The sequence below is a fragment of the Budorcas taxicolor genome, chromosome 1 (assembly GCF_023091745.1).
Source record: "Budorcas taxicolor isolate Tak-1 chromosome 1, Takin1.1, whole genome shotgun sequence".
Taxonomy (NCBI): Eukaryota; Metazoa; Chordata; class Mammalia; order Artiodactyla; family Bovidae; genus Budorcas; species Budorcas taxicolor.
In genome coordinates, this window is record NC_068910.1 from 47230842 (window position 1) to 47302930 (window position 72089).

Consider the following 72089-nt stretch of genomic DNA (forward strand, 5'->3'; position numbering starts at 1 on the left):
GAGGAGAACAGAGGAGGAAGAGGAGAAGAGGAAGTATATTTTCTCAGCCTGTGCCACTGATGCTGATCACTCTATATTTTCTCTATAATCCTGTACTTTGTATAAACGTGTATGCTGCTGCTGCTAAGTCACTTTAGTCGTGTCCGACTCTGTGCGACCCCATAGACGGCAGCCCACCAGGCTCCCCCATCCCTGGGATTCTCCAGGCAAGAACACTGGAGTGGGTTGCCAATTCCTTCTCCAGTGCATTAAAGTGAAAAGTGAAAGTAAAGTCGCTTAGTCATGCCCGACTCTTACCAGGCTTCGTCCATGGGATTTTCCAGGCAAGAGTACTGGAGTGGGTTGCCATTGCCCTCTCCATAAATCTGTATAACTGTGTATAAAATGTGTCTATTTCTAAACACTCTATTGCAGACGCTTTAACCTCTGAGCCACCAGGGAAGATAATTGATGTTTTAACTGACATAAATCATATTACAGTGTATGTTAAGTTTAGGTCGGCTTTGGTTTTGCTTTTGTTTTGTTGTTTTTCATTATCAATACATTTAATATCTGGTAGCACAAAATCAGCCAACTTCTTCAAAAATGTCTTAGCTATTCTTGTCCTTTGCTCTATAAATTCTAGAATCAATTTGTGAGGCTCCACACGTACACATGTGCATGCACACACAGACAACTTCCCTTGTAAATTTGATTCAAATTACTTTTAACATAAAAATTCACTTGGCAAAACTTGAAATCTGGATATTGACCTTCCCTACCCATGGATATAGTGTATTCTTCAGAGATTTTGGTCATTTTCTACGCCTGAAATGAATACTTGATATTTTATAAAAGCTGCCCAAAATGTTTTGAAAACCCTTTCCCTGTTTTTTAGGACTGCTCCACCTTACAAATCTCACTTTCTGAGGCAGAATTCAAAAACTATTTCCCAGAAGCCCTTGCTCCTTAGATGTACACATACAACAAATTCCCACTGAGCAGGTACAACTTGGAAAATGGAAATAAAGATCATGAGACCATATAGTCAGGATCCTTCTCAAATGGATGTGGATGCACTTGGTTTTTCTCGGAACATGTAGCAAGCCTCCTGGAGGTCTAGCTCCTCTCTTCGGTGCGGTGAGGGTGCCAGTCTAGCAGCAGGCACCAGCAGCTGCTGGGTTTCCACTGGAGCCTCTTGGAGCTGTCCTTGGTCCCTTTTCTGGGCATCTGCCTATGTGAGAGCCCAGCTTGGTTCCTTTTTGGGAATTCTGTAAGCTACCTAGTGGTTTGTAGTAAATCCCTTTCTGCTTAAACATGTTAAAATAGATTCTGGGGAATTGGCTGATGGTCCAGTGGACAGGACTTTGCACTTGCACTGCTGTGGGCCCAGGTTCAATTCCTGGTTGGGGAACTAAGATCCTATAAGCCACACAGTGTGGCCAAAAAAAGAAACCCAAAAAGATTCTGTTGTCTGCAACTGCACACTGAGAATTAAGAAGTAGAAGTGGGTTGCTGAACGTGACAGAGCTGCCTTAGGACAAGATGAGAACTGGGTGGGAGGAGGTTAGATGTTGCAAGTTGGAAAGGGGAAGAGATGAGGGACGGCCCCACCTGTGTCTCCTCATTCTGGCACCAGGGCTGAAGGCACAGCCACTCCCTGGAGCTCCAGTTATCCCAGCAGAGAGCAGAATCTATCCGCTGAGGCTGGTGACGACTGGGCAAGAAGTACTGGGAGGTTTGTGAAAGGAGGTACAGAGCAGCAGTCCAGGAAAATGAAGGGAACCCTGGAGATACAGTATGATGTAGGAGGCATTAAGGGCCTACTTGAAGTTACTTATCATGAACCTCAAGCAGGATAATTCCACATGACAATGTGCTCTTCCCTGACCACTTTTGGTAGCATGGATGCTGGCACAAAGAAGGCAAAGAACTGCATTTAGTCAGAGATGGGGTCCTGCCAACTGAGTATATACCAAAGCCAGAAAAGGGCAAGGCCATTAAAGGAGAATGTAGAGGAACTGTTCTCATAATTGACCATGGACTTTAAGCACGATAAAGAAAGAACAGACATGAAGGAAGTGAAGAGCAGTTAAAGGGGGGAACAGTGGGAGCTGAAGGACTGTTAGCATCAGGATTCTAAAAGGAAGAAATTAGAAAGACAGGTCACAGAGCAAGATATTTAAAGTGCTAAGGTTACAGAGGGGTGAAATTTTGTATCATGAAGAGGTCTAGGACATGATCAAAGGAGTGTTTCAGGTAAAATGAAAGGGTAAGAAAGAAAATGAGAGGTGAGCTGTTGGAAGGCTCATCCACTGAAAACACCAAGAATTAAGACAAGATCGATGTTGAGCAGAGGGACAGCAGGTGATGAGCTAACATCTTCAAGGAACAAAGGGCATGTGACCCAGAGGTTCCAGCCTGATGACAGGACTCAAAGTGGAGGTTTGAGGGCAAAGTGAGAGGTGAAGAATGGCCTGAAACTTTCACAGAGAAAGAGGATCCAGAATATGTGATGTGAGGGATGGTGCTGGGAAGCAGCATCCTCAAGAGATGAGCAGGTTTTGGTTACAGGGGTAAGGACTTAACATTTATTGTTGTGCCCTGACACCAAAAATTCCTGCTACACTGCTCCCAAGGAGAGAGGGGTGGGGAAGTGACATGGAATCTCAGTGTTTCTTAAAGACTTTTAGTTGATTTTCCTGTTCTTCACCCCACCAGCATCACCTACACTTCCAGAAAGGAGAAAATGTTAGTCGCAAAGTCATGTCCAATTCTTTGCGACCCCATGAACTGTATAGTCTGCCAGGCTCCTCTGTCCATAGATGTCCAGGCAACAACACTGGAGTCGGTAGCCATTCCCTTCTCCAGGGGATCTTCCCCACCCTGGGATCCAACCCAGGTCTCCTGCATTGCCAGCACACTTTCAAAAGTTACCTGAATCTTTCTTAACCTTTTCTGCCACATGGAGGCGCTGCTCAGCTTCCCGCAACATGGTTTAGGATTTACTTTTCTTAGCTGTACTCAAAGACATAACTCCTTCACCTAAGTTCGAGTTTCCAAAATGTTATAATTAGCTTATTTTCACTGTCTTTCTGAGTTTATGCCTCTTAATTTTTAATCTCTTTCTCAATGGGGTTTCAGGAGGGTGTGAATGGTATATTCAATGGCCATCTTTAACGAAGTCCGTTGTATCTTATTCCTGCTAAGTTTACTGGGGGAAAAGGTCTATATTTGTTTTTAGTTTGGGGGTAATTATTTTGGTTCCCCCAACTACCACCATTCCCAACTCTGAACTGAAAGCCTTCAAATTTCCCAGGTGGATCAGTGGTAAAGAATCTGCCTGCAATGCAGGAGACCTGGATTCAATCCCTGGGTCAGGAAGATCCCCTGGACAAGGAAATGGCAACCCACTCCAGTATTCTTGGTGGAAAATCCCATGGACAGAGGAACCTGGCGGGCTACAGTTCATGGGGCTGCAGAGTCAGAACACGACTGAGTGACTTTTCACACAAAGAATGCATCCAAGACTACAAACCTTATTCCAAGCCCCACCTTCTGTCACATGCCATAGACCTTGCTACATCGCATCCTTCTGTTGTTCAGTTCCACTCATCTGCAGCATCCACTTTGTGTTCTCTTTAACCCAAGAGCTGTTGTTAAAGTGTATTAACTTTATATAAGAAAAAATATTTTCTCACTCTTTCAGTCAACATGCAAATAAGCCACAAAAACAGCAAAAAGTAGCCACTGTCCACCTCCTGGCAGTTGAGAACTCAAGGACTCTCCACAGGCCACATCAGATCTCTTTCCCCTTCCCTTTTCTTCCCTATGGACCAATTCCACTTGCTTTTCTCTCTCCTTCTAAAGTGACACCACCCAAACTATTTTTAGAGGTCTCTTTCCTGAAGACCACTGAGTTAACAGGGCAAGCCCTTTATCAATGTACACCACCAGACATCTGCTCAAGGCAGCTTTCTCAAAGCATGGTCCACACTAAGGGTCTGGGCATCACCATGGATATCCACAATCGGACACTTTGTTGTAGAGCATAAACTAACACAACATTGTAAAGCAACTATACTCTCATAAAACAGTGTTTTAAAAATCACAATCTCTGAGAGGCCAGAAAATTACTCTTTCTATACCAGGTTATTGAGACACATGGTAAAGTTTAAGAAGCACTAATTGCAATGGAGAAACATGTAGATAGAAAAACAACTTTAAAAAAACGTATGGCCCCTTCCATAAACATTTAAGGATTTACTTTAAATTTGTGCTAATACTTTACCAGCTTCCATGGTAGCTCAGCTGGGAAAGAATCCGCCTGCAATGCAGGAGACCCCAGTTCAATTCCTGGGTCAGGAAGATCCCCTGCAGAAGGGAAAGGCTATCTACTCCAGTATTCCTGGGCTCCCTGGTTGCTCAGATGGTAAAGAATCCGCCTGCAATGTGGGAGACTCAGGTTTGATCCCTGAGTTGGGAAGATCCCCTGGAGGAGGACATGACAACCCATTCCAGTGTTCTTGATTGGAGAATCCCCATGGACAGAGGAGCCTGGCGGGCTACATTCCATGAGGTCGCAAAGAGTCGAACACCACTGAGTGACTAAGCACAGCACAACAGTGCTAGGAAGGCACACGTTGGAGGTATTGTGGGTTTGGTTCCAGAGGACCATGATAAAGCAAATACAGCAAGAAAGCAAGTCACGTGAATTTTTTGGTTTCCCAGTGCATATAAAAGTTGTTTACAATCTGTGAAGTGTGTAATAGTATTATGTCCAAAAAAAAAAGGAGGAACAGCATTAATTAAAAATTATTTATTGCTAAAATATCTTAGCCATTTTCCGATAATGCAGTGTTGTCACAACCTTCAATTTGTAAAAAACACAGTATACGCAAAACAGATATAATGAGGTGCAATAAAATAAGGTATGCCTGTAATGCATAACTCAGTTCTTTTCCCAGGAATTACTTCACATAGTCCTTTGCATAGTTATAAAAGACCTCATCTAAAGTCAAAAGCAAGAACAATCCAAAGTTCTCCTTCACTAACCTGTCACAACCTCTTCAGAGTCCCTTGACCTGCAAGGAGATCAGACCAGTCCATCTAAAGGATCTCAACCCTGAGTGCTCATTGGAGGGACTGATGCTGAAGCTGAAGCTCCAATAATTCAGCTACCTGATACTAAGCTGACTCACTGGAAAAGACCCTGATGCTAGGAAAGACTGAAGGCAGAAGGAGAAGGTGGAGGACTAGCTGGTTAAAGAGCCTCACTGATCAATGGATAAGAATTTGAGCTAACTCCAGGAGACAGTGGAGGACAGAGGAGCCTGGTGGACTGCAGGTTTGCTCCCAGGTCTGGGAAGATTTCACATAATATGGGGCAACTAAGGCTACATGCCACAACTACTGAGCCCACACACCTTAGAGCCCGTGCTCCACAACAAGAGAAGCCACTGCAATGAGAAGCCCACACACCACAAGCAGAGAAAGCCCAGTGCAGCAATGAAGACCCAGTGCCAACAAAAATAAATAAATAAAAATTATTTTAAAACATTACACAGGCATGTTCAGATTTCCCCCAATCATCTGCTCCTATTTCTTTAGTAATTTGCCAAACTCATAATTTATGCTATCTGGAGAAAAGGAAATGCAGAAACCAACGCTTGCCAACAGCAAACCAGAACGCCCACCAAGAAAAATGTACACAATGGGTGGAGCAAAGATGAATGCTTTGGTGTATGTGTGCTTAGGAAACCAAAGTTAAAAGGAAACAACTGCATATCAAGAGCAAAACTTAAGATTTAAAAAACACACACCTTTCATGTTTCAAGACATGACTGCTATCAATCAGATAAATAATTGCAATCACTGTGTACATGTATTCCTTTTTTTGACTGTGCTGGGTCTTCTTTACTGCACAGGCTGTTCTCCACCTGCAGCAATTAGGGGCCACTCTCTAGTTGCAGTACACAGGCTTCTCGCGGCAGTGGCTTGTCGCAGAGCATAGGCTCCAGGGCTCTCGGGCTTCACTAGCTGACACAGGTGGGCTCAGTAGCTGCGACACAGGGGCTTACTTCCTCCACAGCATGTGGGATCTCCTGGACCAGGGATTGAACCCATTTCTCTTACATTAGGGGTGAATTCTTTATCCCTGAGCCACCCGGGAAGCCCAATACATGTTTTTTAACTGGTTATTTTACATGATTTTTTTCAGAGACGTACGAGATCCTCACTGATCTGTGTCAAAGGCAACCCAACTTCAACTGCATGAAGACACCATGAACCTTCAACCACTGAACCACCTGCATTCATTTCTAAAGGCCCTGGTTGGAAACTCAGGCCAGTTCTAAACTCTGACAGATCTCACATGCCTCCTGTTTCTCCCAGGCAGCTTCTCTCACATCACAGTGACAGATATCCCCTGACATGGGGATATCTTCTCTGAAACATCCCTAATTCACCACAGCGTCCTACCAGCACCCACGAGCAGCCCCATGATGCAGATACGGTCATTACTGTTCAAGTCTGAAAGGGACCAATACAAAAGTCAAGTGTTTCCATTTTCTACCCAGAAGCAAATATATTGTATATAACACAGTCTTTAAATGTATCTCGATTACAATGGGGTTTATGCTCAAATAGCTGGAGCATAAGTACAGTGTAAAAGCTACAGATCAAGCTGAAGGTAGGTTAGAGATCCGCTGTAACAGCCAGAGAAGTGCCAAGATAGAGGTCACGGGGGGTGAGGAGAAGGGGTCAGAATAACTGGGGAAGGCTTCACAGCAGGAGGAAGACCTTGTAAAACACGAACTACTTGGACAGGGGAAGAAAGAACCCCGGAGGCGGGCAGCAGCATGAACACGGGCCCGGAGGCAGGAATGAGGACGGCGTGTGGCAAGGCCACGGCCACAGCAGGACCAGAGCTCAGGCCCGGGAGACACCCAGGAGCTAAGGATGCAGAGGGGCCCTGGGGACGCAGCAGGGGCGGCCCGAAAGCCTTGATGGGCTTCTCCACACGGTGCCTTTTCTGATGCTGAAGAAAGCTGGGATACCACTTGAAGGCTTTTCGACACATCTTACACTCATAGGGCTTCTCTCCAGTGTGAACTCTCTGATGCTGAATGGAGGTGATCTTCTGGGTGAACGCCTTCCCACACTCCTTACACTTATAGAGCTTCTCCCCAGTGTGTAACCTCTGGTGCTGGGTCAAGGCAGTGTTGGAACTCAGACCTTTGCCACACTCCTTACATTTATAGAGCTTCTCCCCCGTGTGGATCCTCTGATGCTGGGTCAAGGCAGTTTTGGAACTCAGACCTTTGCCACACTCCTTACATTCATAGGGTCCTTTGCCAATGTGATTTTTCTCATGTATGATACAGTTCTGGCTGGACTTGAAAGCTTTGCCACACTCCTTGCACTTGAAGGGCTTTTCTCCAGTGTGCCTACTCTGATGCCGAAGGAGCTGTGAGTTATATCGGAAGATCTTCCCACATTCTTTGCATTTGTAGAACTTCATGCCACCTCGAAGTATCAGATTGGGGTTCAGACTAATAGTCTGCCACACTGCCTTGCTTTCAAAATCCAAGTGCTGAGACCCGTTCGTGAGAGGCCCTCCCACGGGCCTGCCGTGGGCCTCTGTGCCCTCAGAGGCTTGCTGCTCTACCGCTGGCTCTTCTGTCTTGATGCCCCTCTCACCACCTGACCAAAGAAACCACAAGTTTCCTCGTTACTGAACTGGAAGGGAAACGGGATCCAGCAGTCCTGGTTTTCTCTTGTAGGATGCGATATTCCAAAAATATCCCATGAGATGGTTATGAGCGTCCATAAAGGAGGATGAGAGAGACAAAGAAAAACAACAGCATAAACTGGACAAGTGATGACACTGCAGTCCAGGAAGTGCCTCTTATAAGGAAGGGCTGGGCAATGAACCAGGGCAGGTGGGGTGGGCAAGTGAGAGCTTCAAGAGTGGGAAGGAAAGGAAGCAAGAGGGGAAAAAAAGAGCAAAAAAAGGATGGGTGAGGTAAGATGGACCAGCACGAAATGCAAACAGGCTTCAAAAGAGAGAGAGGGAGACCCCCCAAGGAGGGAAAAGACATCAGTGAGATGAAGGGGAGCAGCTGAGAAGCCCAGAAACAAACAGAGAAACGATGGGTCCCAATGCCCCACCTGAAGCCAGGAAACCACCCCCAATTTTGAATTCTAAATAACAGCCTGACAATTCTATTTTTAATTATTTCATATAATATTCTAGGATAAAAGATTATTTATTTCAGAAAGTCAGTGGGAATACAAGTTGATTGGAGAACTGTAGGCCACCGTGGTTTTACTGCTAAAGAAACCACTTTTTACAGTATCACAATATGTGTGAGAAGTGAGGCCTGGAAAGTTTCTTCCTAAAGAAAAGAAAAGTGAATTCTCTCAGTCACATCCGACTCTGCGACCACACGGACTGTAGCCTGCCAGGCTCCTCCATCCATGGGACTTTTCAGGCAAGAATACTGGAGTGGGTTGCCATTTCCTTCTCCAGGGGATCTCCCCAACCAAGGGATTAAACCTAGGTCTCCCACATTGCAGGCAGATTCTTTACCATCTGAGCCACCTGGGAATGAGTAAAGAAAACCCAAATAATTACAGCCTCCCAGGACTAACTCATCAGTAAAGATTCCAGGAAATTTTAGGGTAAGTGGGTGTGTGTGTTAGGTGTAGAAATGGGGCAGTATTCTTGCCCTTTCCTCTATGGCCCCATTTAAAACAAATTCATTGTAAACCACAACACTATGGCATCAGGAACTTTAAAATACTAAAAATGATATAAACACTATAAAGGAAAATAAAATCATAGCTGTGGTACAAATCAATCAGTTTGATGCACAGAATCACACCTTATAAAGTATGGCTGAAACCCTGCCATGAAAACTGTCCTTACAGGTTTGGGACAGGAACTCAATACAGGTCAGAGGGTCAGCTACAGGGAGCTTTGCTCTCCACTGCAGAAGAAACATTTCCAGTAAACCAGGAAGGCGAAACCAGAAGGTGCTAAGTCCCCTTACTCACCTGGACAGATGCCTCTCAAATCCTCTGTTTCCCAGGGATCGGGGTCCCACGGAGCTTCCCCTCTCTCCAGCTGGGAGATCAGATCAGGTCTGGGGAATGGAGACACTACTCCAACAAGAAAGAGAGACAGACAAGTTGAGGGGAGACATCCAGAGCTGTTACTGAGATCCCTTGCCCACCCCAAGGCAGGTGAGTTGAGTTGGGGGGAGAAGAGGACTGCCTGGGGGACCAAGGAGCCACACAGGGGTTCTGAGGAAGGGGTCCAAACTGCACTCCATGGCAAGATCAGGGAGACAGTGATTCTCCCCAGGGAGAAAGTGCAAACTCGCCTTGACTCAGAAGAAAGGACATCCCCTCAGGAAGGATGAATGTACTGATATCCTGGGAGGCTCCTGCACACAGAAAAGGGCCCACATCCACAACATTACAAGGACAGAAGAATTGAGGTCTCCTGGGGGCGCCCCAAGAGTCCTTTCCCTCAGGGTCCAAAACCACACCCTTCCCTGGGAAGGAATAAAGTCCAACTTCAAAGCCAAGAGGAACCTGGGATTTCCCCACCCAGCATCTCCACAGAACCCTAAGGACTACTAGAACTCCCAAGACATCTGAGGAAGATATCAGCTATCAGAGGGCCACTGAGAGACCTTACCGAGGGAAGCCACGTTTGCGTAATTCTCCAGCATCACCTCCCTGTACAGGGCCCTCTGCGCAGAGTCCAGACTGGCCCATTGGTTCTGAGTGAAGTACACAGCCACGTCTTCAAAGGTCACCGGCTCCTGAAACAACAGGTTCCTGCTCAGGCTCTGAGTGAGGGCCGGAGGGGGCCAGTGTAAGCTTCAGGGAAGAAATGGACCTGCCAAGGTCTGTGACTCTGAGCCCCGTGGAAGGTCTGTTCTACGGACAAGAGCACTGGCTCCCACCTTCAAATGTGGGTCACCAAGGCTGTCCTACCTGCTTAGCTCTGCGGCTCTAAACCTCGGAGCCTGGCATCAGGGCCTCTCCAGGCTGTAACTGTATCAACCTCTTATGTTCCTGTCTCCATGGAGCTGTCTCTCTAGCATCGGCTGCCCTGACACACCATGGTAAAAGTTGCTCAGTTGTGTCTTTGCAACCCCATGGACTGTAGCCTGCCAGGCTCCTCTGTCCACGGAATTCTCCAAGCCAGAATACTGGAGTCATAGCCATTCCTTTCTCCAGGGGATCTTCCCAACCCAGAGATCAAGGTCAGGTCTCCTGCACTGGAGGTGGACTGTTTACCATCTGAGCCCCCAGGGAAGCCCAAGAATACTGGAGTGGGTAGTCTGTTCTTTCTCCATCAGATCTTCCTGACCCAGGAATTGAACCAGGGTCTCCTGCATTGCAGGCAGATTCTTTACCAGCTGAGTTACCAGGGAAGTCTGAGGTACCCATAACCTGTCACCTTACTCTCTGTACACCAACTACTCTCCCCGTCTCTGCTCAGCGAAAATACACGTGTACAACCACATATGTTCCCCGCCCTAGTTTCTCTCTAGCCTTCTCCACCAGCTTCCACTACATACAGAGAAGCCACTCCTTTGAAATAGTCCCACTACAGCTACACGTTTAAAACAATGAAATTAGAACTTTAACACCATCTACAAAAAGAAACTCAAAATAGATTAAATAAATGTAAGACCAGATACTATAAAACTCTTAGAGGAAAATATAGGCAGAACACTCTGAAATAAATCACAGCAATATCTTTTTCAATTCTTCTCCCAGAGTAATGGAAAGAAGAAAATGAGGCCTAATTATACTCAAAAGCCTTTGCACAGAAAAACCCAGAGTGGGAGAAAATATCGGCAAGCAATATTACCAATAAGGGATTATCTCCCAAATTTACAAACAGCTCATGTATTCAATATAAAAAAAACAAAAACCGAATCACAAATGAGCAGATCTAAACAGACATCTCCAAGGAAGACATACACATGGCCAAGAAGCACATGAAAAGATGCAACTCAAAACTACAATGAGGTATCACAATGATCAGAAGAGCCATCATCTAAAAATCTACCAACAATAAATGCTGGAGAGGGTGTGGTGAAAAGAGAACCTCCCTATACTGCTGATGGGAAAGTAAACTGACACAGACTTCGTGGAGAAGAGTACAGAGGTTCCTTAAAAAACTAAAAATAGGAATGTTCAGGAAATCCAAGATGGTGGAGGCATAAATGGACAAGGTGTACTTCTCTCTCCATGGATTCATCAGGAATATAACTTCAGACACAGATGATCTTGCAGAACACCAGATGAGAGCGAGCAGGAGTACCTGATCACCAGAAAAGTATATATAAAACCATGCAAACTCTGTAGGACAAAAGAAGTAGGGGGAAAAAGAGGAGTGTGATGAGGACTGCACCTGGAGGTGAACTGAAGGAAAGGTGAGATCCCACATTGAGGCAACCGTTTGGGACAGAGGAGAAACATTTGAGGCTGATGGGACAGTGAGGCAACTGATCTGTGATTATCTGAATGGAATGCGAATCACACGGACAATCCTTGCTGCAGCCATATGTACCCTGAACAGGGATGCTGTGTAACTTAGTGGCTCAGTTAATCCAAATTTTTGCGACCCCATGGACTGCAGCACGCCATGCTTCCCCATCCATCACCAACTCCCGGAGCTTCCTCAAACTCATATCCATCAAGCTGGTGAGCCATCCAACCATCTCGTCCTCTGCTGTCCCCTTCTCCTCCTGCCTTCAATCTTTCCCAGCATCAGGGTCTTTTCCAATGGGTCAGTTCTTCCCATCAGGTGGCCAAAGTACTGCAGCCTCAGCTTGAGCATCAGTCCTTCAAATGAACATTCAGGACTGACTTCCTTTAGGATGGACTGGTTGGATCTGCTTGAAGTCCAAGGGACGCTCAATAGTCTTCTCCAACACCACAGTTCAAAAGCATCAATTCTTTGGCGCTCATCTTTCTTTATGGTCCAACTCTCACCTCCATACATGACAACTGGAAAAATAGCTTTGACTAGATGGACCTTTGTCAGCAAAGTAATGTCTCTGCTTTTTAATATGCTGTCTAGGTTGGTCATAGCTTCTCTTCCAAGGAGCAAGTGTCTTTTAATTTCATGGCAGCAGTCACCATCTGCAGTGATTTTGGAGCCCCCCAAAATAAAGTCTGTCACTGTTTCCATTGTTTCCCCATCTATTTGCCATGAAGTGATGGGAACTGTACAAAAAAGATCTTCAAGACCCAGATAATCACGATGGTGTGATCACTCACCTAGAGCCAGACATCCTGGAATGTGAAGTCAAGTGGGCCTTAGAAAGCATCGCTACAAACAAAGCTAGTGGAGGTGATGGAATTCCAGTGGAGCTATTTCAAATCCTAAAAGATGATGCTGTGAAAGTGCTGCACTCAGTATGCCAGCATATTTGGAAAACTCAGCAGTGGCCACAGGACTGGAAAAGGTCAGTTTTCATTCCAATTCCAAAGAAAGGCAATGACAAAGAATGCTCAAACTACAGCACAATTGCACTCATCTCACACGGTAGTAAACTAATGCTCAAAATTCTCCAAGCCAGGCTTCAGCTATACAGGAACCATGAACTTCTAGATGTTCAAGCTGGTTTTAGGAAAGGCAGAGGAACCAGAGAGCAAATTGCCAACATCCACTGGATCATCGAAAAAGGAAGAGAGTGCCAGAAAAACATTCATTTTTGCTTTATTGACTATGCCAACGCCTTTGACTGTGTGGATCAAAATAAACTGTGGAAAATTCTGAAAGAGATGGGAATACCAGACCACCTGACCTGCCTCTTGAGAAACCTATATGCAGGTCAGGAAGCAACAGTTCGAACTGGACATGGAACAACAGACTGGTTCCAAACAGGAAAAGGAGTACGTCAAGGCTGTATATTGTCACCCTGCTTATTTAACTTATACGCAGAGTACATCATGAGAAAGCTGGGCTGGAAGAAGCACAACCTGGAATCAAGATTGCAAGGAGAAATATCAATAACCTCAGCTATGCAGATGATACCACCCTTATGGCAGAAAGTGAAGACGAACTAAAAAGCCTCTTGATGAAAGTGAAAGAGGAGAGTGAAAAAGTTGGCTTAAAGCTCAACATTCAGAAAAAGAAGATCATGGCATCCGGTCCCATCACTTCATGGGAAATAGATGGGGAAACAGTGGGAACAGTGTCCGACTTTATTTTTTGGGGGGTCCAAAATCACTGCAGATGGTGATTGCAGCCATGAAATTAAAAGACGCTTACTCCTTGGAAGAAAAGTTATGACCAACCTAGATAGCATATTCAAAAGCAGAGATATTACTTTGGCAACAAAGGTCCGTCTAGTCAAGGCTATGGTTTTTCCAGTGGTCATGTATGGTTGTGAGAGTTGGACTGTGAAGGAAGCTGAGCGCCGAAGAATTGATGCCTTTGAACTGTGGTGTTGGAGAAGACTCTTGAGAGTCCCTTGGACTGCAAGGAGATCCAACCAGTCCATCCTAAAGGAGACCAGTCTTGGGTATTCATTGGAAGGACTGATGCTGAGGCTGAAACTCCAGTACTTTGGCCACCTCATGCGAAGAGTTGACTCACTGGAAAAGACCCTGATGCTGGGAGGGATTGGGGGCAGGAGGAAATGGGGATGACAGAGAATGAGATGGCTTGATGGCATCACCAACTCGATGCACATGAGTCTGGGTGAACTCTGGGAGTTTGTAACGGACAGGGAGGCCTGGAGTGCTGAGATTCATGGGGTCACAAAGAGTCAGACATGACTGAGCGACTGAGCTGAACTGACGGGACCAGATCCCATGGTCTTACTTTTCTGAATGTTGAGTTTTAAGCCAGCTTTTTCACACTGCTCTTTCACTTTCATCAAGAGGTTTCATCTCTAGTTCTTCTTCGCTTTCTGCCATAAGGGTGGTGTCATCTTTGTATCTGAGGTTATTGATATTTCTCCCGGCAATCTTGACTCAACCTTGTGCTTCATCCAGCCCAGCATTTTGCATGATGTACTCTGCATATAAATAAGCAGGGTGACAATATACAGCTTTGACGTATTCCTTTCCCAATTTGGAACCATCTGATGTTCCATGTTCAGTTCTAATTGTTGCTTCTTGACCTGTACACAGACTTCTCAGGAGGCAGGTAAACTGGTATGGTATTCCCATCTCTTTAAGAATTTTCCAGTTTGTTGTGATCCACACAGTCAAAGGCTTTGACAGTCAATAAAGCAGAAGTAGATGTTTTTCTGGAACTCTCTTGCTTTTTCAGTGATCCACTGGATGCTGACAATTATCTCTGGTATCTCTGCCTTTTGTAAATCCAGCTTGAAAATCTGGAAATTCACAGTTCACGTACTGATGAAGCCTAGCTTGGAGAATTTCGAGCGTTACTTTGCTAACATGTGAAATGAGTGCACTTATGTGGTAGTTTGAACATTCTTTGGCATTGCCTTTCTTTGGGATTGGAATGAAAACTGACCTTTTCCAGTCCTGTGGCCACTGCTGAGTTTTCCAAATATGCTGGCATATTGAGTGCAGCATTTTCACAGCATCATCTTTTAGGGTTTGAAATAGCTCCACTGGAATTCCATCACCTCCACTAGCTTTGTTTGTAGTGATACAATAAGGAGTTCATGATCTTAGCCACAGTCAGCTCCCGGTCTTGTTTTTGCTGACTGTATACAGTTTCTCCATCTTTGGCTGCAAAGAACATAATCAGTCTGATTTCGGTATTGACCATCTGGTGATGTCCATGTGCAGAGTCTTATCTTGTGTTATTGGAAGAGGGTGTTTTCTATAACCAGTGTGTTCTCTTGGCAAAACTCTGTTGGCCTTTGCCTTGCTTCATTTTCTACCCCAAGGTCAAAGTTGCCTGTTCCTCCTGGTATCTCTTGACTTCCTACATTTGCATTCTAGTCCCCTGTGATGAAGAGAACAACTTTTTTTGGTGTTACTTCTAGAAGGTCTTGTAGGTCATAGAACCATTCAGCTTCTTCAGCATTAGTGGTTGGGGCACAGACTTGGATAACTGATATTGAATGGTTTGCCTTGGAAGCAAACAGAGATCATTCTGTTGTTCTTGAGACTGCAGCCAAGTACTGCATCTCAGACTCTTTTGTTGACTATGAGGGGTACTCCATTTCTTCTAAGGGATTCTTGCCCACAGTAGTAGTTATAATGGTCATCTGAATTAAGTTCGCCCATTCCAGTCCATTTCAGTTCACTGATTCCTAAAATGTCGATCTTCACTCTTGCCTTCTCCTGTTTGACTACTTCCAGTTTACCTTGATTCATGGACCTAACATTCCAGGTTCCTATGGAATACTGTTTCTTTACAGATTCACATTTTACTTCCACCACCAGTCACTTCCACAACTGGGCGTTGTTTTCGCTTTGGCTCAGACTCTTCATTCTTTCTGGAGTTTCTCCTTGGACAGGGACAGAATTCCCCTAGAAAGCATAGCAGCTGGGAGCTGGAGCTTAGCGATTTCAGAGCAATTCCGGGGCAGGGTCTACTACTGACTGCAGGGAGACGGCTGCAGTGGACATGAGGAAGGAGACTACAGTGGGAAATGCATGTGAAAGAAAGCCAGGCAAACATGGAGGCAGGGTGATACTGCTGAGTCACACACGGGGTGGAGCCGTCTTTATAGCCTCTCTCTCCCCACACATTCAACACTGGACAGATGAAAGACCCCAGAAAGGGTGGCCCTTTAAGCACCTGATGCTCTGAGCAAGAGAGAAGAATCCCACCAGCGTGGCCCTTTGGTACCTGATGTACCAAACAACAGAGAAGGACCCCAGCCAGGGTGGCCCTTTAAGTGCCTGACGCACCGAGAAACAAAAATGAACCCCAACTGGTGGATCCTGTGAGTGCCTGACATGCCAGAATCAGAGAAGGACCCTAACCCAAAGGTCCTGTAAGTGTCTCAACGGGCCAAGCAAGAGAAGAACCAGCCAGAGGCCTGTGATCACCAGCTGCCAGAGGCTAGGAGACTCTAATAGGACCATAGCTCCTTCGTCTGAGACCGCTGGTGTCCCTGAATATGGAGCACTGCCAAAATTCCCATGATCTAAGCAAGCAGCTGTGCCACCTACATGCTCAGTCCTCACTGGGGTAGAGCTGGAGAAGCTAGAAAAAGCCTTACTAGCACCATGCCTCCTGTGACAATTGCCACCGGCACCCCTGCGTATCCGGGACTGCCAGGGTCCCCGTGATGCATGCTCTCTTGCCATCTCCTCACTCGAACCCCACTGGGACAGAGCAGCCAGAGGCTAGAAAAACCTTAAGAGCACCGTCTTTCCTGCTGCCCTAGACAGTGGCTCCCCTGAGTACCTGAGACTGCCAGGGCTCCTGTGATCCAAGCAGCTACACCACCTACACACCCAGTCCTCCCCGGGGCAGATCCAGTTCCTCCAGGACAGCCTTGGGAGCAAACCCCTGTGGATGACTCACGCAGAGGTGGCGACAAAACCACAATTGAAACCCAGGGGCAGTGTGGCTAAGAAAAAGAACCCAAAACCTCCCCACCAGTGGTACAAGCTGCAGATTAAATCCACATAATCAACTAGGCAGATTTTGTGTCTATGGACTATACAAAAGGTCAATGAGAGGTCCCGCAAAAGAAAACACACTAGCATTGGCAGTTCCGGACACTGGAGGCAAGAACACGCTGGAGGAGGACCAGATTAGAGTCTGAGCTGCCCCCACAACAGATTCAGAGACCAGCCCAGTATTGGCGGGCATCCTAGGGAAAGGAGATGATCTGTGACTCACAGCAAGGGAAAGGACACTGATAGTTGAGATCAAAGAAAAAATTTATTATTCTTATATTTTAATTTATATGGTAGTTGCTTCTGGATTTTTTTTTCTTTACCTCTGTTGCTACAGTTTTTGATTTTATTAGTACTACTAAATTTATTCATGCTTTTGATAATTTATTTCCTTTAAATACACCTGACTTTATGTTGCCCTTTTGCAGTTTTGAGGGGGTTTTCCCCTTAAAAAAATTTTTTTTTAATTTATTATTTTCTACATACATTTTTGTCTGCTTTTCTTACTCCTTTCCTGTTGTTATTCTTTAATATATATCAATCTCCTTTAGCTACCTCTATTTAACTTTGCTTTTCTAGTCTTTTCTTCCTTTTCTCTCTTTTTCTCACCATGTTTATTAGTCTGTTTTGTTTTTGTTGCATTATTCCCCAGTTGGCACATTGCTTTTTCCTTTCCAGTTTATGCTTTAGTTAGTTTTGTTTTTAACTGGTTGATATCATTTTTGCTCTCCTTTGCTTGACGGATGAATATCTTCTTTTTTTTTGGACCGCTTTGGTTTTGTTTATGGGTGTATATGTGTGTCTGTTGGTGAAGGAAATGGCAACCCACTCCAGTATTCTTGCCTGGAGAATCCCCATGGACAGGAGCCTGGTGGGCTACAGTCCATGGGCTCGCAAGAATCGGACACAACTTAGCGACTACACCACCACCACCACTGTGTGTGTATGTATTCCATTACTGTGGTTACCATTTGCCTGATTTTGTATTTGCCATTTGTCTGGGGTTTGCACTTTGTCTCTTGTTTTAGTGCGCTTGTTTTAATACCCTTTAACACCAAAACAAACCACCTGTGGAATTCCACACCTGTGGAATTTCAGTTCCCAGGTCAGAGATCTGGCCCTGAGCCTTTGAAGTGGGAGCACTGACAACAAGACTCTAGACTGCCAGAAAACTCTTAACCCCAAGGAGTATTAATTAGAGAACTCCCACAAAGGCCTCCACCTGTATACAAGACCCAGCATCACCCAACTGCCAATAGCCAGTGCAGGATGCCTCACCCAAACAAACAAGACAAAAACACAAACCCAGTCACCAGCAGACAAGATTACAACCTCATACAGCCCTGCCCACCAGAGGAAAAAAAAACTTACCTCCTACCACCAAAGCACAAGCACAAGTCACACCCAACAGAAGCCTACACAAACCACTGGACCAACCTTACCCACCAAGGGCAGAAACCAAAAGGAAGAAGGAATTCGACCTCAAAGCCTGAGAAAAGGAGACCTCAAACACAGTAAGGTAAAAAAAAAAAATGAAAAGGCAGAGAAGTACTGCACAAATGAAGGAACAAACTAGAAACACACAAGACGAACTAAACAAAGAGGAAATGGGCAAACTACCTGAAAAAGACTTCAGAATAATGATAACAAAGATGTTCCAAAACCTAGAAAACAGAATGAAGAAAATGCAAGAAGCAATCAATACAATTAACACAAGTAAAATGGACACAGAAGAAATAAAGAATAAACAAACAGAGATGAATAACACAATTACTTAACTTAAAAATACTCTAGAAGGAACCAATAGTAGATTAATGGAAGCAGAAGAACAAATAAGTGAGATGGAAGATAGAATGGTGGAAGTAACTGCTGAAAAGCAGAATAAAAGAAAAAGAATGAAAAGAATTGAGGATAGCCTGGAACCTCTGGGACAACATTAAATGCATCAACATTCGAGTTATAGGGGTCCCAGAGGAAGAAGAGAAAAAGAAAGACACAGAAAAATTTTGAAGACATTATAGTTGAAAACTTCCCCAGTATGGGAAAGGAAATAGTTAATCAAGCCAAGAAGTGTAGAGAGGCCCATATAGGAAAAACCAAAGGAGAAACACGTTGAGACACATACTAATCAAGCTGACAAAGATAAACACAAAGAATATTAACAGCAGCAAGGGAAAAGCGATAAGTAACATATAAGGGAAAACTCATACGATTAACAGAGATCTTTCAGTGGAAACTCACAGGCCAGAGGGGATGGCAGGATACATTTGAAGTACTGAAAGAAAATGTCTACAACCAACATTGCTCTACCCAGCAAGGATCTCATTCTAAATCAATGGAGAAATCAAATGCTTTACAGACAAGCAAAAGTTAAGAGAATTTAGCTTCACCAAACCAGCTTTACAAAAAATATTAAAGGGTCATATATAAGCAACAAACACAAGAGAAAGGAAAGACTTATGAAAACAAACCCAAAACAATTAAATGTTTTAATTCACATTTTAAAAATGTCAATAGGAACATATACATCAATAATTACTTTTAAATGTGAATGGATTAAACACGCCAACCAAAAGATACAGACTGGCTGAATGGAAACAAAAACAAGATCCATGTATATGCTGTCTACAATAGACCCACTTCAGACCTAGAGATACATATAGACTGAAAGTAAAATGATGAAAAAAGATACTCCATGCAAATGGAAATCAAAAGAAAGCTGGAGTAGTGATTCTCAATGTCAGACAAAACAGACATTAAAATAAAGAAGATTACAAGAGGTAAAGAAGGACACTACATAATGATCAAGGGATCAATCCAAGAAGACATTAAGACTGTAAATATCTATGCACCCAACATGAGTGTCTTGCCCATGAGTGTACAGGGGTCTCCAGCAGAGGCATGGGTCAGTGGTGGCCCACTGCATGCCTGGGAGCACTGAGTATGCCTGCACAAGACCTTCTGAAGGAGCTCCCCATTATCTTCATTACTTCCATCATAGTTTGGCCTCAGGTGAAACAGAGAGGGAACACAGCCACTCAGGAACATAAAATTGGACTGAAGATTTGCTGGGCAGGGCCCCGCCCATCAGAGCAAGACCCAGTTTCCCACTCAGTCAGTATCTCCCATGAATCTTCCATTAGCCTCTTATACTTATCCATCAGAGGGCAGTTCAGTTCAGTCTCAGTCCTGTCTGACTCTGCAACTCCATGGACAGCAGCACGCCAGGCTTCCCTGTCCATCACCAACTCCCAGAGCTTATTCAAACTCACGTCCATCAAGTCGGTGATGCCATCCAACCTTCTCATCCTCTGTCTTCCCCTTCTCCTGCCTTCAATCTTTCCCAGCATCAGGGTCTCTTCAATGAGTCAGTTCTTCGCGTCAGATGGCCAAAGGATTGGAGCTTCATCTTCAGCATCAGTCCTTCCAATGAATAATCAGGAATGATTTCCTTTAGGATTGGCTGGTTTGATCTCCTTGCAGTCCAAGACACTCTCAAGAGTCTTCTCCAATACCACAGTTCCTGGGTCTGGAAAATCCCCTGGAGAAAGAAATGGCAACCTTCTCCAGTATTCTTGCCTGGAGAATCCCATCGACAGCGGAGCCTGGCAGGCTACAGTCCACGGATAGCAAGAGTTGGACATGACTTAGCGACTACACCACCACCACCACAGTTCGAAAGTATCACTTCTTCGGTGCTCAGCTTTCTTCATGGTCCAACTCTCATATCCATACATGACTACCAGGAAAACCATAGCTTTGACTAGACGGACCTTTGTTGGCAAAGTAATGTCTCTGCTTTTTAATATGCTGTCTAGATTGGTCACAGCTTTTCTTCCAAAGAGCGAGCATCTTTTCATTGCATGGCTGTAGTCACCATCTGCAGTGATTCTAGAGTGGAAAAAAATAAAATCTCTCACTGTTTCCATTGTTTCCCCATCTATTTGCCATGAAGTGATGGGACAGGATGCTACATCAGAGGGCAGACAGAATGAAAACTACAATCACAGAAAACTAATCAAACTGATCACATGGATCACAGCCTTGTCTAATTCAATGGAACTATGAGCCATGCCATGTAGGGCTACCCAAGATGGATGGGTCATGGTGGAGAGTTCTGACAAAACGTGGTCCACTGGAAAAGGGAATGGCAAACCACTTCATATATTCTTGCCTTGAGAACCTCATGAACATTTGAAAAAGCGAAAAGATAGGACACTGAAAGATGAACTCCCCAGATCGGTAGGTGCCCAATATGCTACTGGAGAACAGTGGAGAAATAACTCCAGAAAGAATGAAGAGATAGAATCAAAGTAAAAACAACACCCAGTTGTGGATGTGACTGGTGATGGAAGTAAAGTCCGGTGCTGTAAAGAAACAGTATTCCAAAAAACAAAAGAAAGAAACAGTATTCCATAGGAACCTGGAATGTTAGGTCCATGAATCAAGGTAAACTGGAAGTAGTCAAACAGGAGAAGGCAAGAGTGAAGATCGACATTTTAGGAATCAGTGAACTGAAATGGACTGGAATGGGCGAACTTAATTCAGATGACCATTATAACTACTACTGTGGGCAAGAATCCCTTAGAAGAAATGGAGTACCCCTCATAGTCAACAAAAGAGTCTGAAATGCAGTACTTGGCTGCAGTCTCAAGAACAACAGAATGATCTCTGTTTGTTTCCAAGACAAACCATTCAATATCAGTTATCCAAGTCTGTGCCCCAACCACTAATGCTGAAGAAGCTGAATGGTTCTGTGAAGACCTACAAGACCTTCTAGAAGTAACACCAAAAAAAGTTGTTCTCTTCATCACAGGGGACTAGAATGCAAATGTAGGAAGTCAAGAGATACCAGGAGGAACAGGCAACTTTGACCTTGGGGTAGAAAATGAAGCAAGGCAAAGGCCAACAGAGTTTTGCCAAGAGAACACACTGGTTATAGAAAACACCCTCTTCCAATAACACAAGATAAGACTCTGCACATGGACATCACCAGATGGTCAATACCGAAATCAGACTGATTATGTTCTTTGCAGCCAAAGATGGAGAAACTGTATACAGTCAGCAAAAACAAGACCGGGCGCTGACTGTGGCTCAGATCATGAACTCCTTATTGCAAAATTCAGGCTTAAATTGAAGAAAGTAGGGAAAACCACTTTTTTTCACTCTTGAAAAAGCAAGAAAGTTCCAGAAAAACATCTACTTCTGCTTTATTGACTGTGTCAAAGCCTTTGACTGTGTGGATCACAACAAACTGGAAAATTCTTAAAGAGATGGGAATATCATGCCAGTTTACCTGCCTCCTGAGAAATCTGTGTACAGGTCAAGAAGCAACAGTTAGAACTGAACATGGAACATCAGATGGTTCCAAATTGGGAAAGGAATACGTCAAAGCTGTATATTGTCACCCTGCTTATTTATATGCAGAGTACATCATGCAAAATGCTGGGCTGGATGAAGCACAGGTTGAATCAAGACTGCTGGGAGAAATATCAATAACCTCAGATACAAAGATGACACCACCCTTATGGCAGAAAGTGAAGAGGAACTAAAATGAAACCTCTTGATGAAAGTGAAAGAGCAGTGTGAAAAAGCTGGCTTAAAACTCAACATTCAGAAAAGTAAGATCATGGCATCCAGTCCCATCACTTCATGGCAAATAGATGGGGAAACAATGGAAACAGTGACAGACTTTATTTTGGGAGGCTCCAAAATCACTGCAGATGATGACTGCAGTCATGAAATTAGAAGATACTTGCTCCTTGAAAGAAAAGCTATGACCAACCTAAGCAGCATATTAAAAAGTAGAGACATTACTTTGCTGACAAAGGTCCATCTAGTCAAAGCTATGGTTTTTCCAGTTGCCGTGTATCCTGTTGTCATGTATGGAGGTGAGAGTTGGACCAGTCCTGAATATTCATTGGACAGACTGATGCTGAAGCTGAAACTCCAATACTCTGGCCACCTGATGCAAAGAACTGCCTCACTGGAAAAGATCCTGATGCTGGGAAAGATTGAAGGTGGGAGAAGAAGGGGACAAGAGAGGATGAGATGGTTGGAAGGCATCACTGACTCAATAGACATGAGTTCTAATAAGCTCCAGGAGTTTTTGATTGACAAGAAAGCCTGGCGAGCTGCAGTCCATGGGGCAGCAAATGCTGGACACAACTAGGAACTGAACTGAACTGAACCCAACACAGGAGCACCTCAATACATAAGGCAAATAATAACAGACATAAAAAGGAAATTGATAGCAACACAATAATAGTAGGGGACTTTAACACCCTCTTACACCAATGGACAGATCATCAAAACAGAAAATAAGGAAACACAAACCTTAAATGAAATATTAGACAAAATGAACCTAATTGATATCTTCAGAACTTTCCACCCAAATGCAAAGAATACACTTTCTTCTGAAGTGTACATGGAACATTCCCCAAGAGAGACCACATCTTGGGTTCCAGATCAAACCTCAGTAAATTCAAAAAAATTGAAATCATATCAAGCATCTTTTCTGACCGAACTCTATGAGACTAGATATAAATTACAGGGAAAAAAACCTGTAAAGAAAAACACAAACATGGAGATTAAACAATAAGCTTCTATATAACAAACAGGTTACTGAAGAAATCAAAAAATTCCTAGAAACAAATAACAATGAAAACACAACAACTCAAAACCTATGGGATACAGCAAAAGCAGTTCTAAGAGGGACTTTTATAGCAATACAATCCTACCTCAAGAAACAGTAAAACATCGAATAGACAACCTAACTTTACACCTAAAACAACTGGAAAAAGAACAACAACAACAAAAAAAAAAAACCCCAAAGTTAGGAGAAGGAAAGAAATCTTTATGATTTTATGATCTTTATGATTGGAGCAGAAATAAATAAAAAAGAAATGAAGGAAGTAATAATAAAGATTAATAAAACTAAAAGCTGGTTCTTTGAGAAAATAAGCAAAACTAACAAACCATTAGCCAGACTCATCAAGAATAAAAGGGAGAAGAATCAAATCAACAAAATTAGAAATGAAAAAAGTAGAGGTTACAACAGACAACACAGACACACAAAGGATCATAAGAGACTATTACGAGCAACTATATGCCAATAAGGGCTTCCCTTGTGGCTCAGATGGTAAAGAATCCACCTGCAATGTGGGAGACCTGGGTTCAGTCCCTGGGTTGGGAAGATTGCCTGGAAAAGGGAAAGGCTACCCACTCCAATATTCTGGCCTGGAGAGTTCCATGGACTGTATAGTCCATGACATCGCAAAGATTCGACATGACTGAGAAACTTTCACTTAGCTTCACTGCATATGCCAATAAAATGGACAACCTGGAAGAAATGGATAGATTCTTAGAAAAGTTCACTCTCGAAGACTTAACCAGGAAGAAGTAGAAATTATGAATAAGCCAATTACAAGCACTAAAATAGAAACTGTAATAAAAAATCTCCCCCAAAACAAAAGCCCAGGGCCAGATGGCTTCACAGGTGAATTCTATCAAACATTTAAAGAAGAACTAATCCCTAACCTTCTAAAACTCCTCCAAAAATTGCAGAGGAAGGAACACTTCCAAACTCATTCTACGAGTTTACCCTCACCCTGATACCAAAAACCAGACAAAGAAAACCCCAAAAAGGAAAATTATAGGCCAATATCACTGATGAACATAGATGCAAATTCTAGCAAACAGAATTCAACACCACATTAAAAAGATCATACACCATGATCAAGTCAGGTTTATCCCAGGGATACAAGGGTTCTTTAATATATGCAAATCAATCAATGTGATACACCATATTAACAAACTGAAAGATAAAAATCTTAGGATAACCTCAATAGATGCAGAAAAAGCTCTCAATAAAATTCAACACCCATTTATGGTAAAAAAAAAAAAAAAACTCTTCAAAAAATGCGCATAGAAGGAACCTATCTGAACATAAAGCCCATGTATGATAAACCCACAGCAAACATTCTTCTCAATGGTGAAAAAACGAAAGCATGCCCCCTAAGATCAGGAACAAAACAAGGGTGCCCACTCTCGCCACTATTACTCAACATAGTTTTGGAAGTGCTAGCTATGGCAATCAGAGAAGAAAAAGAAATAAAAGGAATCCAGATTGGAAAAGAAGAAGTAAAACTCTGTTTGCAGATGACATGATACTATACATAGAAAACCCTAAAGATACTATCAGTGAACTTAATAAAGTGGTAGGATACAAAATCAATACACAGAAATCACTTGCATTTCTACATACTAACAAAGAAATATTAGAAAGAGAAATTAAATAATCAATCCCATTTACCATTGCAATAAAAAGAATAAATACATAGGGACAAACCTACCTAAGGAGACAAAAGAGCTGTATAAAGAAAACTATAAGACACTGAGGAAAGAAATCAAAGATGACATAAACAGATGGAGAGATATTCCATGTTCCTGGGTCGAAAGAATCAATATTGTGAAAATGATTATACTACCAGATGTAAGCCACAGATGCAAAGCAATCCCTATCAAATTATAAATGGCATTTTCCCCACTAGAACAAAATATCTCACAATTCATAAAGAAACACAAATGATTCCGAATAGCCAAAGCAATTTGGAGGAAGAATGGAACTGGAAGAATCAACCTTCCTTGCTTCAGACTATACTACAAAGCTATAGTCATCAGAACAGTATGGTACTGGCACAAAAAACAGAAATATAGACCAGTGGAACAAGATAGAAATCCCAGAGATAAACCTATGCACCTATGGATACCTTATTTTTGACAAAGGAAGCAAGAATATACAATGGGGCAACGACAGTCTTTTCAATAAGTGCTGCTGGGAAAACTGGACAGCTATGTGTAAAAGAATGAAACTAGAACACTTCCTAACGCCATACACAAAGATAACCTCAAAATGGATTAAAGACCTAAATGTAAGACTAGAAACTATAAAACTCCTGGAGGAAAACATAGACAGGACACTCTATGACATAAATCACAGCAAAATCCTCTATGACCCATCTCCTAGAGTAATGGAAATAAAAACAAACAAGTGGGACCTAATTAAACTTAAAAGCTTTTGCACAGCAAAGGAAACTATAAACACGGTGAAGAAACAACCCTCAAAATGGGGGGAAAAAAACAGCAAATGCAACAACTGACAAACGATTAATTTCCAAAATATACAAGCAGCTTATACCACTCAATACCAGAAAAACAAACAACTCTATGAAAACATGAGCAAAAGACCTAAACAGACATTTCTCCAAAGAAGATATACAGACGGCTAATAAACACATGAAAGGTGCTCAACATTGCTCACTGCATTAGAGAAACGCAAATCAAAACTACAATGAGATCTCATTTCACACCGGTCAGAATGGTTATCATAAAAAAATCAACAAACAATAAATGCTGGAAAGGGTGTGGAGAAAAGGGAACCCTCTTGCACTGTTGGTGGGAATGCAAATTGATACAGCCACTATGGAGAACAGTATGAAGATTCCTCACAAAACTAGAAATAAAATTATCATATGACCCAGCAATACCAATACTAAGCATATATCCTGAGGAAACCGAAACTGAAAAAGACACATGTAACCCAATGTTCGTTGCAGCTCTATTTACAATAGCTAGGACACGGAAGTAATCTAGATGTCCATTGACAGATGAATGTATAAAGAAGCTGTGCTACATATATACAGTGGTTTATTACTCAGTCATAAATAGGAACACATTTGAGTCAGTCCTAATGAGGTGGATAAACCTAGACCTATTATACAGAGTGAAGTAAGGCAAAAAGAGAAAAACAATTACCATATACTAATGCTTAAAAATGGAATCTAGAAAGATGGTACTGATGAAACTATCTGCAGAGAAGCAGTGGAGACACAGACTTTGAGAACAGACTTATGGACATGCCTGGGGGTAGGAGAGGAGGAGAGATTGGGAGGTATGGAGGGAGTAATATGGAAACATACACTACCATATGTAAAACATACAGCCAACGGGAATTTGCTGTATGACTCAGAGAACTCAAACTGCGGCTCTGTAACAACCTAGAGGGGTGGGATGAGGAGGGAGGTGGGAGGGATGGTCAAGTGGGAGGGAACATGGGTAAACCTATGGCTGACTCATGTTGATGTTTGGCAGAAACCAATGCAATACTGTAAAGCAATTATCCTTCAATTAAAAATAAATAAATTTTTTAAAAAGATTGGAGAAGGCACATAAATATAGGAAAGCAACATAAATATCTTTGCTTGCAGATGAAATAGCTATCTTTTTAAAAAATATCCAAGACCCAAGACAATGAAAAACATTTAAAACTGACAGAATAATTCATTAAGTTACCTAGATATAGGATAAACGAACCAAAATGATTAGTTGTATCACCGTAAATAGTCAAAAAACAAAACGGGAGAAAATAAGATGCCATTCATATGAAAAGAGCTAAAAACAGACCCAACAAAAACCAAGATGAAGAAAACTAAACGTCTACTAAATAAAAGAGGAACTGAATAAATTATAATATACAGTGTTTCTAAATGGGAAGAATCAAACTTGTAAAGAAGTCAATCCCAAATTTTGCCTATGATTCCAATAAAATCAACTTCTTCACCAAAAAAAAAAAAAATCAATGAGATTTATGCAGCAGTTGAGGTTCATTTAAAGTCATCTGAAAAAAAAGTAACACATCATAGAGCTGAGAAGGTTTTGAAGGAAATACATTTTTGAAAGAAAAGATGAGGGGGAATTAAACACTACCTTAAAAGGACAATACTTCAAGGAGATGAGAATACAAGTCACAGATAGTGAGAAAACATTTAAAGAGACGTACATAATAAAGGACTATTATCCAAAATACACAAAGAACTCTAAAAACTCAACAGGAAAATGAACCCAATGAAAAAGTAGGCAAAAGACCGGAACAGAAATGTCACCAAAGAAGTTATACAGATGGCAAACAAGTGTACTAAAAGATACTCTACAACTTATGTGTTCAGGAAAATGCAAATTAAAACAATGAGATATCCCAACAAACCTACTAGAATGACCAAAATCTGAAACACTACCACCACTAAACACTGGTGAGGATGTGGAGCAACATGAACTCTCATTCACTGCTGGTGAAAATACAAACTGGTGCAGTCACTTTGAAAGACAGTTTAACAGCTCCTTACAAAACTAGAATAAACAAATTCTAACCATATGATCCATCAATCATACTCCTTGGTATCTTCCCAATGAGCTAAAAACTTATGGCCACACAAAAACAAGCACAAAGACGTTTATAGCAGCTTTATTCACAACTGCCAAAACTTGGAAGCAAACAATTGGTCCTTCAGTAGGTGAATAAATTGTGGTACAATCAATCAATGGAGTATTATAGAGCGCTAAAAAGAAAACAAGCTATCAAGCCATGAAGTCACACAGGAACCTGAAATGAATACTACTGAATGAGTGAAACCAACATGAAAAGGTAGGATGCCAACTACACAGAATTGCGGAAAAAGCAAAAAGATCAACAGTTGCCAGGGAGGGAGGGCAGGACACAGGATTTTTAGAGCCTGTGAAAAGACACTGTATGATATGATAATAGTAAATACACATCATTTATACACATGTAACCACAGAATGTACAACACCAAGAATGAACCCTAGTGCAAGTTATGGACTCTGGGTGACTATGTCAACGTAGGTTCATCAGTTGAATTCATGTACCACTCTGATAATGGGCTATCGACGTATAGGGGCAGAAAGCATTTGGGGACTCTGTGCTTTCTGTGCAATTATGCAATGAACCTAAAATTTCTCACTGGGAAAAAAAAGAGTCTACTAAAAGAAAGATGAGAGAGCAGGGAGAGCAATACCTTACCTGGACTGCAGCAACCTCCTAATTGACTCACACTCTTGCATCAAACTCACCACTATGGGCCAAAAATCGTTTTGATATGTAAATCCATCCCTTTCACATGCCCTGCTTAAAATCGTTTAGGGTCTTCCTACTGAACTCAGAAGTGAAACCAGAATCTTCACAGTGACCTCCAAAACAGGTGCTTAATTGTCCCACCTCACAATAAACTACTTCCTCTAACCTCTGTCTCTAGAATGCACCCAGCTTTCTCCCCTACCTCAGGGCTGATGCATTTGCTATACTCTCTGGAAAGTTCAGCTTTGGCTCTCTCTCCAGTAGTTCTCCAGCCTATTTTTACTTCTTTCTTGAGGTCTCCAGCTCATGTGACCACTTCCATGAGGGATTCCCTGACGACCAGCTTCAAAGGGAGCTTCTTTGAGGCTTCTCAAATTTGAGAGGAGGCATAAGAATCACCCACAGAACTTGCTACAAGATTCCTGACCCGACCTACCCTCCTCCCCAGTATGATTACTGATCTAGGGTGGCACCTAGCAATTTGCAATTTTAATAAGCACCCAAGTGATGCTGATGCTGCCCATCTGTGGACCTCACTGCTAGGAAGCACTGTACTTGAGCAACAGGTACTTATATCAACTTACTTGTTTTTGGTAAAGTACCCTCCATGAGAACGGAGAACTCGTCTGCATTATTCAGCACTATGTGCCTAATCTGAAAGCACATATGCAAAGAACAATGCAGGTCTCTCCGGGATACACCTACTATTTGCGGAGCAATCTCTTCAACTGAGAATTTTTCTCAAGCGGTTTCTCACCTAGCAACCTAATTTTATTTTTTGCTAATCCCATATTCCTAATTTATCCTCCACCCCCAACATGCTTCCCTTTAGGCAAAGTTGTTTTCTGTATTTATGCAAACAACTTTTATTTGTAGAATATCTCAAATGATCTCGATTTTCATGTTCTGGGGAAATTTCTTGACACGGGTCCCCCCTTTTCTACTTAAAACCTATATATCCAAACTCTTCACTCTACACACAACTCTTACCTCCTCCACCACGTATTTACAACCTTAGCCCTGGGGATGGACTCAAGAGGGAAACCAAACCCTCGCCAAGTTAGGCCTTTTCGGTCCCTTCCTAATGACCTGATAGCTAATGTGACTTTTAAGACTGAAATGAAGGTAGGCTCACCTGAGGCCAAGTGGTTTGGAGCATGGCTGATGTCCCCTGGCTCTGTGCACTCCTCCCGCTTTGGAAAAGCAAGAACCTTAAAAGCTAAGAGAAGAAGAGCCATGAGCGCAATGGTCCCTTTTCTACATCACCAACAACCGCCCACAGTCTTCCACCTCATTTCCAGCATTGGCAGGAGTGCAGGGGCTGATGGCCCCCACCTCCTCATGAATTGGTCTAGCTGGTATTCGGGACAATCCACCACCTGTCTCTTCTGCCCAAGAGCGCTCCTGGGACCATTCACACCGAGCGGACCGAGACACACATGGCGAACTAGGCCCCTACAGTGCTGAGTCTGAACAACTTAGAAACCTAATAAAGTGCTTATGGGGACCACGTCATTGACTCCCAAAAGTGCCTATGGAGAGGAGACAAAGGTGGCTGGATTTGGACTGAGTGAAATATTCAGGGTCACAAGAGCTATCAGGGGACGGCAGACCCTAACAGGCTCTCCACCCAAGCAAGCAGGAGACCCCAAACATCAGATACTTCAGTACCGGCCACGGGGATCTGTTGGGCCAACTTCTTTTAAACAAAGAGGATCACGCCTCGGTGGCAAAGGTCTGGACCGGGACTCTAGGAGGCTCCGCAGCCATCTCTGCGGCTTCTGTGAGGCCGAGACGCCGGGGCATCCGGTCAGAGAGGAGTTCAGGGGCAGCGTGCTGACGAGGCGCTAAGGAAAACGAGGAAGCCGGCGCCGGACGAGACTGGCAGGAAAAACTCGCCAGAACCTACCCTCTTCCCCTCCGAACCCCAAGAAGCACTCTCACAGCCCACACAGAAACGAGCACTGGCGCCCAGCGCACTTCTGGGCAGCGCATTTAGGTGGTCCAGGCGGCGCGACCTCACGTGACCCGCAGGGGCGGGCTTCTGGCCGGCACTTGCCCGTGATGTCACTAGTGGGCGCCGTTACGCAGCGCTAGGGGCTGGTCCCTCCGCCCTTGTGCTCCAACCGCTGAGCCGACTAGGGGCGGCGTGTCGCGGTACTGTTGACGCCTTAATCTATTCAGATCTTGGCCTCGGGGCGCAGGTGGGGCCAAGGTTAACGGACAGCTTCATCAGCTGTTTGCCTCATTTTCTCCGTGGGTCATCTGGAGTCTGGGCTGCGCAGTTTGGGGAGAGTGACTCCTGCTGTGTCATCTCTCAGAGGCCCACGCCAGGGATCGTGCTTGTGTCCTAGGCCGGGCAGCCCTTAGGAAAGCCATGGTTTCTATCTACCTTTTTCAAGCCCTCTCCCTTCCTAGGACCTAGGTGTGTGGGGAACGTTTTAGGATAGAACTAGACCCACTCCTGTTTGGACAACGGTGTACCAGTCCACCAGGCCCCTCTGTCCATGGTATTCTCCAGGCAAGAATACTGAAGTGAGTAGCCATTTCCTCCTCAAGGGGGATCTTTCACACCCAGGGATCAAACCCGCATCTCCTGCATTTGCAGGCTGATTCTTCACCACTGATCTGCCTGGGAATCCGGTTCAAACTGCTGAATGGTTTCAGTCCTGAGGACTACCCTGGGGTCCCTGGTCTATGCCAATTGTGGTTGCCATTCAAGGTAACTGAGGTAGATACATTGCTCCAAATGTGCCCAGGCGACCTGGGTCCTGTGTCCACACCACTGTGGGAGAATTGGAAATGGGAAGAGCAGTGCCCGCCATTTCTGTGGCCAAATGTGTATGGGTTGAGGGCATCAACTAGCTAGTTCCAGAAACCTGGCTGTACCACTTAATAACGGGGATCAGCAGCAAGTTGCTTTGCCTGTTTCATTGTCTGTTATATGGGGGTACCCCCCACAAAGGGCTATTAATAATAAATGAAGGATAATAATTAAATGAATTCAGATTGGCAAAGTATTTACAGTGGTGCCTGGCACAAAATAAGTCCTTGAGAGCCTGTTCTGTTTTGTAACTATGTTGTTTTTAGAGATACAAGTCCTACTGGGGCTCCAACCTGTGGCACAGTTTAGGGAAACAGTGATTAGCATTTATTCTTAGAGCCCTTTCCCACCATATAACTGTATGTGTGTTCCAGGCCCATCTTGGAGAAATTCAGCATCACTATCCAGAAAGGTTTAATTACAAAGGCATCTTGTAGTTAGTGTAACTACATGACAGAGGCTCTGAATAGAAACTGAACCAGGAATGGCTTCTCTTCTGTGACCACAGGTATTGCAGTATCAGGGACTCCTCCTCTGCTGTTTCAAATGCCACATGATGGGACCTTTTGTGCTCAGTTGCTCAGTCATGTCTGACTCTTTGCGACCCTTGGACTGTAGCCTGCCAGGTTCCTCTGTCCACAGGATTCTCCAGGCAAGAATACTAGAGTGGGCTGCCATTTCCTCCTCCAGAGAATCTTCCCAACCCAGGGATCAAACCCATGTCTCTTATGTCTCCTGAATTGGCAGGCAGATTCTTTACCACTATTGCCACCTAGGAAGCCCTATGATGGGGGCCTTTCATACACTGTATACTCAGATTCTCTTGCAATTAAGCATCTGCTGCACATTGCTCCAGCCCAGCTCCCTTTTGTAATCTGCCTGGCTCCACAGCCCACTGTCTCTGCTGCACTGCTCAGTCCTCCTGTATTTCCCCAACAATTGTCTGAAGTGCCTGATGTCATGTTATTGGCAGTCCTCCTCCTGTCCCTCCTAGATTCATGCTCTACTCATCTAGTGTCCCCAAGGTGACTTCCAAAATCTAAATTCCACGGCTGCCAAAGACAGGAGTGAACCATTGGCAGAGGCGGCCTGCCTGTTGGTGGACTTCTTCTGTAGAAACTGATGTGGATTTCTAGCTCCCAGAAAATTTTACTGGTAGATGCTTCCACCTCAAGCAGTTGCATGGATCTTCTGAAAATCATGTTCTCTCTGTGGAACAGAACAATTACGCCAAAGAAGTTTTCACATTGTTACGAACGTTCTAGGACCCACCACAGATTCCCTAACCTGGGGATGCGGCAAAGGGACTAAGAACCCCCAGGGAATTTGACCTTGGAGGCCAGTGGGATTTGATTACAGAACTTCCACAGGACTGGGGAAACAGACTCTTGGAGGGAACAAACAAAACCTTGTGCACACCAGGAGCCAGGAGATAGATAGGGCAGCGACCCCACTAGAGACTGAGCCAGACTTGCCTATGAGTGTCCAGGAATCTGTGGTGGAGGCGTGGGTCGATGGTGGCCTATTGCTGGGTCAGAGGCACTGAATACATCAGGGCTGGAATAAGTCATTTTGAAGGAGGTCGCCATTACTGCATCACCCCTACCATAGTTTGGCCTCAGGCCAAACAACAGGGAAGGAACATAGCCTCACCCATCAACAAAAAATTGGATTAAAGATTTACTGGGCATGGCCCCACCCATCAAAACAAGACCAAGATTCCAGCACAGCCAGTCTCTCCCATCAGGAAGCTCCCATAAGCCTCTTACACTTCTCCATCAGAGGGCAGACAGAATGGAAACCACAATTACAGAAAATTAACCAGACTGATCACATGAATCAAAACCTTGTCTAACTCAGTGAAACTATGAGCCATGCTGTGTAGCGCCACCCAAGACGTCATGGTGGAGAGGTCTGACAAAACGTGGTCCACTGGAGAAAGGAATGGCACACCACTTCATATTCTTACCTTGAGAAGCCCATGAACAGTATGAAAAGGCAAAAAGATAGGACACTGAAAGATGAACTCCCCAGGTCGGTAAGTGCCCAATATGCTACTGGAGATCAGTGGAAAATAACTCCAGAAAGAATGAAGGGATGGAGCCAAAGCAAAAACAACACCCAGCTGTGGATGTGACTGCTGAGGGAAGTAAAGTCCGATGCTGTAAAGAACAATATTGCACAGGAACCTGGAATGTTAGGTCCATGAAAGAAAAAGTGAAAGTGAAGTCACTCAGTCGTGTCTGCCCCTTTGCAACCCCATGGACTATAGCCTACCAGGCTTCTCCATCCATGGACTTTTCCAGGCAAGAGAACTGGAGTGGGTTGCCATTTCCTTCTCCAGGGGATCTTCCTGACCCAGGGATTGAACCCAGGTCTCCCACATTGCAGTCAGACGCTTTACTGTCAGAGCCACCATGAATCAAGCTAAACTGGAAGTGATCAAACAAGAGATGGCAAGAATGGACATCAACATTTTAGGAATCAGTGAACTAAAATGGACTGGAATGGGTGAATTTAACTCGGATGACCATTATATCTACTACTATGGGCAAGAATTCCGTAGAAGAAATGGAGTAGCCCTCAGAGCCAACAAAAGAATCTGAAATGCAGTACTTGGATGTATCTCAGAAATGACAGAATGATCTCTGTTCGTTTCCAAGGCAAACCATTCAATATCACAGTAATCCAAGTCTGTGCCCCAACCACTAATGCCAAAGAAGCTGAAGTTGAACGGTTCTATGATGACCTACAAGACGTTGTAGAACTAACACCAAAAAAAGACGTCCTTTTCATCATAGGGGACTGGAATACAAAAATCAGAAGTCAAGAGATAAATGGAGTAGCAGGCAAGTTTGGCCTTCGAGTAAAAAATGAAGCAGGAGAAAGGTTAATGAGTATTAAGTAACATCTTGTTAACAAGTTAACAAGAGCAACAGGAAGAGAGGCACAGAAGGAGGAGGCAGCGGTGCCCGTGGACAAGACAGGGGAGCCCCTGGCGTGGCTGGGGCAGGTCGTGCATGTTGGGGAGACGGAGGGGATAGGACTGAAGTGGGGGCGGCAGGGCTTCACCGGGGATGGCCTTGTAACTTGGTCGGGTTTCTTCCTGGTGTGCAGTTTCTGATGGTGAATGAAACTTGTGCTCCATCTGAAGGATTTCCCACACACTTTACACTCATAAGGTTTCTCCCCAGTGTGATCTTGCTAGTGCTGAACCAGGGTGATTTTCTGATTGAACGCCTTCCCACACTCCTGGCATTCATAAGGTTTCTCCCCAGTGTGGATTCTCTGATGTACTATAAAGCATGAGCTACAACTGAAAGTTTTCCAACATTCATTACATTTATAGAGCTTTTCCCCAGTGTGGAACCTCTGGTGCTGGAGAAACAGTGAACTTCGGCGGAAAGCCTTGCTGCACTCCTTACTTTTGTAAGGTTTCTCCCTGGTGTGGATCCTCTGATGCTGAATCAGGACTGAATTTGAACTGAAGCTTTTCCCACACTCCTTACATTCGTATGGCTTCTCCCCAGTGTGAATTCGCTCATGGATGACGCGGTCATAGTTACACCCAAAAGCCTTCCCACATTCCTTACACTTAAAGGGTTTCTCCCCAGTGTGGATTCACTGATGCCGGATAAGTTTTGAGTTGTAGCTGAAGGTTTTCCCACAGTCCTTACATTCGTAGGGCTTCTCTCCCCCGTGGAGTTTCTGATGCTGAAGGAGGTGCAAGTTTTGACTGAAGGCTTGTCCACATTCCTGGCAAGGGTACGGTTTCTCCCCAGTGTGGATCTTCTGGTGCCGTGACAGTTTTGAGTTATAGCTGAAGGCTTTGCCACATTCTTTGCATTTGTAGGGCCTCTTGTCCATCTGAATTCTCTGATGCTGGTGAAGGTCTGAATGTTGGTTGAAATATCTGCCACACTCACCACAATTATAAAATACCTGTTCTCTAGGGAGGCCCTGCTTAATAATGAGATGCATGCAGATACCACAGCTTCCTTCCAATTGTCTGGCTATCTCTTCTCTTTCAACAGTGGAGGATGGATGATCCTGGACTGGCAAATCTGTGAAATCACCGTTCTTTGAGTATTTTTCCTTCCCTGGGTCAAACAGCTGCAGCTTCTCTAAGCTGTTCTCAAAGAGAGGGTGCCTGGGAACATCCACCAGCAGCACCTCCGTTATCAACTTGTGAGACTCTGGTCCCTTTGAAATGCCCAGCTCTGCAGTCTGCCCTCCGTTCTGTCTTGGTTTCACCACCTAGCATGATGAAAACATTACATGATATCACTGAATCACTCTGCTGTACATCTGAAACACAACACTGTTAATCAACTGTATTCTAATATGAAATAAAAATTTTAAATAAGTAATAAAGACACACAAACACTGAAAGTGAAGGGATGGAAAAAGATAGTCCATGGAAATGGAAATAAAAAGAAAGCTGGAGTAGCAATACTCATACCAGACACAATACAGTTTAAAACAAAGACTGTAACCAAAAAAAGGGTATTATATAATGATAAAGGTATCCAAAAAAAGAAACAAAAGAAAACATAACAGTCACCTAGTTATGCTGAAAGGAGAAAGGGATTAAGCAGTACTATTAATGCCATGACCAGGACATGTGTACTTTTGGAGAGAGACATAGCCTCCTGATGATACCCTGAAGGAAAAGTAAAAATATTGGAGGTAGAGAAAGCCAGCAATGCCATTAGGACAACAAAATCAGTACAGACAGCAAAAACTATTAGTGGAGACAAATGGAAGAAGAAAAAACAGGAATAGGGTGGAGAAAATGCTGAATGGGAAGCAATTTAAAAAGCAGAGGAAGGGAATGACCTGGCAATCCAGTGGTTAGGACTTAGCATTCTCATTTCTGTGGCCCTGGGTTCAATCCCTGGTCGAGAACTAAGGTCCCACAAATCACAATGCGTGGCCAAAAGAAAAGAAAGCAGATGGAGCTGAGGTTGAAGAAGATCTTTAAACTGGAGCAAAAAGAGCTGGGTAAGCAGCTCTCACAGCACACAGCATCCAGAGGGCTGGAAGATGCTGTTTGCAACAGCGGATCTCAAGGCCCCTGTCAAGGCAAGAAACTGTTCGAATGTTTTAGAATATCCTGTAATGTTTAAAGAAATGTTTTATATTGCAAGCCTGACTGGGGAAAGGACAGTGTGTAACACTGCAGATTGTGAGGGGTTCATAAAAGGACCGTAATTGCGAAACCCGTGTGCTGTCCAGCGGGAGAGAGACTTAACTGTGGAAGGAAAAAAGACATGGCTGGTTCAGACCCTTCTAAGACTGCAGACGGCCACTGGTGGGGAAAGGGGACCCACACTCTTAACGGTGCGCCACAACAGAGAAGTCATGTTTGCCTTTCCAGGCACCAAGGATTTGCCAAGTGAAACTGCTAGCTTAGTGAAGTGTTTCTGACCTTGACTCACCGTTTAGATCCCATGGAAACAAGAGTTTTGAAGAACACGACCCTTAATAAGAATGATGAATATACGACGGATTTTATACTAGTTTGGTCTATTTTATTTAAGTCTAGCCCAATCTAGTCTAATTTTTAAATGATGAGCAAACGCACTAAGGAGTTGCAACCCAGAATTTTAAAAACACAGTTCAAGATTTTCAAGAATAGAGATCTTCAAAGTGTGGTCCCAGGACCATCATGGTCTGGGAACTCATTAGAAATGCAGGTTCCCAGGCCCTACCCCAGTCTACCAAACTAGAATTTCTGGAGGTGGCGTCCAGCAGTCTGTGTTTAACAAGCACTGCAAGTGTTTCTGACGCACACTAGGGTTTGACAGCCACTGATCTAGAAACTAAAAGAGGCAGCTGGAGGCTGTGTTTAAAATTGTTATAGGCTGCATTGTCTGATTAGGGCCATCAACCACATGTGGCTATTTAATTAAAATAGAACAAAGTTAAAAAGTCAGTTCCTCAGTAGTATCACCAACATTTCAAATGCTCATGTGGCTAATGGCTCCCATATTGGACAGTGCAGATACATAACATTTCCATCGCTCCAGAAAAGTCCTACTGGACAAAGCTGTTGACAGGCTAAATGGACAATGTGCAGCTGTGGCAAAGCGAGACACTGACAACTGCAGGTGGGCCCCTGGGAAAGCTTTTTACATCAAGGTGGGCTCAAGTGTTGGAGTCGATCTAAAGGCACTAGATGAAGACAGAATTGGGGTGAGTCAGAAAGGGGCACTTGGTTTACAGAGGTTCTGAATAGCATTAGGGATTGAGGGAGTTTAAGAACAGGGGTGACTGAATGAGAAAGACTATCCACCTAATCTGTGGATGGTTCTTTACATTTAACTTCAATTCCCTGGCAGCCCAGTGGTTAGGACTCTGTGCTTCCACTGCAGCAGGGCAGGGGTTCTTCTATTCCCTGGCTGAGGAATGAAGATCCCTCAGCCAAAAGACATAAAAGGAAACCACTCATTCCCAATAAATAAACATGCTTTCCACAAATCAATTGATGTGAAACTTCACATGAATAGAATGAAAGAAAAGAATCATATGACCATCTCAATAGTTAAAGGCTACCCTGAAAGGTCAGTTGGTAAAGAATGTGCCTGCAATGCAAGAGACCCCAGTTCAATTCCTGGGTCGGGAAGATCTCTGGAGAAGAGATAGACTACCCACTCCAGTATTTTTCCCCTGTGGGCTTCCCACTCCAGGAATTCCCTTGTGGCTCAGCTGGTAAAGAATCCTCCTGCAATGCAGGAGACCTGGGTTCGATCCCTGGGCTGGGAAGATCCCCTGGAGAAGGGAAAGGCTACCCACTCCAGTACTCTGGCTTGGAGAATTTCATGGACTGTATAGTCCATGGGGTTGCAAAGAGTTGACATAACTGAGCGACTTTCACTTTCAATAGGTAAAGGAAAAGAATTTCACAAAATTCAACATTCATTCACCATAAAAACTCTTAACAAATTAGGTAGAGAAGGAACATGGGTTTCCCTTGTAGCTCAGTTGGTAAATCTGCCTGCAATGCAGGAGTTACTAGTTTGATTCTGAGGTTGAGAAGATCCCCTGGAGAAGGAAATGGCAACCCATTCCAGTATTCTAACCCTGGAGAATCTCATGGACAGAGGAGCCAGGCAGGCTATTGTCCAGGGGGTCACAAGAGTTGGACATGACTTAGCAACTAAACCACTGCCACAGGGAAGGAACATATGTCAACATAAAAAAGGCCATAAATGAAACGCCCACAGCTAACATCATACTCAAGAGTGAAAGGCTGAAAGTTTTTCCTCTAAGATTAGGTACAAGAGCGTCCGCTCTCACCACTCCAATGTAACACAGTGCTGAAAATCCTACATAAAGCAAACAGACAAAAAATAAAGAAAAAAGAAAGAAAGAAAAGGTACCAGAATTGGGAAGGAAGAAACACAATTTGTTCTATTTGCAGATAACAAGATTTAAAATATAGAAAATCATTCAGACTCAACAAAAAGAACAGTTAAATCTAATCAGTGAATTCAGTAAAGCTGCAGGATATACAATTCACATATAGAAATCTGAATACTTTCTATACACTAACAATGAGTTTTCTGAGAAATAAAGAAATTGATCCCATTTATAACAGCATTGAAAACACTAAAATACTTAGGAGTAAATTTAACCGAGGGGTTGAAAGATCTCTACTCTGAAAACTACAAGACATGGATGAAAACGACCAAAGAAGACAGAAATAAATGGGAAATATTCCATGTTCGTGAGCTGGGAGAACTAACACAGTTTAAATGTCAGCACTGGACTTCCCTGGAAGTCCACTGTTTAAGAATCCACCTGCCAATGCCAGGAACATGGGTTCAATCCCTGTTCCCGGAAGAGCTCACATGCCTTGGGGCAACTAAGCCTGTCCGCCACAACGACTAAGCCTGTGCTCCAGCCCCTGTGCTCCGCGACAAGAGAAGCCACTGCAACAGAAAAGCCTTGCGCCACAAGGAGGAGCAGCCTCTGCTTGTTGTAACAGAGAAAACCTGAACACATCAAGGAAGCCCCAGCACAGCCATAAATAGATCAATCTTAAAAAAAAAAAAAGTCAATACTGCCGAAAGTCATCTAGAGAGTCAACGCAATCTCTATCAAGATGCCAACGGCATTTGTTTTAACAAAAGTAGAAAAACACTCCCCAAAATAAACAGGGTTTCTTTCAAAAGCTACTTCCTAATTCAGCGTTTAGGAATCTATAAAAAGTCCATTCTTCTGCGACAGTTTCTCTCTGACACACACACACACAAACACATACAAAATGTCCTTGCAGAAACAAGTTCTCTGTTTTGTATATATTCGTAAGTTAATCAACAGAAGTCTATCTGCACTACTAAAGGTTTGAAATCCTTTAGCTTTACAAAGAAGAATGACAGAAAATGAAAGGTCTGGACAAGTCTTTTCCAGTTTGGGGCTGAAGCTCTATGGAGAAGAGAATGGCAGGTTCTCCTGCTTACCTCTGCAGGTACCTCTCGGGTGCTCTCTCCCGACCAGTGTCCAGGGATCCAGGTGCCCTGGTTCTTCCCGTCGCTCCAGCCAGAAGATCAGATCTGATTTGGGGAATGGAAATGCTGTTGAAGGACACAGAAAAGGAATAGAAAGTTGAGGACAGTCTCCTCGGACCCCTCTCAGTCTACCCTCTGCTTTGCCAGGTGGAAAAAGCAGTGACGTCCCAGGAGACGAAGGGAGGCCAGTGTGGAGAGACTCGGGGGATGAAAGGAGGGCTCAAACTGTTTTGCCTAGGAAGCTTATTCTGGTTCTGAGAGCACAGGAAGTCCACATTGTCACTGGAAGTGTGTACAGAAGGCCTTAGGAGACTCACACAGAGAAGATGGGGCCACAGTCTCCATCAGGGAACTGAAAGAGTGAAGGAACGAATATGGAACCTTCTCAGTGCTCTGACCCCAGGGCAAAGCCCCTCGCAGGAGAATTCCCATGGGGAAAGAAGGAAGACTGGAAGGCAATGGCAACTCACTCCAGTACTCTTGCCTGGAAAATCCCATGGACGGAGGAGCATGGTAGGCTACAGTCCATGGGGTCGCAAAGAGTGGGACACGACTGAGCGACTTCACTTTCACTTTGGCCACACTGCTAAACCTGTGGGATCTAAGTTCCCCAATCAAGGATTGAACCTGCCCCCTTGGCAGTGTGGAGTCCTAACCACTGGACTGCCGCGGAATTTCGGGGAAGTCTTGTTTAAAACTGAAATGAACCCAGATCTTTCTCCAGTAGTTAGTTACTCCTGCAACTGAGGATCGGGGAGCTCAGCTCATGGAGCATCAATTCTGGTGGTAATAGAGATCCCAGATACATTATAGAGGAAGCCAGGAGCCCCCAAGGGCAGCAGCTGAGTTTCAGGAAGGAAGGAGGACTCACCCAAGGAAGTTATGTTTGCGTAATTCTCCAGCATCACCTCCCTGTACAGAGCCCTCTGCGCAGAGACCAGGCTGGCCCATTGGTTCTGGGTGAAGTACACAGCCACGTCCTCAAAGGTCACTGGCTCCTGAAACAACAGGCTTCTTCTCAAGCCCTAGCTGGAGGCAAAGGGAGGGGCCTGAACTTCAGGGAGGGCGTGTCCTGGAAAAAAGAGCCACCAAAGAAGAAGCAGAGGACTTGTAGCCATCACTGTAAAGACCCATTTAGACAAGAACCACTGCTAGGTGCAAAATCTAGGAGGAAATGTTGATGAGCAGGGTATCTGCATGATTTTAAATGATTCCCAATCAGTTGCAGGGGGAAAAATAATAACTCTACAGTGAAGAAATCAGATAACACCTTGACCAGGAAATCTAAAGTTGGCTAGTGTGACTGATGAACTGGATTTCTAATTTTAATTCATTTTAATCTAAATAGGCACCTGTAGCTAGTGGCTCCCTCACTGAACAGTGGAGAACAGACACTGCTGACCCTGAATGTTAATATTCTGCCTCTACTTCCTCGAGAGTCAGCAGTTGAGAGCACAGCCCTGACCATCTTCCCTCACATTAGGGCTTCCACCCTCCACACCTCTCTAATTACTTAGATACCATTTGTTCTGTTCTCTTCAATATGCAGATTCTCAACATCCAGCTCCATCTCTCATCATTCTGCTTCATTCCTTTGCTGACACTTCCTCCCTCTCCATTATTAAATTAACAGGGGACTTCCCTCATGGTCCAGTGGTTAAGACTCTGCCTGCTAATGCAGAGGACTGGGGTTCAAGCCCTGGTCCAGAAAGATTTCACATGGCGTGGGGGAACTAACCCCGTACACCACAACTACTGAGCCTGCGCTCTAGAGCCGGTGACCTGCAACAAGAGAAGCCACGACAATTAGGAGCCCACACCACCAGAGAGCAGCCCCCGCCCCTGCAAGGAGGGAGAGCCTGTGTGCAGCAGCGAAGACCCAGCAAAGCCAAAATAAGACAGATACATTTTTAAAGAGTCAGTGGGGCTGCTGATTCCCCTACATGGGAAGTAGGTTTCAGAGGCAGCACAGATTTCATGGCAAACAGCAGAGACTTTAGAGCTGTGGTTCTCAGTGGGGGGCAATTGTGCCCAGCAGGGAATATGTGGCGATGTCTGGAGCCGGTTTTCGTTTTCGTTTTCGTTGCCACAACCTCCGGGGGGTGGTGATGCTACTGGCACCTAGTGGTTAGAGGCCACGGATGCATGTTACTTAACAGCCTACAGTACACAGGAGGGTCCCCCACAACAAAGGATTACCTGGCCTGAAACATCAACAGTGCTAAGGTTGACAAGCCCAGCTCTACAGTCATACTCCCTAGGTTCAAATTCCACCACTATAGCCATTAGCTGTACAAACTTAGATGAGACACTTAAGTTTTTGTGCCTCAATTTCTTCATCTAAAAAACTCTGATACTAGCAATACCAAGCTGATGAGGCTCTTGTAAGGATGGAATGAATTAGTATGTGTAAAGCAAACATCACCTGGCACATGATAATATATAAATCTCAGCACTTATTACAACAACAGATGAGATTGGGGGAACTTCCTAGATGATTCCAAATAGCAAATGTTTCTCATAAGAGATTGTAGCAAAGACTGACAGTTATTAATATATCTATCCATCCATCTATCTCACTTCTAAGAGGTTTCTAAAAGAGAACAGCTGAGAGGTTTGCATTTTTAGCATCTCCTCTTCTAGGTGGAATGCAGATGAATGCTGGAGATCAAGCAGCCGCCTTAGACTGTGAAGTAACCTTGGGCAGGAGAGCCAGTGCTAGGATGGTGGAGCAGAAAGATAGAAAGAACATGGATGTGTGATGCTAGTGGAGCCATCACACTCACCCTAGACTGCCTCTCCCAGACTTCTCTGGTGTGAGAGAGAGGCTTTTTCCCTGTTTAAGCCACTGTCACTTGGGGTTTGTTTGGCCCCACCACAGAGCATGGAGGATCTTAGTTCCCTGACCAGGGATTAAACCCACACCCACTGCAATGGAGGCCCAGAGTCTTAACCACTGGACTGCCAGGGAATTCCTCAGTTGGGGGGTTTCTTAGTGGAACATAATCCCCCATGACTACCATACTTTAGGCAAAGCCCCTGGAGAGAAAAGACTGACCCCAAACCTGTTCATCTGTGCACCGTCCTCACGGTCTGCCTGGATGTAGATTCTCACTTTCTAGAATTTCTAGGCTGGTGCTTCCCTCTTTTCACACCTGATCCTTCCAAATTTATTCTACTCTCCCTCATTAACTCCCCTAACAAACTCCTTTGCCATACTCTTTGATGGATGCAAAGCTAAGCACAGGACTGGCCAAGGCATGTCCTGTAATGCCCTTTCATATCTGTTCTGAATGTGGAAAGCTGGAAAAAAAACTCAGCTCACCTGGGACAATGTCTGGAGAATGGCTGATGACTCCTGGCTTCATGCACTGCCCTTTCTGTTTGGAAAAGCAAAAACCTGGAGAGCTAAGCGGAGGAAGAACCACAGTGAGACTAACCCTATCTTGTTTCTCACACTTGCCACCTCTTCCTCCCTCAGTCTCCTCGCCACTACCCTAGGAAAGATATTCTCAGAACACTCTGGATGTTCTCATTGCACCCCCGACAGCGATGCACTGCGCGCTGCCACTGCTCCTTTGTACACTCTACAAATTTGCCTGATGAGGACAGAAATTCCTAGAAAGAATCTCTGAAGCAAGAGTCAAGGACTGCAGAACATCTGACTTTTAAGAAAATCCCTGGCCCACTTTGAATGCATTACTACGTAGTCTGCACTGAATGCTTCTATTGACCATGGTTGGCAAAGATCCCAAACAAGCTTTTGCAGAGAAAGTAGGGTAATACAGGCCTCTGGATCTCTGCAAGGGCTGCAGAACAAAATGCAAGCGGAGTTCTGGCCCCGGGAGGAAAGGGTAAAACAAACAACTTCCTAGTTGGGCGATGAGAACCGAAGCCCGCATCCGGATCTGAACACTCCACCCTGGGAAACAGGCGACTCCAAACGTGACCGGTCCCTACCCTGAGTACCGCGAGTCAGAGGAAGGAGGTCGGGCCGGCCCTTCAGGGCAGAAAGATCGATTGCTCCTCTCCAGCAGAGGGCTGTGCTCAGGCTCGCGGAGCTTCAGAGGCCTCTGCTCGGCAAGCTCCAGGATGAGGAGGACTGCGCCACCCGGGAACAGGATCGCGGAATTCCCGGCAACTCGGCGAGCGCGAGTGCCAGCACCGAACGTAGCTAAGGCGGAAGCGCTCCCAACTGGCGCTCTCGGTGCCTCTCTAGGAAGCCCGGAGGCTGGCCTTTCTCCATGGTTCCTCCGCAAGCCAGATACCGGATGACTGGGCGCGCATTAGCTGGTATCTGTGGCTGCTTACGCCAAGCTGACACTTCGTCAAGGACAGAGATTCTACATTATACTTGTGATGCTTTAAGTTATGGCGCTAACACTTGCTGTGTGTGCTTAGTCGCTCTGCTGCTGCTGCTAAGTCGCTTCAGTCGTGTCCGACTCTGTGCGACCCCAGAGACGGCAGCCCATCAGGCTCCCCCGTCCCTGGGATTCTCCAGGCAAGAACACTGGAGTGGGTTGCCATTTCCTTCTCCAATGCATGAAAGTGAAAAGTGAAAGGGAAGTCGCTCAGTCGTGTCCGACCCTCCGTGACCCCATGGACTGTAGCCCACCAGGCTCCTCCGTCCACGGGACTCTCCAGGCAAGAGTACTGGAGTGGGGTGCCATCGCCTTCTCAGTCTTGTCCAACTCTTTGGGACCCCACGGCCTGTAGCCCGCCAGGCTCCTCTGTCCATGCGGATTCTCCAGGCAAGAACACTGGAGTGGGCTGCCACGCCCTCCTCCAGGGGATCTCCCTAATCCAAGGCTAGCGCGCACAATCTACGCTGCAGGCGGATTCTTACCGTCTGAGCCACCAGGGAAGCCCCACACTTGCTAGCAGCAACTTAACCTCATGAGTATAGCCTGTTTCCCCTGCTTAGTGGCTGATGGCCTGGACTGTGACCTAAAATCATGAAATCTGAGATCTGACTAGGTTCGAATTGTCTTCACTGTATGGCCTTGGCAAATTACTAAACTCTTCCTCAGTTTCTCAATTGAGAATGGAAATAGTTTCAAACTCATAAATTCAACAGATTAACTGACTCAATTCATAAACTGCAAATTATCACAGAGATACAGGGTGTAATACTATGACTTAAGAAATACGTATTTGGTATTCGCATCCAGTTCTTGACACAAGAAGCTTTTAAAATTCTTGGGGAGTCTCCAGGGTGGTAGGACTGTCCTTTTTGACTGAGATGACCGGTGGCCAGGGTCTCCTAACTTCAAGATGGGGATGGGGCGGGGAGGGACGGGGTGCTACTCAGCAGAGGAACCACAACTTCATAGTCATCCATCGTGGGTGACCTGGTCACCACCACCACCACCTCCCAACCTGCCTGGAGCAGAAGAGCTGGGGATCTAACTAATCACCAATAGCCAATGATTCAATCAAACATGCCTACCTAATGAAATTTCATAAAAACTCTAGAAAAGGAAGGCAGTTCCCAGGATAAATATAAAGGTGCTGGGAGAGTAGCAAGCTAGACAGGGCGTGTAAGTTGTGTGCTCCTTCCCTCATACCTTAACTCATGCATTTCCATTTGGCTGTTCCGAGTTACCTTTTGTGACAGGCCTATAACAAATGTTCCCGAGTTCCTTCTCCAGATATTCTGGAACCAAGGATAGAACCTGCAGGGATAGTCTCCTGCTTGGCAGGCAGAGTCTTTAACACTGAGCCACCTGGGAAGCCTGCAACATGCCTTAGTTCTATTAACGAGGCAGTCATGGGAACTCCAATTACAGCTGCACCCTGAGAAGTGCAAGAGGCCTGAGAGCCTTGGAATCGGCATTTGAAGTCAAGGCAAACCCCTCTGGGGCTTCCCTCGTGGCTCAGCTGTAAAGAATCCAACTGCAATGCAGAAGAGGCAGAAGACGCCGTGGGTTCAATCCCTGGGTCAGTTAGGATCCCCTGAAGGAGGGTATGGGAACCCACTCCAGTATTCGTGCCTTGCAGAATCCCATGGACAGAGAAGCCTGGCAGGTTAAAGTCCATGGGATCACACAGTCAGACACGACTCAAGTGAATGACGATGCACACACCCGTTCACCTGTGTGGTCTGTGGCTCACCTGGGCAGTTTCTATCTGATGTGCTCTAAGTAAAAAATTCTTAAGGGGGAAATAACTAAAGACAAGCAAAGTGAAAACTGAAAGTGATGTTGCTTAGCTGTGTCCCACTCTTTGTGACCCCGTGGACTGTAACCTATCAGGCTCCTCCAACCATGGGATTTTCCAGGCAAGAATGCTGGAGTGGGTTGCCATTCCCTTCTCCAGGGATCTTCCCAGGCCAGGATTGAACCTGGGTCTCCTGCACTGCAGGCAGACACTATACCAACTGAGACACCAGGAAGCCCAAAATATACATGTCCATGGACCATACAACCCATGGAATTCTCCAGGCCACAACACTGGAGTGGGTAGCCTATTCCTTCTCCAGCAGATCTTCCCAACCCAGGATCGAACTAGAGTCTCCTGCATTGCAGATGGATTCTTTACCAACTGAGCTATTAGGTAAGATTTCAGACAAAAAGGCATTCAGAAATTTTTATCATCATGAATGCTAACTAGAATATGCAGTTCTAGGAATACTAGAAGATGCGGCTCATGAACCTCAATACAATTTCACCAGTGCCACTTTGGGCTTTGGACCTTTAGAGTAAAGAGTACTGCCAAACTTGAAACCACCTGACCTTCCCAACTCTTCCTGTCCCATGTTTCAGTTCGTTCAACAGGACACAATGTAAATTTTAGACATCACTCTATTTAAAAAGCACTCTATGGCTTTCTACACACTGTCCTCCCACCACAGAGCCAACACCTGGCTTCCCAGTCCTGTGGTCTCCGGCAAGTCTTCTACATGCCTGAGATTCATACCTCCCTTCCCCCACACCATATTCTGGGTGGAAGCTGAAGATTCCACTTTAGACAACCCCCCTTGTCCTTGTTAGGACAAGTAACACAAAATTGCCTGTATTTCCTCTATCACAGCAACTATTACACTGTATCACTTGCCTATTAATGCCACTAAACAAAAATGAGAAATGACTGGAAACTGGTAACTAAGTAACCAACCTATCAAAATGTAGTATTTGTTTACCTACAGTGTATTTTTGTAAGAAAATTTACTCTTGAGCATCAGAAGCATCTGGGATTTTAGTTATTTATGAGATGTGTATTTGTACAAGGAAAGAAAATTAACCCAGTGGTCTAATTATCATGATTTCCCTTAAGAACATTACTTAGGACTTTGTGTGATGACTTGATAGTATCTGAATCTGGACAGAGCGGACTCAGGAATTCCTTCTCCAATGAGGACAGTAACAATCCTACCATCAATCTGCCTCGTAAACCCAGCCCAGGCAAAAAGACTTTAATCCACAGATTAAATAATTTGCCAGCACGTCAAAAAGAACTTTTATTCTGATTCAAATAGCCTCTTATGCACTCATGCTTTCTTGCCAGATGCCTTTGGAGCAGGTGCTTTCTGGGATGGAGCTTTCTGACCCTTCTGAGTTTTAGGAGGAGGTGCTGCCTTCTGGCCTGCAGCTTTCTGGGCAGGAACCTTCTGGGCTGGAGCCTTCTTACCCTCAGTGGTCATCTTTTTTGCTGCAACCTTGGCAGCAGCAGCAGCTACTGCAGCTGCCCCCTTAGCAGCAAGGGCTTTCTTGGGAGAAGCTTTCAGGAGAGCTGCCTTTTGAAGTTTCTTAACTTCAATCTTGATTAGTCTGTTCCTCTGAAAAATTTCAATAAAAATGTTCATTATATATGCACACAAAACTCTGACCCATCCTATATGTATGGATATGTAGATAGGTACAGGAGACCACCCTTATAACATCTAAGACTTCTATGATGTTAACTTTGTGGTCTAGAAACTTAGGCAAACATAATTACCAGACAAATAAATTCAGGGCTGGAATACAACCATCACAAAAACTTACCATTTTCCTTGCCTTCATGACTTTGTAACGATCAAAATCTGTCATCTTGGCTTTCTGTGTTATTGAAAAAAAAAAAAAAAACAACTCTGTCAAACCACCTTCTAATCCCCCAAAATCAGAACATGTCCAACTTCAAATAACTCAAATCATTACCTTTTCTCTGGCTTCAATCTTCTTGGCCCACCTTGTGGCTGCCCACTTTGCATTGATATCTGCCTTCTCCCAGGCTTTCCGGACATACTTCTGGCGGGCACTAGAAAGAGCCAAGAACAAAGATTTAAGAAATCAGCTCTGAGGTCACACAGATTCAGGGACAGCTTTTCATCCTCTGAAAAAGCACAAGTTAAAAAAGCACAAGAAAAATGCCACAAGAACCCTTGTTTTTTCTACTGCCAGTTGTAGTGTCTCCACAGAAAACAGCACAAGGCACAATGTTATCTTCTACTTGTTCCAACAGTGTCCACTAAGCCAAGATATCTTACATCCTCAAAACACAATTTTTTAATAAAAATATGTAAACCACTCCACTTTCACTTTTCACTTTCATTGGAGAAGGAAATGGCAACCCACTCCAGTGTTCCTGCCTGGAGAATCCGAGGGACGGAGGAGCCTGGTGGGCTGCCGTCCATCTCTGGGGTCGCATAGAGTTGGACACGACTGAAGCGACTCAGCAGCAGCAGAAAGCAATTTCCTTTTCATAAAGAATAACATGAAGTGAAGTGAAGTTGCTCAGTCGTGTCCGACTCTTTGCGACCTCATGGACTGTAGCCTACCAGGCACCTCTGTCCATGGGATTTTCCAGGCAATAGTACTGGAGTGGATTGCCATTCCCTTCTCCAGGGGATCTTCCTGACCCAGGGATCAAACCCAGGTCTCCCGCATTGCAGACAAGACGCTTTACCGTCTGAGCTGTAACGTAGTTGTCCCTTATTGCCTTGTTTTATTCTGTACAGTAATGCCTAAAGATTTGCATTCAAATGCCATAAAATGGAATTGTAACCACTTTGGTATTTGTTTCAAACATCAAAATCCAGTATGCTTAGAAAGTAAACCAGTCATTGCACAGGTTACATTGCAAACAATCATCACCACACAGCAACACATCAGTTTTTAACTTCTGTAACCTACATCATGCCAAGAATCACAGAATGGCTGCCTTAATTGTTCATGAATAGCCAGGAAGAGAACCTCTTTGGTGGCTGTCTTAAGGAGATGATGTTATGTTAAACATTAGCTGACACATATGAAAAGTTCTACTAATGATAGTATTTTTTGTTCTAAAGCTAAAATTGACTAACACATGTTCAAGAAACTACACATACAGAAAGTTCTTTGTTGTGCAAATCCTGACAGAAAGGGGTACAAGAGAAAAAGAATGGGAAATCTGGACAAAGGGAAAGCCAGAGAACCACCGGATCGCAGGGCATTTTAGAAGTAAATGTCTGTCTACTTTTACAACGCAACTCTCTCTTCTAAATGGCTCTCACTTTCACACTGCTTACTATATTCTCAAGAGAAAAACGAAATAACCAACAACATTTTTAAATGAAATTAAGCAAACTTTTACTAGTATTAACAAAACTATGGGAAGGGTGATAGTTGGATAGTGACCTGTGTGGGAACTTGAGGATGAAGTCAGTGAGCTGCATGCATTTGAAAGGCATAGCCTGTCTCCTTACTTGAGTGCAAGGTCCATCCACCAAAGCCTAGAAGACATAAGATCAAGGATCTCAGTATAAAAATGTAACAGCATTCAAACTGCAGATATCCTACATAATATTAGTCTTTTCAGAATCATCAAATTCTTATATTTAAATGCTTTCTTAAAGGTTAAAAAGAGTTAGCAGTGATAGTTAAGCATAGCACCCAACACATAGTTTTGTCTTTAATACTTCCATTTCCCACAAAAAAACTATCTGCTCAATCCCTTAGTTTGTGGTGCTCAAATAGTGACAACAGGAAACAAGGGCTTTCTATGTGAAAGAAAAGGCTTTCTATGGCTTTGTTCCAAACTCGCTTTGAACATAATAAGTGATTTACATCTCGCCCATGTTTTAGCCCACCTTTAGTTTAAAACTGCCTAGTTTAGAAGTATTACTCAAACCCAGTAGTAACAGGTCAATTCAAGCCTCTGCTCTGTAACCCCTATCTGCGCTGGCTGTTTAAGTAAAACTACCACCCATAGTACTCCTATCTTAAGAGGGCCGCTGAATCCATTACCATTGTCGTCTACACTGCCACGTAAAGCCGTGACACTTTTCCTTACACTTACCCTGTTCTGATCAATAACATCTACAATCGCGACCAGCTTCCCGGCATGAGGCCCAAAGGAGACGTAGGCCACCCGGCCAACCTCTACGAAACGCCTGAACACCTAAAATTGGGAGACGGGGGGAGAGAACAGCGAGACTGATTAAAAATACGATCCAGTTTGCCAGTCTTTGCAATTTAAAGATAGTGCGGCTAAAAACAGGAAAAAAGAATGTTGAGGAGAACACGCCGAAGTGCCATGGAACAACCAGGATGGACGAAATCCACAGAGGAAACGGTAGCAAGTCAGTCTCCCGCTGGCCTCCCCGTCTAAGAAGCCAGCACGGCCATACCACCATGCCCTGTCCTGCTTCGGCCCCGGCGGGCGGGCTAGGCGACTGGCCGCCGCAACGAGACAGCGGAGGCGGCCAGAGCGCGCACGCGTGGCCCAGCGAGCGCCCGGCCTGCCGGGCCCTCCACGCGCTCCTCGGACGCGCATCCTGAAAGCTCCCAACTCTTGTGTCTTGCCCACCCGGGGAACCTCACTGCACTATACCTAAGATCCACTGAGCGCCGCTGCTCGCCTCCAGCCCCCAGCCCAGGCAAAGCTGGAGCGGCATAGGGGTCAGACATGGAGCCCGCGCCGGCGATACTCACCATGTTGGCGGCGTTCGGCGAGAAGGAAGAAGACCCGCCCAACCCTGCGCCTGTGTAGAAGGCCGCCCCGCCCCGGTAGTGAAAGAGTCGCCGACGTGGGCACCGATTGGTTGGGACGTACGCACGTATGCGCACACATGCTTACTGGGAAAACATGGCGGAGTCTGCTGGAGCTCTGCTGTGCTTTCGCGGTTGGGTTTCGAGGGCTTGGCTTAGTCGACACCGCGCGTGAGCAGCTGTCTCTTAAGACTTCAAGGTGCAGAAGAGCACAGAAACTGTGCTTTCTTTTGTGACTGTTTGCAGTCCTTTTGACTTCATCTTTTAACATTCTTCCATCTTTTCTTCACTACTCGTCTAAATGTTGCTGATGTCTTAGTACAATTTTTTTCTCTCCGTAAGTGACCCCATTAATTTTATTAACCTTTCTTCTTAAAAGAATTCAAACTTTACAGAAAAGTTACAAAACAAGTATAAGTAATTCCCGTTTTCATTTCGAGTTCCCAAATGTTAACATTTTCCTATTGCTTAATATTTTTTTTGACCCATTTGAGAGGAAACTGCAGACATGATGTTCCTTTACACTTAAATGTGATGTTTGCTAGAAACAAGGGCATGACTTTACATAATCAGTACAATACTCAAATTCAGTAAGTTAATAATAATCATATATCTGTATAATAGTCACATATACATGTGTATGCATATATATATACACACACACTTATATATACACATGTATGTATATATGTATGATTTTGGCTGTGCCTCAAGCCTTGCAGGATCCTAGTTCCCAGACCAAGGGTCCAGACTCTTGACCTAGAGTGAAAGCCCAGAATCCTCACCACTGGATCACCAGGGAATTCCCACGTAATTTATTAATTTGCACTCCTTATTTAACTATTAGCAATTGTTCCATTTATGTTATTCCCAGCAAATGAAAAAAGCCTTCCGGGCCTATGATCTTGTGAAGGGTTACAACCTGCATTTAGTTATGTCTGGTCTTTTAAAATATGTAATAAACCTACCCTTGTCGTTCATATTACTGACATTTAAAAATACAGGCTAGTTGTTTCATAGGTCTCAAGTATATGCTCTGTAATTTCATTTATAGAAAATTCAAATCAGGCAAACTAATCTACGTTAGTAGTCACTTTTACCCCTGGTGCAGGAAGCAGTGCCTTGGAGAGGGAAGCGGAGTTTTTGAGCTGCTGGTGAGTTTCTTCATCTGGGTGTTGGTTACACGAGTGTGTTCAGCTTGTGAACATTCAAATCTCTGCCTTTATTTGTGCATTTCTTTCCCCCAAACACGTTTCCTAGCTCTACAACCAGAGAATCTTGATAAGCAGGTCTGCAGAGGAGCAAAAATTTGCATTTAATAAACAAGCTCCCCAAGTCGTTCACTGAATACTTTGGGAAAGATTTTGGGATTCCCCAGTTATTTTTATAGAGTTCACTAAATGATTATGTCACACTTGTTTGAAGTACTCCATAAGTCCATTTTTCACCACATAATTCTGGGGTCTCCAATTCCCTGTAACCAAGACCCACAGCAGGAGGGGAGCAGTTATCTTCCCCGAAACTGGTCCCTGGTGCCAAAAAGACGGGACCGCTGACCCAATCTACAGAATAAGGTCCTAACTCCCCAGCAATTCAAGGCCTCCATAGTCTAATCCCAACCCCTTTCTAGGTTATTTCCTGTCTGGGCATTCTGCCTCCTTTATCCCTAATATCGCAATAGGTACAAGTTTCGGGACTTTTCATGTAATCAGCCTCCTCTTCCTAGAATGTGCTCCCCATCTTTATCTTTGAAAAATGACAACGCTTCCTTGAAGCATTTTAAGACGCCTTCCCAAGCAGCCCCAGGCAGTTTTCAGGTTTTTCAAAGCTCCATTAAAATGCAAGATAACTTTCCAAGCAAGCCTTTTATGTCTCGCGACGTCAGGTTCGTCCAGGAATGAGCAAGAGCATTTCATACAGTTACACCCTTGAAACAAGGGAAAAGAAAACGCATGCTCCCAGGTCTGGTTGGCTGGTTACGTCCCTTCCGGGACATCTAACCGGCTCGTCCAATCACCAGGAGGAAGGGCAACTCGAGGACGATGCCAGGATCCAAGATGGTGTCCTGGCCCCATACGGTAGTTTTCTCAGCCTCTCCCTGCGGGGCCACGCCCCTGCCGTACGCCGTTCCTACTCGTCCAATCACTGAGAGGAAAGGCGAATGAAAGCCGGCGCCAGCGAGAAACATGGTGACTGCATACCATGGTAGAGGTCAGGTGTTTAGTGAGCGCGAAGTGTCTTGGAAACTATGTTTCCTTTTAAGCCGCGCGCCCTAGTGCCTATTTGTGACAAGAAGTGAATGTTAAAGGCGAGGCGGCGCCGTGCTTCGGGTTTCAGTTTGAGGCTGAGAGCAGAGGATTACGCTGATCCTGGATCCAGGCCACGGATTGCGGGGGTGGGCAGCAGCGTGTCCCCTTCCCCCCAGTTTCCACAATACCCGCGAATGTCAACGTGGCCAGAGCTGTCTACCTGTACAGCTTCGAGTAAATGTGTCTCGAGTTTTTTATGCCCCTCAGTCATGAGGGATGGAAGCATCAGTTTAGAAGAGGAAGTGTTTGGGACTAAAAAGAGAAAAAAAAAATCTAAGCCTGTTCCAAGAAGTGAAGTAAAAGCCACCGAGTACCGTGACAACCTTGTTCCTGTACCCTTTCTGGGATATGAACTCATCCCAATTATAATGAAACTAGCATGGTAGACAGTATGCTTACCTGGCATATTATATTTAGGGATGAAAAATGCATATTACAGTCAAGTGAAAAAACTATACCACCTAACAGTTGAGAATTATGTTGTATTTGGTGTCTTTTCTGAGGACTTAAGATTGGAAGATAGCCTCTCAGATCTCTCTGAGGGACTACTGAGGAGGTAAGGGAGGAGCCAGGATACACAGTTTTATAAAAACACCTGTGAAGTTCATGAATTTAGTGCTTTTTTATGTGTGGGAAAATGCAAGAGTGTGGGCTCTTTGAAATTATCTCTTTGATAATGGGCTCCCATCGTGTCTCAGATCATGGAGAATCTGCCTGCAATGTGGGAGACCGGGTTCGACCCTTGGGTTGGAAAGATCCTCTGGAGAAGGGAATGGCACCCCTGTCTAGTATTCTTACCTGGAAAATTCTGTGGGTAGAGGAACCTGGTGGGCTGCAAGTCCATGGGACCGCAAAGAGTTGGACATGACTGAGCAATAATTTAGCTATTATAGCTACAGTGTATTATAGCTGCAGTCCTTCTAGGGCTGTCTAGAAACAATATGCTGTTCTTTTTTCCGTTGTGATTCCCCTCTGGGTGCATAGTTGGGGTAGTTAAAGTAATTGATGGCTGCAACATCCTTTGTTACTGATATGGCAGCATTTTTCATTCACACAACTGTTTAAAATTTTTTCGTGTTTGAACCCTGGAAGCTGAACAAGACAGGGTCCAAGCCCCATCAACCTAAGACCACCAGGAATAAACCTGTAGTACAGCAAAGCCAGATCTCTTGATAAAATTATAATGAAGGACACTGCACACCAGAGATGTTATGGGACATATAACTGAACGAAAGAATGAGGTAGGGTTATAGGATTGTGGGGACATGAAGTTTAGATGAAGTACAAATGAAATATTGTTTTGACAAAGCAGAGCAGAATTTTCTAAAGTGAAAACATCAGCCCTAAGACAACAAAACGGATCCATGATCCTGTTTTTATTAAAATGTTGTCCAGAAACACCCTTTCTGAAGCTTTATCCCTGGAAAGTAAATTGAAATGGTTTCATTCGTACTGATAAAATATAAACCACAAGATTTTCCAGATGCTTTGATTTTAGACAACAAAGTTTCTCAATGAGGAAGAAAGCAGTAGTCACTTAAAGAAGAAAGTTAAAATGACTCTTCACAGATGTGGCATTCATTGGCAGAAATACTGTTTTCCTATTTACTTGTATCTGATTTTCCTGCACAATGAATAGTCATGTAGATTTTACTTTCTGAAACAGCTAATTTTTAATTAACAGAAATGTTGATGATATACAGGAAGATTTCCTGAGGGTTTCATCCACGGGGAAGTTTTAAATCTTTTCTGTTGCAAAGCAGGAGGTAAACTCACAAACCACAGGAAATTACACATCCATGGATGAATAAAATGTCCATCATGAGGAGGACATTGGCCTATTAAATCACAAGAACCTAAGTAGTATCAGATGAAGCTTACTTACTAACCCAGTGGTTCCTCACTTCTGACTTCCAGTTCACAAAGAAGCTAACAGGCTCTGAAGTGGGTCAGGACTCTTGGGATGTAATGCCCAGTTTGGTTTTGTTTTTTAGTACTACAAGTTCCTCCAATACTCCAAATGTCTGGATGGAGTATTTTTGGTCTGTCTGTTCTGTTTAACAACCAAGGAGGTAGTATTGGTTTCTGTGCCAATACAGACTGGTCCAGTGTCCAGAAATTACTTGGGAAAATATGGTGATTGATCAAGGGGATTGGCATTTGCAGACTATTATGCATAGAATGGATAAATAATAAGCACCTACTGTATAGCACAGGGAGCTACATTCAGTATCCTGTGGTAAGCTATAATCTGTAATGATATATATATTCTTTCATTTATACTATATTTTAGTATAGTTTATATATATATGTCATAGTTTACCACAGGATATTGAAAAAAATATATGTATTCTTTTTCATTATAGTTTGCCATAGGATATTAAATATAGTTCCCTGTGCTCTACAGTAGGACCTTATTATTATACATACACACATGCACACACACACGTGTGTAACTGAATTGCTTTGCTGTGCAGCAGAAATTAACACTAAATCAACTATACTTCAATAAAATAAATTTCAAAAAAATACTTGGGAAACATATCAGATCTATACTTGGGGAAACATATCAGAACATAGTAAGGCCACAGCAAAGCTGGAGGCTTTTGTTGCCCCTGAGTATTAGAAGTTGTTGACAAAAGGTGTCATGATCTAAAGTAGACCATTGAACTCACTTTCTGTGGGAGATAGAATATTCTGTTGCATAGAAGGCTCACTAACATCAGGATTAAATATGCACTCTCACATTATATTACAGGATTAGACCCAGTATTGAAAGAGAACATTAGCTATGTACTGCACGGTGCTCTGGGAATAACTGAATAAATACAGAATGAACCGAAAAACTAATAAGCCTGCAAATCCAGAACAAGCTCCCGGAGCAGGTAAAAGCAGCTGAATTCTTGAGTGTGATCAGAATCTCTTCCAAAGAAAATCTCCCCCTCTTTGTGTGCTGTTTTCACCAGAGTAAGGAAGGTAAGTGGAGCTTTGTTAATACCTAATTGACTTTGTAGAGGTTATTGACATGACAGAATCTCCCAACCTAATGCTTCTTGTAGAGAATAGCAGCCTGGGGTTTAGCAAAGGAATTACTGTGGGGTTTTGATGATCAGAGGGTGATGTCATGAGTGGCCAGCTGGAAGAATTTGTTCTTGGCTTCTAAGCTACAGGAGCTGGACTCAGCTGTTATTTGGTCCTGTGCAGTAGAGTCAGTCACCAATTTGGTGACTGTACCACTAAGTCATGTTCCACTAAAAGCATTCTCAAAGCACTTCGCATCTCACCTCGGTTTGATGCAGGCATCCTTGAATGAATGGAGTTAATACTGGGAGGAGGAAGAGAAGTGGGACATTGTGATTTATAAGGAAAATATTTATTTGGTCATTCAGATGGCTAAAACTTAGAATTTCCTAAATGTTGAGAGTGATAAAGGTGTCTTTTTTTTTTTTTTTTAACTCAGCTGTATTTGTTATGTTAATAAGGTGACTTTTAAAAGTAGTATGGGGGCCGGTTGCCTGGAGAACCAACTCTGTGATTAGAGGGTTGGAACTTTCAGCTCCATCCTTTGATTTTCAGGAAGAGGGGGAACGGGTCTGAGATTGAATTAGTTGCCATTGTTTCCTATGCCAGCATTAATAACCTTCTTCATTATGGTCACTATTTTAGCCACTATACCTGTCTATGGGCTTTCCTAGTGGCTCAGTTGGTAAAGAATCTGCCTGCAACGCAGGAGATCTGGGTTCCATCCCCAGGTCAGGAAGATCCCCTGGAGAAGGAAATGGCAACCCACTCCAGTACTCTTGCCTGGAGAATTCCACGGACAGAGAAGCGGGACAGGCTGCAGTTCATGGAACTGCAAAGAGTCGGACACGACTTTGCGACTAACTTTCACTTTTTCTTATACTTTTTCTTTTCCATGTCCCACCTGGGGGTGGAAAGGATCAGAATCTGTCAGAGGCATTCTGGAAGGAAGCAAGAGCTTCAGCTGCCCCTAACGGGTATTCCTCAGGACACCTAATATGCATAAGGTCTTGAATGACTTTGACCTGTATTTACACTGACCAGTTCAGTTCGGTTGCTCAGTCATGTCCGACTCGGCGACTCCATGGACTGAAGCAAACCAGGCCTCGCTGTCCATCACCAACTTCCAGAGTTTACTCAAATTCATGTCTGTTGAGTCAGTGATGCCATCCAACTGTCTCATCCTCTGTCATCCCCTTCTCCTGACTTCAATCTTGCCCAGCATCAGGGTCTTTTCAAATGAGTCAGCTCTTCGCATCAGGTGGCCAAAGTATTGGCGTTTCAGCTTCAGTATCAGTCCGTCCAGTGATTATTCAGGACTGATTTCCTTTAGGATGGACTGGTTGGATCTCCTTACTGTCCAGGGAACTCTCAAGAGTCTTCTCCAACACCATAGTTCAAAAACATTAATTCTTCAGCAGTCAGCTTTCTTTTTAGTCCAACTCTCACATCCATACATGACTACTAGAAAAAACAGAGCTTTGACTAGACATATTTTTGTTGGCAGAGTAATATCTCTGCTTTTTAATATGCTGTCTAGGTTGGTCATAACTTTTCTTCTGAGGAGCAAGTGTCTTTTAATTTCATGGCTGCAGTCACCATCTGCAGTGATTTTGGAGCCCAAGAAAATAAAGTCTGTTTCTACTGTTTCCTCATCTATTTGCCATGAAGTAATGGGACCAGATGCCATGATCTTAGTTTTCTGAATGTTGAATTTTAAGCCAACTTTTTCACTCTCCTCTTTCACTTTCATCAAGAGGCTCTTTAGTTCTTCTTCACTTTCTGCCATAAGGGTGGTGTCATCTGCATGTCTGAGGTTATTGATATTTCTCCTGCAATGTTGATTCCAGTTTGTGTTTCATCCAGCCCAGCATTTCGCATGATGTACTCTCTACATATAAGTTAAGTAAGCAGGGTGACAATATACAGCCTTGACGTATTCCTTTCCTGATTTAAAAACAGTCTGTTGTTCCACGTCCAGTTCTAATTGTTGCTTCTTGACCTGCATACAGATTTCTCAGGAGGCAGGTAAACTGGTATGGTATTCCCATCTCTTGAAGAATTTTCCACAGTTTGTTGTGATTCACACATCAAAAAAGCAAGAGAGTGCCAGAAAAACATTTACTTCTGCTTTATGGGCACTGACAGTGGCTGGAATGTTTTCTGAGTTGCTGAACTATATGGAACTTGGAACTTGGAACTTGCCTCAGGGCAAATGTGTCTGCTGAGCATGTTTCTGAGATTTGCTGTCTGTTTTATAAGATCGTTTTAGGAAATTCCCTGTGGTCTAGTGGTTAGGACTTAGCACTTTCCCTACTGTGGCTGAGTTCAATCCCTGGTCAGGGATCTAAGATCTCACAAGCTGCATGGCGCAACCAGGAGAAAAAAATTGTTTTAAAAAGAATTTCCAGTGCAAATGGAGTTTATACTTGTACCAGAGGAAGTAGTGTTACCAGCAAAATGGCAATACTTTTGTTCTTGTGCTCCCAAAGAAAATGATTCAATCAACAGACAGCACAGTTTTAAACAGCCAGAGTTTTAGTTTAAAAAAAGCAAAAGTATGCTTCCAGAAAAGGAGAGCAGGCCAAATGGAAACTAGAAGCAGGACTGCAATGGATAGTGTTGAGTTTTTTACAGTGGTGATCCCTCCCTGTGTCCTGTGTTGTTTAACAAGTTGTTTGACAGCTTTAGGTTATATAACTTTTCTCTTAGTGTGCAGGAGCTTACCCATAAGCACCCAAGTGAGACCCATTTGCAAAGAAATAGAGGAAAGCAATAGAATGAGAAAGACTAGAGATCTCTTCAAGAAAATTACATATACCAAGGGAACATTTCATGCAAACATGGGCACAATAAAGGACAGAAATGGTATGGACCTAACAGAAGCAGAAGATACTAAGAAGAGGTGACAAGCATACACAGAAGAACTATACAAATATGACCCAGATAACCACATGGTGTGATCACTAACCTAGAGCCAGACATCCTGGAATGTGAAGTCAAATGGGCCTTAGGATGCATCACTACCAACAAACCTCGTAGAGGTGATGGAACACCAGCTGAGCTATTTTAAATCCTAAAAGATGATGCTGTTAAAATGCTGCACTCAATATGCCAGTAAATTTGGAAGGTTCAGCAGTGGCCACAGGACTGGAAAAAGTCAGTTTTCATTCAAAGAAAAGCAATGCCAAAGAATGTTCAAACTACCGCACAATTGCACTCATCCCACACGCTAGCAAATTAATGCTCAAAATTCTCCAAGCGAGGCTTCAATACCATGTAAACTGAGAACTTTGAGATGTTCAAGCTGGATTTAGAAAAGGCAGAGGAACCAGAGATCAAATTGCCAACATCCGCTGGATCATTGAAAAAGCAAGAGAATTTCAGAAAAACATCTGCTTCATTGACTACGCTAAAGCCTTTGAGTGTGCAGATCACAACAGACTGGAAAGTTCTTCAAGAGATGGGAATACCAGACCACCTTACCTGGCTCCTGAGAAATCTGTATGCAGGTCAAGAAGCAACAATTAGAACTGGACATGGAACAATGAACTGGTTACAAATTGGGAAAGGAGTATGTCAGGCTATATTTTATTACCCTGCTTATTTAACTTATATGCAGAGTACATCATGCGAAATGCTGGGCTGAATGAAGCACAAGCTGGAATCAAGATTGCCGGGAGAAATATCAATAACCTCAGATACGAAGATGACACCACCCTTATGGGATAAAGTGAAGAAGAGCTTAAGAGCCTCTTGATGAAAGTGAAAGAGGAGAATGAAAAAGCTGGCTTAAAACTCAGCATTCAAAAACTGAAGATCATGACATCTGGTCCTATCACTTCATGGCAAATAGATGGGGAAACAATGGAAACAGTGACAGACTTTATTTTCTTGGGCTCCAAAATCACTGCAGATGGTGACTGCAGCCATGAAATTAAAAGATGCTTGCTCCTTGGAAGAAAATCCATAACAAACCTAGACAGCATATTAAGAAGCAGAGATGTCACTTTAGCGACAAAAGTCCATATAATCAAAGCTATGGTTTTTCCAGTTGTCATGTATGGATGTGAGAGTTGGACCATTAAGAAAGCTGAGCACTAAAGAATTCATGCTTTTGAACTGTGGTGTTGGAGAATACTCTTGAAAGTCCCTTGGACAGTAAGGCGATCAAACCAGGCAATTCTAAAGAAAATGAACCCTGAATATTCATTGGAAGGATTGATGCTGAAGTTTAAGCTCAAATATTTGGCAACCTGATGTGAAGAGCCGACTCATTGGAAAAGGTTCTGATGCAGGGAAAGATTGAGGGCAGAAGAAGAAGTAGGCCACAGTTGATGAGATAGTTAGCATCACTGACTCAATGGACAAGAATTTGAGCAAACTGGGAGATTGTGAAGGACCAGGAAGCCTGGTGTGCTGTAGTCCATGGGGTCACAAAGAGTCGGACATGACTTAGTGATTGAAAACAACAAAAGTAGAGGGTTGGTTGGAATACTAGAACAAGGCTGGTGCTCCTACATCAGTGGACAGGGTCACTTCTGAAAAAGTAAAAGGACAGAGGCACATGGGATGGCCTTCAGCTCCAGCAAGAATACTCATGTTATCTTGGCTGGCTTGATACCTCAATAGACTTCCCTGGTGGCTCAGATGGTAAAGTGTCTGTCTACAATGCGGGAGACCTGGATTTGATCCCTGGGTTGGGAAGATCCCTTGGAAAAGGAAATGGCAATCCAATCCAGGACTATTGCCTGGAAAATCCCATGGACAGAGGAGCCTGGTAGGCTACAGTCCATGGGGTCGCAGAGTTGGACACGACTGAGCAACTTCACTTCACTTGATACCTCAATATCGGAGTTCTGTGACCTACTGTGTCCTCTCATTGATTTCTTATGAGACAAATGTCCCATTAGGTGGGGAAATTACTCCAATAGGAGACAGTATGTGATTGTCAAAAGACAGTTTTATCATGTTCCCAATACTTACTATCTGAATCTCTGCCGGGGTCCAGCGCAGGTGAATCCAGGGTAATTTGAAGGTGGGGACGGAATCGGCGTCCTGGAAAAAACTTATTTAATTACAGATATAGAGGGAGATTAGAAACAGATAGTGTAGTAGGAGAATTAATGGAGAAAAGGAGGCTGAATAACTGGTTTACGTGGAATAGTAATCACCACCTACGAAGGCCACAGGCATCTTTCCGTTCTCCTGAGGGAGAGGAGGCACTGAGGCCTCCCTGGTCCGATCTTAGAAGCCCCGGCAAAGTCAGTAGGCTTGGTGCGTACCCTCGTACCAGATGGGAATTCAGCCAGGAAAACGGGGAGCGAGAAAGAAATGACACGGGGGAATCAGTCTTTCCAGAAACTGATCCAATTTCTTTATTTTTCAGGTTTGTTTATGTACCTTTTTGTTATACGTAGGGATGAATACAGAGTCACGTGGGGGTCAGCAGACCTGACCCTTGTCACAATCAGGTGCTTCATATAAAATTATACAAAGGTCTTATGGGTTTTTACATCATCTTCTAGCCATGAGGTCTGCTGACATTTTATGGCCCTTTCTGATACGGGTCAGTTAACCAGAAAACTTATTTTCCCAGGGGTGATTTTTTCTTAAATCAGGCGCCACCCTCCAAATAAAGTTGCATTCCTATAGGGTGAGGGTGTAGTGAGTTACAATCAAGAAAGGAATTTACTTAACCTAAGGTTTAACATGATTAATCTTAAAGGTTAATACTTATTTCTCCTATATGCTAGTCATATTCATTATAAGGGCAGGAATATGGAGATTTAGCAGCAAATATTGGCTCAACAAATGTAAACCCTTCACCAATGTTCCCCTTAAGATCTATTTTGTCTTAAGATAGTGATAAAGTTACATTTTTACATAGCATAGTGATTTATAACAAAGTACAGTGATCTATAACAAAAGAGAAAATTCATTAACTCAAAAAGTCTAGTATTGCTAACATCAAAAAACTACTATATTTCCTTTTCTATATTCCAAATATATTGATTAATATATTCCCAGGTGCCTAAGGATATGGAGGCCTGACGGCAATCATTGACTCATCAATGAAAAAAGCCCTACGCTAATACTCCAAACTCTCTGTGCTGTTTATGGTTGAGAGGTTGTCACACAAGCGAGTCTGTCAGCAGAGAGGTTTGACCTGAGACATCCTTGTCACACCCAGGGCAGGGAATTAGCAGTGATTATTGTCAGGACAAATGAAAAAACCCTTTACCAATATAATTTCTAATCAACCCACTATACTATACTAATTTTCTAACTTCTCAAAAGAGTCTGTATTTAGAAAGTTTTAAAGCATCTCGTGCCTCTCAAGGTTGGGAGGCTGTAAACAATCACATGGGGCCGGACAAGCCTGATCCGGCAGGCCAGAGAACCTTCAGAGTTCGTAAGTTGAAACACTCTTGTCACGCCCAGGAATTTTTATTAACTTGGAGCTGCAAGTTAACTCCTTCTCTGAGAGAAATGGTTATGGGGGAGAGCTCCCCGTAAAGTACTCTGGTTTTGGGGGTAGATGCTCAGGAACAGGGGGTTTCCTGAGGCTTGATCACACCTTTGCATATGCCGGGCCTCCTTCTTCATGACCTTTGCCATGGGCGGAGTTCCTCACGCTGGCCCCCGGCAAATCTGGGCATGCCATTTGCCTTCTCTAAACCTCAGCTTCTCTCGTGGTAAAATAAGGATGAAAAACATCAACTTCCAAGGACTGTTAGGTCTAAAAGGAATACTCTATATGAGAAATCAGCAAACTTTTTTTTTGTAAAGGGCGTTATAGTAAATGTATTGGATTTTGTGGCCATAGAATCTCAGCCACAATTATTGATCTCATTTGTTTTAGTGGAAAAGCAGCCACAGATAACACAAAAATGAATGGATGTGGCTCTGCTCCAATAAGCTTTATTTACCAAAACAGGCAGTAGCTAGAATTGACCATCCTTTGCCAACCCGTTTGTATAGATAAAGTCCTTACTCTATCACAGAATCCATCTTCAGTTAGTCTCTGTAATAATGTATTCAATATTTAAGCGTGTGGCAGGTGGATGTTCTAAGAGCTGTGGGCTTCCTTGTCTTCCTGTAAATAAAAAAGAGATCAGATTCTTGCTGGATGCTGGATGGGAGGATTAGCAGACTAGTAGGAAGTCTTCCTTGATTTTGTGTTATGCAAATAGGGACCTTTGAGGACTGGTTTTAGAATTCTTTTGACTTTAAAATCTTTTCCTTTTCCTCATTCCTTTGTCTCCCCCCTCTTTTTTTTTAATTGAAATGTAGTTTGATTTACAATGTTGTGTTGATTTCTGCTGTACAGCAAAGTGGTTTTGTTATACATACATGTACATTCTTCTTAAAATATTCTTTTCCATTATGGTTTATCATAGGATATTGAATATAATTCTCTGTGCTATACAGTAGGACCTTGTTGTTTATTCATTCTGTATATAATTGCTTACATCTGCTAACCCCAACCTCCCAGTCCGTCACCCCCAACTCCCATCCCCTTGGCAACCACAAGTCTCTTGTCTATGTCCATGAGTCTGTTTCTGTTTCATAGACAGGTTCCTTTGTGTCATATTTTTAGATTCCATAAATAAGTAATATCATATGATATTTGTCTTTCTCTGTATGGCTTACTTCACTTAGTATGGTAATCTTTAGTTGCATCCATTTGCTGCAAATGGGATTACTTTGTTCTTTTTATGGCTGAGTAGTGTTCCATTGTATACATGTACCACATCTTCTTTATCCCTTCATCTCTCCGTGAGCATATAGATTGTTTCCATGTTTTGGCTATAGTGAATAGTGCTACTGTGAACATGTGGGTGCATGTTATCTTTTTGGCTTAGAGTTTTGTTTGGATATATGCCCAGGAATGGGATGGCTGGATCATATGCTAATTCTATTTTTGGTTGTCTGAGGAACCTATATACTGTTTTCCATAGTGACTTTACCAAGTTACATTCCCACCAACAGTGTAGGAAGATTCCCTTTGTTCTACATCATCTCCAGCATTTGTTATTTGTAGAGTTTTTAATGATGATAATTTTGACTGTGTGGATCATAATAAACTGTGGAAAATTCTGAAAGAGATGGGAATTACAGACCACCTGACCTGCCTCTTGAGAAACTTGTAGGCAGGTCAGGAAGCAACAGTTCAAACTGGACGTGGAACAACAGACTGGTTCCAAATAGGAAAAGGAGTACATCAAGGCTGTATATTGTCACCCTGCTTATTTAACTTATAAGCAGAGTACATCATGAGAAACGCTGGGCTGGATGAGGCACAAGCTGGAATCAAGATTGCTGGGAGAAATATCAATAACGTCAGATATGCAGATGACACCACCCTTATGGCAGAAAGTGAAGACGAACTAAAAAGCCTCTTGATGAAAGTGAAAGAGGAGAGTCAAAAAGTTGGTTTAAAGCTCAACATTCAAAAAACGAAGATCATGGCATCTGGTCCCATCACTTCATGGCAATTAGATGGGAACAGTGGAAACAGTGGCTGACTTTATTTTGGGTGCTCCCAAATCACTGCAGATGGTGATTGCAGCCATGAAATTATAAGATGCTTATTTACTCCTTGGAAGGAAAGTTAGGACCAACCTAGACAGCATATTAAAAAGCAGAGACATTACTTTGTCAACAAAGGTCTGTCTAGTCAAGGCTATGGTTTTTTCAGTAGTCAGGTATGGATGTGAGAGTTGGATTATAAAGAAAGCTGAGTGCCAAAGAATTGATGCTTTTGATCTGTGGTGCTGGAGAAGACTCTTGAGAGTCCCTTGGACTGCAAGGAGATCCAACCAGTCCATCCTAAAGGGGATCAGTCCTGGGTGTTCTTTGGAAGGACTGATGTTGAAGCTGAAACTCCAGTATTTTGGCCACCTGATGCAAAGAGCTGACTCATTTGAAAAGACCCTGATGTTGGGAAAGATTGAAGGCAGGAGGAGAAGGGGATGACAGACGGTGAGATGGTTAGATGGCATCACCAAGTCAATGGACATGAGTTTGGGTAAATTCTGTGATGTAAACTTTGGTGATGGACAGGGAGGCCTGGCGTGCTGCGGTTCATGGGGTCGCAAAGAGTTGGACACGACTAAGCGACTGAACTGAACTGATTCTGACTGGTGTGAGCCCATTCCTTTGTCTTTTCACTACTTTCTGAGGGTTTGATAAAATGTCATCTTCTAACCCTTCTAGTTTTTAATGTCTGCTATTAGGTTATTAATTTTCAAGTTATTTCTTCTTAATCCCGCCTGCATTAAAAAAAAAAAGTGTTGCTGTCTCATCGAAGCAATATCTTCTGTTATCTCTCTTGAATATTAATTAAAACTTCCTTTTAAAAATTATTTATTTTTTAATTGAAGGATAGTTGCTTTACAGAATTTTGTTGTTTTCTGTCAAACCTCAACATGAATGAGCCATGGGTATACGTATATGCCCCCCCGCCAGGACCTCCCTCCCATCTCTCTCCCCATTCCACCCTCTAGGTTGATTCAGACCCCCTGTTTGAGTTCCCTGAGACATACAGCAAATTCCCGTTGGCTATCTATTTTATATATGGTAATGTAAATTTCCATGTTACTCTCTCCATACATCTTACCCTCTCCTCCCCTCTCCCTGTGTCCATAGGTCTGTTTATGTCTGTTTCTCCATTGCTGCCCTGCAAATAAATTCTTTGGTACCATCTTTCTAGATTCTGTATATGTGTGTTAGTATTCGATATTTATCTTTTTCTTGCTGACTGACTTCATTCTGTATAATAGGCTCTAGGTTCATCCACCTCATTAGAACTGACTCAAATGCATTTCTTTTTATGGCTGAGTAATTTTCCATTGTGTATATGTACCGCAGCTTCTTTATCCATCCTTCTGTCAATGGACATCTAGGTTGCTTCCATGTTCTAGCTATTGTAAACAGTGCTGCAATGAACATTGGGATACATGTGTCTTTTTTAGTTTGGCTTCCTCAGGATATATGCCTAGGAGTGGGATTGCTGGGTCATATGGTGGTTTTATTCCTACTTTTTAAAGGAATCTCTATACTGTCTTCCATAACAGCTGTATCAATTTACATTCCCACCAATAGTGCAAGAGGGCTCCCTCTTCTTCACACCCTTTCCAGCAGTTTTTGTTTGTAGACTTTCTGATGATGGCCATTCTGATTGGTGTGAGGTGATATCTCATTGTAGTTTTGATTTGCATTTCTCTAATAATGAGCAGTGTTGAGCATCTTTTCATGTGTTTGTTAGCCATCTGCATGTTTTCCACACTTTTTGATTGGATTGTTTGTTTTTCTGGTATTGAGTAGTATAAGCTCAATAAATGGAACAGCCATTATGGAAGACAGTATGGAGATTTCTTAAAAAACTAGGAATAAAACCACCATATGAGCCAGCAATCCCACTCCTAGGCATATACCCTAGGAAACCAAAATTGAAACAGACACATGTACCACAATGTTCATTGCAGCACTATTTACAATAGCTAGAACATGGAAGCAAGCTAGATGTCCATTGACAGATGAACAATAGATGTCTGAGATGTCCATTGACAGTATATTTTGGAAATTAATCCTTTGTCAGTTGTTTCATTTGCTATTATTTTCTCCCATTCTGAGGACTGACTTTTCACTTTGCTTATAGTTTGCTTTGCTATGCAAAAGTGTTTAAGTTTAATCAGACAGGTCCCATTTGTATACTTTTGTTTTTATTTCCATTACTCTAGGAGGTGGGTCATAGAGGATCTTGCTTTATGTCATCGAGTGTTCTACCTATGTTTTCCTCTAAGAGTTTTATAGCTTCTGGTCTTACATTTAGGTCTTTAATTGATTTTGAATTTCTCTTCGTGTATGGTGTTAGGAAGTGTGTAATTTCATGCTTTTACATGTAGCTGTCCAGTTTTCCCAGCAGCACTTATTGAAAAGACTGTCCTTGCCCCATTGTATATTCTTGCCTTCTTTGTCAAAAACAAGGTATCTAGGGGTGCATAGGTTTATCTCTGGGCTTTCTATCTTGTTCCATTGGTCTATATTTCTGTTTTTTTTTTTGCCAGTACCATACTCTCTTGATGACTGTAGCTTTGTAGTATAGTCTGAAGTCAGGAAGGTTGATTCTTCCAGCTCCATTCTTCTTTCTCAAGACTGCTTTGGCTATTTGGAGTCTTTTGTATTTCCATATGAATTGTGAAATTTTTTTGTTCTAGTTCTGTGAAAAATGCCATTGGTAGTTTGATAGGGATCACATTGAATCTGTAGATTGCATTTGGTAGTATAGTCATTTTCACAATATTGATTCTTCCTACCCAGGAACATGAAATATCTCTCCGTCTGTTTATGTCATCTTTGCTTTCTTTCCTCAGTGCCTTATAATTTTCTGTATACAGTTCTTTTGTCTCCTTATGTAGGTTTATTCCTATTTTATTCTTCTTGTTGCAGTAGTAAAGGATTGATTCCTTAATTTCTCTTTCAGATTTTTCATTGTTAGTATATAGGAATGCAAGTGATTTCTGTGTATTGATTTTGTATCCTGTTACTTTGCTAAATTTACTGACTAGCTCTAATAATTTTCTGATAGTATCTTTAGGGTTTTCTATGTGAAGTATCATGTCATCTGCAAACAGTGAGTGTTTTGCTTCTTCTTTTCCAATTTGGATTCCTTTCATTTCTTTTTCTTCTCTGATTACTATAGCTAGGACTTCCAAAACTACATTGAATAACAGTGTTGAGAGTAGACACCCTTGTGTTGTTCCTGATCTTAGGGGGAATGCTTTCAGTTTTTCACCATTGAGAATAATGTTTGCTGTGGGTTTATTATATATGGCCTTTACTATGTTGAGGTAAGTCCCTTCTATGCCCATTTTTTGAAGAGGTTTAATCATAAATGGGTGCTGAATTTTGTCAAAGGCTTTTTCTGCATCTGTTGAGATGATCATATGGTTTTTATCTTTCAGTTTGTTAATATGTTGTATCACTGGTTGATTTGCATATATTGAAGAATCCTTGTATCCCTGGAATAAACTGAGCTTGATCATGGAGTATGAGCTTTTTAATATGTTGTTGAATTCTGTTTGCTAGAATTTTGTTGAGGATTCTTGCATCCATGTTCATCAGTGATATGGGCCTGTAGATTTAACTAATTTAATTAATCAAAACTTCCTTTTTAAAAATTTTTTTCTTTTCTGTGGATAGTTTCTGTTTCTTCCAATTCACTTCTTCCTGTTGATTTGTTTTGTTCTTTACCCTTATATTCCAGCTAATAGATGTCACTTGGCAGGCTATTAGATATATAAATCTGGCGTGAAGGAAACAGGTCAGAGAATATGAAGTTTGTCTACCTTATTGTGACTATGTGACTATTGTGACTATGAAATTATATAATGATATAATTTGTTTAGCACAAAGCTGGGAATATAATTAGAATTCAAATGTTAGATATTACTTTTACTATTTAGTGATTGCATGCAGCACATGAGTGAACACAATTAATTTAACCATTCCTTTATTGTTATGAAGAACTAACGTGTGCGTTCAGTTCAGTTCAGTTCAGTCGCTCAGTGATGTCTGACTCTTTGTGACCCCATAAATTGCAGCACGCCAGGCCTCCCTGTCCATCAACAACTCCCAGAGTTCACTCAGACTCACCATAGCCCTGACTAGACGGACCTTTGTTGGCAAAGTAATGTCTCTGCTTTTCAATATGCTATCTAGGTTGGTCATAACTTTCCTTCCAAGGAGTAAGCATCTTTTAATTTCATGGCTGCAGTCACCATCTGCAGTGATTTTGGAGCCCCCCAAAATAAAGTCTGACACTGTTTCCAAAGTGTCTCTTAGTGAAAGTGAAAAAGGAGAGTAAAAAAGGTGGCTTAAAACTCAACATTCAGAAAACTAAGATCATGGCATCCAGTCCCATCACTTCATGGGAAATAGATGGAGAAACAATGGAAACAGTGACAGACTTCATTTTCTTGGGCTCCAAAATCACTGCAGATGGTGACTGCAGCCATGAAATTAAAAGATACTTGCTCCTAGCTATGACAAACCTAGAAAGCATATTACTTTGCCAGCAAAGGTCTGTCTAGTCAAAGCTTTGGGTTTTCCAGTAGTCATGTATGGATGTGAGAGTTAGACTGTAAAGAAAGCTGAGTGCTGAAGAATTGATGCTTTTGCACTGTGGTGTTGGAGAAGACTCTTGAGAGTCCCTTGGGCAGCAGGGAGATCCAACCAGTCCATCCTAAAGGAAATCAGTCCCAAATATTCATTGGATGGACTGATGCTGAAGCTGAAACTCCAATACTTTGGCCACCTCATGAGAAGAGTTGACTCATTGGAAAAGCCACTGATGCTGGGAAAGATTAAAGTCAGGAGGATAAGGGGATGACAGAGAATGAGATGGTTGATGGCATTACTGACTCAACGGACATGAGTCTGAGCAAGCTCTGGGAGATGGTGAATGACAGGGAAGCCTGGCATGCTTCAGTCCATGGGGTTGCAAAGAGTTGGACACGACTGAGTGACTGAACTGATCTTACTGTTATAAGTACTAGACATTTTTTCTCACTTTTTACTGTTGTATAAACAGGAATGAACACGTTCTTGAAAACAGCTTTATTCATATATTTAACACATTTTTTATGGAAAATTACAAAAGTAGAGAATGTGATATAATGAATTCCAACCACCCTTATGGCCGAAAGTGAAGAGGAACTAAAAAGCCTCTTGATGAAAGTGAAAGAGAAGAGTGAAAAAGTTGGCTTAAAGCTCAACATTCAAAAAACGAAGATCATGGCATCTGGTCCCATCACTTCATGGGAAATAGATGGGGAAACAGTGGAAACAGTGTCAGACTTTATTTTGGGGGGCTCCCAAATCACTGTAAATGGTGACTGCAGCCATGAAATTAAAAGACGCTTACTCCTTGGAAGAAAAGTTATGACCAACCTAGACAGCATATTGAAAAGCAGAGACATTACTTTGCCAACAAAGGTCCGTCTAGTCAAGGCTATGGTTTTTCCTGTGGTCATGTATGGATGTGAGAGATGGACTGTGAAGAAGGCTGAGCGCTGAAGAATTGATGCTTTTGAACTGTGGTGTTGGAGAAGACTCTTGAGAGTCCCTTGGACTGCAAGGAGATCCAACCAGTCCATTCTGAAGGAGATCAGCCCTGGGATTTCTTTGGAGGGAATGATACTAAAGCTGAAATTCCAGTACTTTGGCCACCTCATGTGAAGAGTTGACTCATTGAAAAAGACTCTGATGCTGGGAGGAATTGGGGGCAGGAGGAGAAGGGGACGACAGAGGATGAGATGGCTGGGTGGCATCACTGACTCGATGGACGTGAGTCTGAGTGAACTGCGGGAGTTGGTGATGGACAGGGAGGCCTGGTGTGCTGCGATTCATGGGGTCGCAAAGAGTCGGACACAACTGAGTGACTGAACTGCACTGAACCCATAACCTAATTTCAATAATTACCCATTTATGGTCAATCATTCAAACATATTCATGTTTAATGCAAAATTTTGTTTTACTGATAGGAATAGAGTCATCCCTTGGTATCCATGGAGGATTGGTTCCAGGATCTCCATAGATACCAAAATCCACAAAGGCTCAAGTACCTTATATAAAACGACTTACTGTTTACATGTAACCTACACACATCTTTCTGTATGTATACTTTAAGTTATCCCTAGATTACTCATAATACATAATACAATATAAAAGCTATATAAATAGTTGTAAATACAGTTGACCTGGGTTTGAACTGCAAGTGTCCACTTATATTCAGATTTTTTTTTAATAGTAAATACTACAATACTACATGATCCACAGTTGGTTGAGTCTATAACTGGTGACCTTGAATATAGAAAACTCATGGATATGAAGGGCCAACTCTTTCTGTTTTTGTTTTGTGAGAGAGTTGGCACCCCTAACTGTAGTGTTGTTGAAGAGTCAACTGGCTCAACTGCTCTAAATAGTTTATAGCATATGGCAAATTCAAGTTTTTTCCTTTTGGAACTTTCTAGAATTTTGTTTTCCCTGAATATTTTTGATCTGAGATTGGTTGAATCCGAAGAATGTGAAGCCTGCAGATATGTCAGACTGATGGTTTATAGACTCTATACCAGTGCTGTCCAATAGAAACATAATGTAAACCACAAATATTAACACAAGCCACCTTTATAATTAAAAATGTTACGTAAATGTGATTTAAACTTCTCTAGTCATTCATTTCACAAAGAGAAAGGAAATAGGTGAAATTAATTTTAATGATACATTTTCTTTTTTTCAGTATATCCAATATATTATTTTAATAGATGTCCCATATGCAAGTTATTAATGACATATTTCACTTTTTCTTTTTGGCATTAAGTCTTCAAAGTCCAGTGTGTATTATATATTTACAGCACACTATAATGGGACTATTATATTGTGGCTTTCATATGAGAAAATATAAATATACCCACTACATATGATTATTCTGAAGCAAGTTTTAGACATTGTATCAGTATATTCATAAGCACTTCAGTTTGTATTACTACTAATAGTATTCACATTACAATTTTTCCTTAGTATAAATTTCTAGAAATTAGATTGTTGGATTGCTCATTCAAAATCTTACAGCACATTACCAATAATTTTCCAGAAAGTTGACACCAATTTACACACCGTCAGGAGTGCTTGATGGGGCCCACATCACTCCATACAGTGTATTTTGACTAGGTTTCTGAAATCCAGAGAAAGGCAATGAGACTTTCATCCTGAAGAAAGGTCAAGTTCTAAGATGATTCAGAGGTGAGTTTTAGGCAGATAAGAACAAAGCAACAAAACCAGGGGCCTCTTGGAATATTACTTTGTTTTTCTTTTCTTTCTTTTTTTTTTTAGGAAAGAATAGGGCAAAGGAGAAAAGATAGTGGGGAGGTAGAAATAAGACAGACT

General features: G+C 43.2%; 3 protein-coding genes across 3 annotated transcripts; all 3 read right to left on the bottom strand.

Moving 5' to 3' along the window:
- Nucleotides 1–6643: 6643 nt before the first annotated feature.
- On the bottom strand, nt 6644–30498 carry LOC128049765 (zinc finger protein 621-like). Its single transcript, XM_052642081.1, has 5 exons — nt 30426–30498; nt 29652–29735; nt 9689–9815; nt 9040–9147; nt 6644–7683 (listed from the first exon to the last, which is right to left on the bottom strand). Exons 2-5 carry the CDS (start codon nt 29673–29675, stop codon nt 6719–6721), a joined length of 1224 nt encoding a protein of 407 aa, XP_052498041.1. The 5' UTR covers nt 29676–29735; nt 30426–30498; the 3' UTR covers nt 6644–6718.
- Nucleotides 30499–30586: 88 nt separating this feature from the next.
- Nucleotides 30587–44052, bottom strand: ZNF619 (zinc finger protein 619). The gene is given in 6 exon segments (XM_052644446.1): nt 30587–30708; nt 34250–35597; nt 39809–39901; nt 40728–40928; nt 43182–43264; nt 43817–44052. Coding segments are annotated over 2 exon segments (1194 nt in total). The 5' UTR covers nt 35322–35597; nt 39809–39901; nt 40728–40928; nt 43182–43264; nt 43817–44052.
- A 3235-nt stretch (nt 44053–47287) lies between these two features.
- RPL14 (ribosomal protein L14) lies at nt 47288–50811 on the bottom strand. The gene is made up of 6 exons (XM_052641733.1): nt 50749–50811; nt 50114–50215; nt 49453–49547; nt 47995–48094; nt 47842–47895; nt 47288–47633 (listed from the first exon to the last, which is right to left on the bottom strand). The coding sequence occupies exons 1-6, from the start codon at nt 50749–50751 to the stop codon at nt 47346–47348; spliced, it is 642 nt and encodes a 213-aa protein (XP_052497693.1). The 5' UTR covers nt 50752–50811; the 3' UTR covers nt 47288–47345.
- Between the last annotated feature and the right edge of the window lie 21278 nt (nt 50812–72089).

Coding starts and splice junctions, on each gene's coding strand:
- RPL14 (XM_052641733.1), bottom strand. Junction 49,548..50,113: donor ATGTTATTGATCAGAACAGG/GTAAGTGTAAGG, acceptor TATGTCTTCTAG/GCTTTGGTGGATGGACCTTG. Junction 47,634..47,841: donor TCATGAAGGCAAGGAAAATG/GTAAGTTTTTGT, acceptor GAAATTTTTCAG/AGGAACAGACTAATCAAGAT.
- LOC128049765 (XM_052642081.1), bottom strand. CDS start 29,675: ATGCTCCAAACCACTTGGCCTCAG. Junction 9,816..29,651: donor TCCAAACCACTTGGCCTCAG/GTGAGCCTACCT, acceptor CTGTTGTTTCAG/GAGCCGGTGACCTTTGAAGA. Junction 9,148..9,688: donor CGCAAACGTGGCTTCCCTCG/GTAAGGTCTCTC, acceptor TTCTTGTTGGAG/TAGTGTCTCCATTCCCCAGA.